This window comes from Rana temporaria, chromosome 1 (genome assembly GCF_905171775.1).
Source record: "Rana temporaria chromosome 1, aRanTem1.1, whole genome shotgun sequence".
NCBI lineage: Eukaryota > Metazoa > Chordata > Amphibia > Anura > Ranidae > Rana > Rana temporaria.
The window spans coordinates 325353460-325414407 of record NC_053489.1 but is presented as its reverse complement, the minus strand read 5'-3'; the positions used below and the strand labels follow the sequence as shown (position 1 = coordinate 325414407).

General features: G+C 43.1%; 1 protein-coding gene across 1 annotated transcript; it reads right to left on the bottom strand.

Moving 5' to 3' along the window:
• Positions 1-292: 292 nt before the first annotated feature.
• Positions 293-40408, bottom strand: LOC120945931 (prostaglandin reductase 1-like). Its single transcript, XM_040360515.1, has 10 exons — positions 40315-40408; positions 30337-30452; positions 29453-29498; positions 26919-26978; positions 25033-25200; positions 20483-20600; positions 13249-13404; positions 11583-11688; positions 7534-7652; positions 293-639 (listed from the first exon to the last, which is right to left on the bottom strand). The coding sequence occupies exons 1-10, from the start codon at positions 40317-40319 to the stop codon at positions 526-528; spliced, it is 1008 nt and encodes a 335-aa protein (XP_040216449.1). The 5' UTR covers positions 40320-40408; the 3' UTR covers positions 293-525.
• Positions 40409-60948: the final 20540 nt, after the last annotated feature.

Sequence of the window (60948 nt, the reverse complement as noted above, 5' to 3'; positions counted from 1 at the left end):
CCTTCATTTACATGGGGTCACGATTCATTATAATACAACACGCCCACTGCCTTGCTACTTTGAATTACGTGGGCTTACGCCGGCCCATTTATGTTACGCTGGCGTACATATGGGAGCAAGTGCTTTGTGAATACTGTACTTGCCTCTCAATGTTACGATGGCGTAGCGCATATGAGATGCGCTACGCCTATCTAAAGATGCGCCGATCTCTCTGAATCTGACCCCAGAACTTTCCTACAGACCTTTCTTACCAGGTAAAACTTTCAGAATCCATTTTTTTTAAAATATATTTTATTACATTTTTTTCATAGTACAAAGAACTCAGGTGTTGTTACACTTCCAAAAGAAAAGGGGCCATAGGCCCCGCACAGAGAGGAACAGAATATTATAAAAGAGCAGAATCCATATTTCTAATGAAAAGGAAATGACAAAATAGCAATTTTGACCTTTATAAAATGGCCCTATTATACAGAAAGCATCTGTGGCTGAACATAAACCATTGTTTGTCACTTTCCGCAGCCAACATTACTTTGCTGTAATTATTGCTTTGCCAATGTTATCTCCTTTCAGCATTCCAATAAATGCACAGGGTATGTTGTCAAAGCCTTTAGTGATGTGTTCATGGTACTTCAGCTTCCCCTGTGAAATGACAAACAACCACAAATGAGTCACCGCGGTACTGATTTGTACAAGTAAGACACGTAATATGTTAATGATCATAAACAATTATCAGAGTAAACAATCTCCCACTTTATATAAAAAAACAGACAAAAACAGGGACAATGGGGTTATTTACTAAAGGGAAATAGACTGTGAACTCTGCAAGAGCAGTTGCTCCAGAGCTTAGTAAATGAGCAGAAGCTCTGCTGACTTCCATCATCCAATCATATGCAAGCAAAAATGCTTTTATTGTTTTTTATTTTTTTCTTGCACGTGATTGGGTACTATTTGCAAAGTGAAGGTTTACCTCATTTACTAAGTTCTGATGCAATTGCACTTGCAGAGTGCAACTGCACTTTGCAAAGTGCACAATCTATTTGCCTTTAGTAAAACAACCCCAATGTTTTTATTGCTATGTGTGCCTTCCAGGGACAACTTCTCCCATTTTTGTCATGGTATTACAGGGACAGGATGTAAAGTAAAATCTCCCCACTGGGGGGTAATAAGCAGATATAAAACCCTGACAGACATGCCAACATTTCACCACTCTCTCCAATACTAAATAATATACTTTGGCTGGAGTAAGGCTTTAAAAAAATATATTGTTCTTTAAATTATTATAGCACTTCAATATACACGGTAACTTTGGTCCAATCCACTGCATATGCAGACACACATTTGGTTGGCTATAGATGGAAATGGTATATCACTGATCGCAACTGAGATTTATTTATGTTACCATTGCTACAACTAGGTGTGCCATCTGGCCAATATTTTATTAGTCTGACCAGTAAAAAAAAGATGCGAGAGCTGTTGCTCCAGAGTTTAGTAGATGAGCAGAGAAGCTCTGCTGACTTCCGTCAACCAATCATGTGCAAGCAAAAATGCTGTTTTTATTTTTATTTTCCTTGCACGTGATTGGGTATTCTTTGCCAAGCTTAAACTTATTTTCTAAGCTCTGGAGCAGCTGCACTTCCGTTGCAAAGTGCACAGTCTATTTGACTTTAGTAAATCAACCCCTATGTGTCAATGTACACATAGGGCCGGATTCAGGTAGATTGGTGCATTTTTAGGCGGGCGTAGCGCATCTCATATGCGCTACGCCGACGTAAAGCAGAGAGGCAAGCACACAATTCACAATGCAAATGCTCCCAACGTTGCGCTGGCGTAACGTAAAATCGTCGGCGTAAGCCCGCCTAATTCAAAGTAGGTGGAAGGTGGGCGTGATCCATTTAAATGAACCATGACCCCATGCAAATGATGGGCCGAACGAACGGCGCATGCGCCGTCCCGTGGACGCTTCCCAGTGCGCATGCTCAGAATCACGTCGGAACGAACACCTAAGATACGTCGAATCACTGAACGTAACCTACGCCCAGCCCTATTCACGTAGTACTACGTAAACAACATAAAATACAACGGCTGTTCCGTCGTCCATACCTTTGCATGGGATGCGCCTCCTATATGTGGAATAACTTTACGCCGGACGTACGCCTTACGTAAACGGTGTATATTATGCGCCGGGTGCAATTACGTTCGTGAATCGCCGTATCTCCCTCATTTGCATATTTGCAATGAGACGGCCAGCGTAAATATGTGCCCAAGATACGCCGGCGTAGGAAAGTTACGTCGGTCGGAGGAAGCCTATTTTCAGGCGTATCTAGTTCTATGGGCACGACGCATAGATACAACGGCGCACATTTACACTTACGCGGCGTATCTGTAGATACGTCGGCGGAAGTGCTACGTGAATCCGGGACATAGGCTTTTAGCAGAGTTTAGGAGCTACCGCGTTTAGGTGAGCTTTAACCTCCCTCTCCTGAATACGGAAGACTTGAGTTCAGGATAGGAACGCAGGAAAATGCAAAACGTGGCATAACTACCACAAAAATGTGGCACAATTGTGCCGTGTTTTGCATTTTCCCTTGGCCTCTGTAAATGTAGAGGCAAGGTGGCAAAGAGAAAAGGTGGCAATCCTAGTTGCAACACTGAACTCAACTGAACAGCAACTATTTACCTCCTGAAAACACATTACCTGTCACAGTTTTTCTTCTTACAATCACTCATTTTCTTACAGAATAGTCAGTGTGGTCTGCAGATCTTTATACTAATGTTCCATCAAGCAAGTCATTTTGGTGAAGTGGATATTGGTGTTTAGCCTGAAATGATGTCACTAAAACTAATATTACACATTAGACTACATTCACACCTTTGTGGTGCAATAACATGAACTGTGTTAACGTGCCTTGCATATGGCCAGCCATTCATTTGACTGGACTCCCGAGTGTGCTAAAATGCAACAAAAAAGGTGTACTGTATGTACTATTTTTTTTAAAGGCAGTGCATCACAATGCCCTGTAGTGTGCTACTGTGTGTTGTGATGCGCTAAAATGAATATGTGTTGGCATGGTACGTTTGGGTGACATTAAGATCTAACTGCAACACGTAATGCCTTGTTACAGTATGTTATTCTCCAATGTTATGTTGGCTTCTGTAAGCATGACCATTTATTTTCGTTACTATGTATCATTCAGCTTGTCGAAAATAATACAAATGTATTGAACAAAATGATCTAACAGCATTGCAGCACCACAGCGCAATCCACATGCATTTTCATGTGTTGTGCTAACACACATGCATTCCACTTGCACTGAGGTTGTGACTGAGCTTTAGCATTAATGTGGAGATACCCTGTAAAACTGAGGGGCTTTTTACACAGGATTCACATGACTTTCACTTAAGATTCACACATTTTACCCTTTGAATATAATTAAAAATAATTCAATCCTGTTGAAAGCTGTGTGAATATTGAGTGAATATTTAATATATGTGGCAGAATTTATATTTTGAAAGGTTTTGGAGTAAAACTGTTGAGAACTCAACAAAGATAACAGATTATTTGAAGATAATTGTATTGCTAATCTGGTGCCATTGTGCTTACAGAGTTGGTTATAATTTTAGCAAATGCAGCCCTACTGTATATTAAGGTGAAATCTGTGCCCAATGAAAGGCAAGTAGAGGGCAAAGTACTAGACACCAGCATTGCCTATGTCCTGTCCTCAGCTAATCTTTTCCCAAGGACTAGGGTTGCCACCTCATCCTTTTAAAACCAAACACATATTAACCACTTGAGACCCGCGCTATTGACAAAAGACATCAACAGCGCGGCTCTCAGGTGCCAACTGGACGTCTTTGGACGTCATTTGAAAGCATTACCCGCGCGCGCCTCTGGGGGGCGCACAGCAGGTAAACACTGTCCGGGCGCATAGCTGGGAAGCCGATGCGTGTACCTGGCGGCGATGTCCGCCGGGTACACGCGATCGTCGGGAAGACAGCAGGGACGTGGAGCTCTGTGTGTAAACACAGAGCTCCACGTGCTGTCAGAGGAGAGGAGACCGATCTGTGTCTCTTGTACATAGGGACACAGCATCGGTCACCTCCCCCAGTCACCCCCCTCCCCCCACACAGTTAGAACACACCTAGGATACACACCTAGGATACACATTTAACCCCTTCCTCACCCCCTAGTGTTAACCCCTTCACTGCCAGTCACATTTATACAGTAATTAGTGCATTTTTATAGCACTGATCGCTGTATAAATGTGAATGGCGCCAAATTTGTGTCAAAAGTGTTCGATACGTCCATCGCAATATCGCAGTCCCAATAAAAATCGCAGATCGCCGCCATTACTAGTTACTATTACTACTAATTCTGTCCCCTATTTTGTAGGCGCTATAACTTTTGCGCAAACCAGTCGCTTATTGCGTTTTTTTTTTTTTTTTTTTACAAAAATACGTCGAAAAATACGTATCGGCCTTAACTGAGAAAAAAAAATGGGATATTTATTATAGTAACAAGTAAAAAATATATATATATATTTTTAAAATTGTCTCTCTTTTTTTGTTTATAGCGCAAAAAATAAAAACCGCAGAGGTGATCAAATACCACCAAAATAAAGCTCGATTTGTGGGGAAAAAAGGACGTCAATTTTGTTTGGGAGCCACGTCGCACGACCGCGCAAATGTCAGTTAAAGCGACACAGTGCCGTAAGCTGAAATTTCGCCTGGGAACAAAGGGTGTTTATGTGCCCAGTAAGCAAGTGGTTAATTACACAGGTTCTGTGGCTGATTAAAGTGGAAAATAAACTCTCTTGGTGCCTTATCTCCATTAAATTAGCCTCAGAACCTTTGTAATTCATATGTGCCTGGGTTTAAAGGGATGAGGTGGTAACCCTACCCAGGACTGACTTACCATGTTGTGTCTCTTTGTGGGGGCATCAGTGGCGTTGCTAGGGGGGTGCGGGGGGTGCGGGCCGCACCGGGTGACACCCACTAGAGGGGTGACACCATCCCGATTTTTTTTTTTTTAGCTGACATGACCAGAGGTGCAGGTGGCTGTGTAATGTAAAAGGGGTGCAGTGATGCAGGGTGTTGTGTAATGTAAAAGGGTCCAGAGGTGCAGGGGGCTATGAGATGTAAAGGGGGCCAGTGATGCAGGGTGCTGTGTAATGTAAAGGGGTCCAGAGGTGCAGGGTGCTGTGTAATGTAAAGGGGTGCAGAGGGCTGTGTAGTGTAAAAGGGTCCAGAGGTGCAGGGGGCTATGTGATGTAAAGGGGTGCAGAGGTGCAGGCGGCTGTGTAATGTAAAAGGGGTCCAGTGATGCAGGGTGCTGTGTAATGTAAAAGGGGTGCAGTGATGCAGGGTGCTGTGTAATGTAAAGGGGTCCAGAGGTGCAGGTGGCTGTGTAATGTAAAAGGGTCCAGAGGTGCAGGGTGCTGTGTAATGTAAAGGGGTGCAGAGGGCTGTGTAGTGTAAAAGGGTCCAGAGGTGCAGGGGGCTATGTGATGTAAAGGGGTGCAGAGGTGCAGGCGGCTGTGTAATGTAAAAGGGGTGCAGTGATGCAGGGTGCTGTGTAATGTAAAGGGGTCCAGTGATGCAGGGTGCTGTGTAATGTAAAAGGGGTGCAGTGATGCAGGGTGTTGTGTAATGTAAAAGGGTCCAGAGGTGCAGGGGGCTATGAGATGTAAAGGGGGCCAGTGATGCAGGGTGCTGTGTAATGTAAAGGGGTCCAGTGATGCAGGGTGCTGTGTAATGTAAAGGGGTCCAGAGGTGCAGGGTGCTGTGTAATGTAAAGGGGTGCAGAGGGCTGTGTAGTGTAAAAGGGTCCAGAGGTGCAGGGGGCTATGAGATGTAAAGGGGTCCAGTGATGCAGGGTGCTGTGTAATGTAAAATGGGTGCAGTGATGCAGGGTGTTGTGTAATGTAAAAGGGTCCAGAGGTGCAGGGGGCTATGAGATGTAAAGGGGGCCAGTGATGCAGGGTGCTGTGTAATGTAAAGGGGTCCAGTGATGCAGGGTGCTGTGCAATGTAAAGGGGTCCAGAGGTGCAGTTGTGGAGAGGGGTACACAGTAGTAACAAAAATATATTGAAGGATGCAGAGGTATGCAGGGGGCACAGTGGGGTGTTTTTACATTTTAACGTGTGGGGGGGGGTGCCAGATATTGGATCCGCCCCGGGTGCCAAATGCTCTAGGTACGCCCCTGGCCTATAGGCTCCTGAGATGTGAATTCCGGTTCTGGAGAAAGAGAGGTGGGGGGAGGGGACAAAGAAAAATGGAGAGAAAGAAGAAGGGATAAACGAACAAGAAAGATGGATAGGGAGAGAGAGAAAAGGGGAAGAAAGGAGAACAGAGAGCAAACAGTAGGGTAAAAAATATTTGAAATTTTTTATTGGGGGGGGGGGGTGACACCATATTTTACCGCACCAGGTGACACCAACCCTAGTGACGCCACTGGGGGGCATCCACATTGATAGAAAAATAACTTTGGTTTTTCATGTTAGAGCTGCCCCCCTGATAGTATTTGGTTTGGTGATTGATGGAGAAATAACAAAGCAGGAGTATGAGAAGCTCAAAAAAACAAATGAAATAGAAGCAGGAACATCTTTCCACAGCAGCTTTCTTTCCAGCGAGGAGAACACTGACACAGCTTAGCAATGACATCACCAAATCTCATGAGACTAGTGGACATAGGCAGCAGTGAGTTCGAATTTTACAATACATATAGCTATGTGGCAGTAAGCACAGGAAGTGCACTGCTATTTTAAAGTGGTTGTAAACCCTTTTTTGTTACTTCTACCTATAGGTAAGCCTAGAATAAGGCTTACCTATAGGTAGTGGAAATATCTCTTAAACGTGTGTCGTTTAGGAGATATTTCACTTGTAGTCTGCCAAAAATGTTCACGGCCCATTCGCTGGGAAGAAACTAAACACTGTGCCGTTTCTTCCCTAGCTTGTGCCGTTATCGTGCGCATGCGCGGGAGTGACATCACGTGGCTCCAGCGAATCACAGAGCCGGAGTCTGCGGCCTGGAAGGAAGAGGGGTGAGAAGATGGACGCAGCCTACACAGGGGACAGCCCTGGATTCTTTTGCAGGTAAGTGTCACATACTTTGCAGGGAGAAAAAGAGGAAGTAAAACCCATCAGGGGTTACTTCCTCTTTAAGGAGGAATTGAAGACAAAACTGTATATTTTTAGTGTAATTGTTTAGGCACAATTCATATTTCTATTGTATATGTTATCTTACAGCAGAATCTTCACTTCTTGAGTTCAGGACCACTTGAACATTTTGCCACAGTTAAAGCCTAAATCTGATTTTTTTTTAAAGGGTTTGGAAGTGTTAACATTTATTTCCAGTATTGATTATTGTCTGTGACCCGTTTGTGGTAGATTTCCTTTACTTCCTGTTCCTGTAACATTAGAACAAGAAGTAAGGGGAGGTGCTGTCACTAGGGCATGGACATCAAAATAAAATGTTTTGACTAAATATAATGTTTAGTATTTGGATAAATGCTCATTTGTATGGAAGAAACTTACCTCCACAACCCATTGCACTAGTTTCTGGAGGCCCTCGTCATATCTGTTTAACCACCGTTGGACTGTGAATCCCTCCATTCGCAATTGTTTGAAAATTAATGGAAGATGGACGTATTCCCCTGCAAGAAAGGTACAGATCTCAGGCATGTGGATATGATCTGGCCGGCAAACAATGTATTTTAAATTCTGAACTCTGGGGGTAACCGAATGTTGTCTAAATATGAATGTGTATTCTTACTTGAATCCTGGTTTGCTTTGTGGATTTCTTCCAGATCTGTGCATTAATCCAGTGTGACACTTTACCTCACTTTAAGAGTTTCCTATTAATAAAGACCAGTCACTGCTATTCTCTGTCCTAGTGCAGGATGACTGGTCTTGTATCCGCCCCTGGGTGTAGTTTTTGCAGGTAGTCTGTAGTGGGTGGGTCTGCTGGGTCCCTTCTACAGCTCTGCTCTCTGTACAAGTGATCTGCAGCATGGTTATGATATCACTGCTACTCTTATATGGCGATAGCTGGGTTTCGAAAAGGTTCTTGGTACTCACAGGCTTGATTTATATCCGCTTTGGCTATTGAGGAATATAATTAATGAAAGTTTATGTGCCTAGATTGTGGATTCCAGCAATAATTCTGACCATAGATGGCTCAAAATTTAGCAAGTTGAGCAGGGACAGGCCCAATATGGATCCATCTATGGCCATTCCTGTTCGTGAAAACTCAATCTAACCGTCGTCTACTTTCCTAAAAAACTGGTTCAGTTTGTTCGATCAGCTGCAGCTGATCGGCAGGGAGGATCCTCCATCCAACTGGCTTGTTTGGATGGGGGAATGTATGTATGTATGCCCAGCTTTAGACTAATTGACATTATACATTTACATACTGTATTTGTCTACATTACATCTGCATATATTAAAAAAATATACTTTAAAATCAAAATGTATATGCATACAAATATACATGGTCAATAAGCTGAATTTTAGAAAACTAGCACACTAACATAAGGATCCTTATTTAAAAAACTATGGCTGTAGTGGATTGATGGTGTTATGTGCTGCTTGGTTATGGTTTGTATACACAGAACTGTAGCACATGTAGAACAAAAAATGCATTGTTAATAGTCTTAAAGAGACACAGGGTTTATTTACTAAAGAAATATAGCATGCTCTCTTTTAAAGCAACTTTACACTTTTCAAAGGGAATTTTCACATATCTTAGTGGATGAGATAAAAAAAAAAATGAAAATTTGCTTCGCAAAAAATGTCCAATCATTTGCAATGAAAAGTTCAATTTTCTCATTGCAAGGGGAACGTTCATCCAATCATGAGTGCGCAAAAATGTTTTCGTTATTTTTCTTGCACTACCAGCCATTCTTTACAAAGGAAATTTTTACTTTGTTTCACCTTAAGATGAATAAAAATGCCCTATTCCTTTAATAAATAAGGGTCAATGTCATTGGGGTGAAAGGTGGATAACTGCTTTGTTTTCTTTCAGGCCCCTAGAGGTACCTGCACATACCTCAAGCAGTACCCCAAGCCTTGCCATAGACGAATACCCCCTGTACATTCCTAGTGGCTAGTGAGGATGCTCATCATAGTGATTGGCCAATAGGAACATGTAGGCGCAAGGCTTTGCAGCAAGCCTAGGCAATCCTTTGCCTATCAAAGCCAAAAAGTGACAAGAAGGTTTGGGAAGATGTTGCAGTTATATTACATCTTCAGCAGTTTGCCCTCCCCTTTTTCCCAGTAACATTGTCTCTTTTTAAAAATGTTTTAGGATGTATTAAGGAATTGTTTTTTCCTTAATCTTTTGTAATTTATATTGTTGTGGAGGTCTAAGAGCTTGGGATAGTTGTAACTGCATTTATTAAGGATATACAAATGTGGCAATAGGTCAGGCCCATTTTATTGTATAAAAGGTAAGTGTTTGTTTTGCTTAGGTGAGCATTTAAAAGAATGGCAAATACTACAAAGACTCTGGTCCTCCATTTATCCCATGATTGGTATAGTATAGTATCATTGGGGCAATACTAGTTTTAGGGTTAGTGTTTGGGTTAGGGTTCACACAACCTAGAGACAAGTAAATGCTTGAGAAAGGAGTGTAAGCAGCCAATCCACCTGCTGCTTTAAGACTCTGAAACGCGTCGCACAGTAGTGACGTCATCCGCCCTCGCCAGCTCTCCATGTGCGCTCCAGACCTCGGGTTGAGAACCATCTCCATCCCTATGGATGCCCTCCTTCTGATGAAGCAGTGACCTCCCCACACAGCGCTCCCTCTGACTGGAAAAGGAACTCCCCTCCTCGGATGACAACTCACCTTGCCTAAAGAAACCTTTACATGCCTGCTCTATGCTGCTCAAATGTGAGTGTAATAACCACATGTGTTTGTTTTAATCATTAAACTGTCTTAAGTTACCACACCCAGAGGCGCCTCTCTCCTTGTTTTTTTCACACAACCTAGACAAGTAAAGGCAAGCCTTTTTTCTTTTGGTGTTTAAGTTTAAGGAATCATTTTTTGAGCTTGTTCAGACACAGTTTTTTTTTTCAGGCATTGTAGCAGATCCCCTTTTTTTCCATTTGCTCCCAAGGATTCTAAACCTAGGGAAACTATTTTAGCGCAAACTATTCTATTTTTTTTTATTATTCATCCAAAGATATACATATAAAAGTAAATGCTACTCGAAAGCTCTATTTGTAATACAAAGTCACTTGGATATTAGTTTGAAAATTATTAATATTTAAACCACCAAATACTAAATAAGTCCTGCTTATCCAGCACTATGTGCCCACAGAAATATCTCTTCTTCAAACAGCCTGTTAAATCATCCAACAGATCTACAGTATACTTTTTTTAAATGTGTTCAATGTCCCAAACTCTTACCAGATTCACTGACTCATATTAAAATAAATGGGCCCAATAAAGCTTGATCACCCCACCACATCCATGTCTTCTTATATTCATACATCCTCCACCTGTATCCCCAAAAAAGGAAAACCTCCCATAGTGTAATACTTTATTATACATAAAACATATTCTCTAATAAAGTGCTCACATGTGTGTTGAAATAAGCAACAGCAGGTAGTTTTGTATAATGTGAACTATATATGCATTATATCTATACAGTTTGTGTCACTGCAGTGTTAAAATGTGTAATTCTATGGTAATGTAATCACAGGATGTTCTGTCTATGTTCTGTGCATGTACTTGTTTGTTGTTCTCTTCCTGTCTGTCTACATTTCTGCATACAACAAGCTTCCAAGCGCATGATTCAATAACCTGCTAATAGGTTATGGGTCCCAGGCAGCCAGCAGCACCCAGGACACCCAGAGGCATTGAAGAGGATACTACAAGTCCAGGCACTAGAGAGGATACTCAGTAAGTACAGAGATGTCTGTGAGTATTGTATGCAAGCTACTGAAAGATGGCAAGTGGTTCGGATGTGAAGTTTGCAATTACAAAGCTGAACAATACAATTTACCAGCTTTGGAAGTTTAAACATTTCTAAGCAAGGATGACTTGTGGCAAGTGCAGATTACAGAGGACTGGCATAGGAAAGATAGACAGGGAAAAGTGATTATAAGCTTGCTAGTGGAAGATGACCAGCTTATCCACATAATAACAGAGAAAACGGCCAAAGGTATGTGGACTTCATTACAGAAATTGCATGAGCGTTCAAGTCTAAACAGCAAACTGTTCTTGCTATGAAAGTTAAACAAGATGAGGCTAGAAGAAGGCCAGCATATGTGTGACCACGTGAAAGCTATGCTAGAAATCAGAGCAGCTACACACCATCGGAAAGGACTTCAAAGATAACCATATTGGTGCCCTGCTTCTCTGAGACATACAGTATACAGCTCTCAATGCTTTAGAAACCAGACCCGAGCAGGAGCTGACACTGGAATCTGTAAATCAAATCTTTTTGTTGTTTGTTTAACCTGATAGTATCTATGGGCTGCTTAATAGTCATTTGCACCTAAAGTTTATTGACACATTAAACCTGCAACACACCTCTTGTGCTAAACAGGGGTAACAAATACACTTTCATTTTCTTTACCTTTTCTGGGAACTTCATCATTGTATAGCGCAATAGCTCCACAAACAGCAATCCTTCCAAACAGTCTCATTTGTTGTAAAGCCACATCAGCAAAATATCCACCAACCTACATGAACACAACCAAAAAATAGAGATTCATGTGTGAAAAACAATACATTTACTGAGTCATATGTCTATAGGGAATACTAATGCGCAAACCACAAGGGTGAAGGAATACCTAAAACTAACAAAGCAGCTGCCAACATAAAGGTGTTCGCACACTAAGCATAAATGGTAAATATAGGGAATATGGCACTTACTAATCCTCATATTATATTAAACTAAAATCTAAGTAAAAATAAATACACGTGTGAATACTGCAAAATGGTAGCACCAAATATCCAATTAATGGCCGACTTCTGTTGGACCAGCTGCCATACACACGGGCCGAATGTCGGATGGTTTTTATTGAACCTGTCTATGTCCCAAGACATTCGGTCCTTGTGTCCTAGGCTTAAAGGGTCACTAAAGGAATTTTTTTTTTTAGCTAAATAGCTTCCTTTACCTTACTGCAGTCCTGGTTTCATGTCCTCGTTGCTCGTTTTTGCTTTGATGTTGCTGTAATACTACTCTGTTCTGAACACTTCCTGGTTGTCCGGCTCCTTATGAAAAAAGCCATGGGAGACTTTAGTTTCGTTTTCCTAGCCATGACTCTCTATGGCACTGTCCAGCACAGAGGCTTGAAATAACTTGCAAAGACTAAAACTAGTTTCACTTTCGTTTTTGCATCTAGAGGCACATTATATGATTGATTTTTATCTATTTTTAATCGTTTTTAAAAGGAATCAGTTAACTATTATGTCTATATACCCTGTAAACAGTAATTTCAACAAAAACATGTTTTCCTTTAGTGATCCTTTAAGTCATTGGTCTGAAATATAAGTCCTGTGACCTTCTAATCTGCATACTTGTTCCTGGCTGGTGTCTCAAAGTACTGAAAGCAGAAGCATCCAGGTGACTGCCTAATTCACACCTGTACTGTCAAACCTGGTTTGTAAACACATAAAAATGCACGTAATGACTTAGTATCAATGGGGACATTCACACTGATAATTTACTGTGTTTAGGTGCACCCAGTTTAGCTGTGTTTAGAGAAAGTATAATTCTGTCCATGCAGGGGCAGAACTTGCCTAAATGTCTCCAAACCCGCTTTTAAGCTAGAACACCTAAATGCAGAAAAATGGGATATGGAAAACATGAAAGTTGTTTATATTTCCCAGATGATTCATTTATTTTAGCCATTGGAATGCAATAACGCTCAAACGCTAGATGTGTCTAGCATTTAGGCGTGTTTAGATACATCTAGCATTTTTTCTGTTCTTCAGCTCCTCTTCTTGACATTCTTTTGCTGGTTTTTTTTTTTTCATCCTTTTAAGCCCTATGTTCACGAGGCCTTAAACTTGCCTGTTCATGTTACACATAGATCTTGGCTGTTTGGCTGCTGGGAGCTGCATAGTCCCCCCACTGAAAAGCTGTGCTTCTACCTCAATTCCTCATCATGGAAGTGCTGTCTAGTATTGATCTAAGCAGAGCCCGATCAAAAGACATTTACTGACATTTAAGTAACTGGGAAGAGTACCGTAGTATTTTTTATTTTTTGTTGCCCTTTCTTTTAGAACCAACATACATTCTCAAAGTAACAATCATATCCCTCTGGAGATGCCTTCTTCAGTGCCTCCTCCAAGGAGCCCACTGTCCTGTAGTTGAAAGCTTCATCAAATCCGATTTCTTTCAAATATTCCACCTTGTCATCTGAGCCAGCAGATCCAACAACCTTACACCCCTAAGACACACCAATAAAAGCTCTCAGTGTTAAAATTACAATTTGATTTGCAAAGTAAAACAACATATAACATTGCAATAAATAAGATTTTAAGCCCTCTTAGAAGAACTGATCTAGATACACATAAAAACCAGAGTTGTCAGTGCCCACGGAGCCAGTGTAGCAGTTCGGGGATTTGAAATCCCTACTTTTCTCCCATTTCTTTTGTTTGGGCTTCTGAGACAGATCAGAGCGATTCTGATTGGTTAGCGCCTTCACAGAAAAACACTCTGATCTGTCCTGGAAGCCCTACATTAAGAAGGGGGGGAAAGGGCGGATATTTCAAATCATTGGACCACTACACTGGCTATGTGGGCAGTGACAGTTCATGATTTGGGGCCAGGAGTGTAGCGGGTGTAGGGTGTTAGTTCACCTTTTAAAAATGTTCTGGTTATGCTATGTAAATGTGAACATGTAACAAAGATAAAGCAGTTGTTAAATCAACTGGCCTGCAAAAGTTAAATATACTTTAGGGGCAGTATGATACTTTGGTACAGTGGTAGGTAAATTGACCCATAGTCCTCAACAGATTGTTCAAATGAATTGAGTGTAGATTCATAAATAATTCTAATCAACCAACAAACTGGTGTTGAAATAATTTTACTATTCACAAAATTCTCCATATGTCATAAAGCAGTCACAAAGGGCCAGATCCACAAACGAGATACGACGGCGTATCTACTGATACGCCGTCGTATCTCTGTTTCTAACTATGCGACTGATTCATAGAATCAGTTACGCAAAGCTAGCCCTAAGATCCGACAGGTGTAATTGAATTACACTGTCGGATCTTAAGGATGCAATTCTAGGCCGGCCGCTAGTTGGCGAGGCCATTGCGGCTGGCGTAGAATATGCAAATAAAGATTTACGGCGATCCCCGAACGTCCCGAACGGCCCGACGATCTAAATCTACGTAGTTTCCGTCGGGTTACGCCACGTAAAACTAGGGCTGAGCCCTAGTTCTCCTAAGCCATGTTAAGTATGGCCGTCGTTCCCGCGTCAAAATTTAAACATCAACGTCATTTGCGTAAGACGTCCGTGAATGGCGCTGGACGCCATTTACGTTACCGTCTAAGCAAATGACGTCGGTGCGACGTCAGTTAGCGCAATGCACGTCGGGTAATTTACCCGACGGAGCATGCGCAGTACGTCCGGCGCGGGAGCGCGCCTAATTTAAATGGGACTCGCCCCATTCTATTTGGCCCGCCTTGCGCCGGACAGATTTAAGTTACACCGCTGCAAATTTCCAGGTAAGTGCTTTGTGGATCGGGCACTAACTTGGACAATTTGCGGCAGTGTAACTTAAATGGGAAAAGTTAAGTTACGCCCGATATTTGTGGATCTGGCCCAAAGTCACTGAATATTTTACCTGAGGTGATTGAAGCCATATTAGTGCACTTGAAAGTTGCAACATAAACAATTTAGTACTGTCCGTGATACCTTTTTTATTATTTGCACTAATATACAATTTTTCAGGACAAGCTTTCCAGGTATGTGCTCTTCTTCAAGTTCTGAGCAGTACTCAAGTACCCTACGCATGACGCAAGCACAACGGATGCCGCGGCCATCTTGGAATTTTCCTTTTGAAACGCAAAAGGTTTGTTTGTATACATGTGAGTGCATTTTATTGAATAAAACGATTACTGGATTTTAAGAACCTACTGCATTATGGTATTTTCTTGCCCTTGCGAGGTAAATATTATCAGCATCGCATGAAGCTACCTATCAAGGTGTCGGTTATTGGAGATATCCATGGTTGTCCGTTAAGCACTTTTTTTTTTAAGGCTTATTGGGAATAATCCATGTGATGTGCAGTACAGCTCCTTGGATAGAGGTCTACTCTTTGATAACAGCAAGGCGAGATTGACAACTCTATAATGTGAGGGTCCATTCCCTCTGGTAAGGAGATTTGCCTATTCATAGGGGTGCCGGGTCATCACACTGAAGTTGATGCAGGGATTTCCATCTTTTGGCATTTGTGCTATATGGACTCTTTTATGAATTCATTTTTTTGTATTAATAAGCGTTGCATATTATCTAGATAAATGTTTTAATTTGGAATCAGCAAATTGATGCTGACTGCTGATTTATTGTTTTTTACGTGTTATAGCGCATATATTTTCACCATTATTTTTAGTACTCAGGTTCTGCTCTGACCTTGAAAAAGGGGACATACAGTCCCCCGAAAGCTTGTCCTTAAAAATTGTATGTTAATGCAAATAAAAAAAGTATCATGGACAGTACTCAATTGTTACTGTGTATCTTTTATACTGGAACTGTATTAAAGAGGACTTGAACTCTGGAAGCTGTGCGAAAAAGGCAATCACATATTTCCATCAGCAGAGAGAGAGAGAGAGCTGTGGTGTGGGGTAAGGTAAGTTTCTACTAAGAACCAAAGTTACCCTAGCTCCTGCTGAGCACCAATGTTCCCTTAAGACCCCATTGAGCACCTGTTTCTGCCCCAACTCCACTGAGCACCACAGTTCAACTGCATTCACCATTGAGAAGTCACCCTGCAGCCTCCACTTATCATCAATGTTCCTCCCTAGCCCCACTGAGAAGCAATGTTTTCCCCTCCACCTGCTGCTAGTGAGCATTATTGTTTGCTCCATCCCCACTAAGCACCAATATGCATCCCCCCAGACCCTACTGGGCACCAATGCCCCCCACCACAAAGGTTTGTAAGCAGCTTTTTTGATGAAACACACATTAACATTCAGCCTAATGCATTTGTGTTGACACAACACACCTGACCTTAACGTGTTACTAAACCCAGGACTCTGCATTCACTATATCTGGTCTCCAACAGTACACAGAACATGGCAATGCAAATATTTAAGTAAATATAAACTGCTAAATACCCTTTCTTATCAGCAGTATATAGCAGTCTTATGACTTCTACCAGTATTCGACTGAGCGCTGGTTAATGCTTGTAGGAGTTGTTTTTATTACTATATTACAGTATATGGCTGCATGATCCCTGACCGTCTGTCTGGACAGTGCCAATTGGACCTGTGCCGATGCACTCTCTAGCAATACACACCAAACTGAGCATGTGCAGAGTGCCTTTTAGGGCTCTGTGCTATCAGCAAATGGACTGGGAACTGCAGAAGAAAGGGAGGGTCAGAGAAGACAGGATCAAACAACCTTTTTACACAATGAGAAGGATTAACCCTTTAGGTTCCTCTGTGAGTATAACAAGTATGCTTTACTACATATACAGACTGATTTTACTGTTGTGGGTTTAGTAACACTTTAACAGTGTGAATGGGCCTTATGCCGCGTACACACCATCACTTTATGTGATGAAAAAAAATGACGTTTTTAAAAACGTCACTTTAATTGACCGTGTGTGGGGGAAAACGTCGTTTTATGTCTTCTAAAAAACGACCAAAAAAAATTGAAGCATGCTTCAATTTTATGTGTCGTTTTCCAAAACGTCAACTTTTACTTCACAGAAATTGACCGTGTGTAGTAAAAAACGTTGTTTAAAACGACGTTTTTTCACCCGCGCATGCCCAGAAGCTACTTATGAAGCGAGCTTCAATGGAAAAACGTGGTGAACGTAACCTCGCTTTGCTAGAACATTGTGAGAAAAACGATGGTGTGTAGGCAACTTCGTCTTTGAAAATTGAAGTTTCAAAAATGTCATTTTTTACTTCACAGAAAATGTCGTTTTTTTTCATCACATAAAGTGATGGTGTGTACGGGGCATTAGAGTTCTGCTAAGGCCCAATTTACATTTTTAGATTGTGTTCTCACTCCTCCCCCCTTTCCTGACCTTCTGGGCTGTATGCCCAGATAAGGGTCTGATATGGTCTTGGGGGGACCCCACACTGTTTTTCTTTCTTTTTTTTGCAGAGGGCCTGGTATGGATTGGCGGGGAGGGGGACAACTCCATGGCATTTTTTTATTGATACATTTGGCATGAGGTTTCATCCATACAGCTGCACCAGATTCTGTGTGCACCAGTTCTAGCAAATCTTCCCCACTGTGTGCTGTAGCTGAACATGCTGGGAATCATATACAGTATATTGGACTGTGTATTGTACTCATGAGACGCTCCACCTGTTTTGCTTGAGCTAAACTTGAAGTCAAAGCCTGTTATTTTTATGTTTGCTGACAAGTAAAGAGGACTTACTTACATTTACTGAACTGTTTATGCCTCTGATCCTGACGAGTTGTTCACTATTAACCACTTGTCAACCGGCTTGCGCTGATATATACGTTGGTAAAGTGTCATGTTCACGTGAATCGCCGTATGAGCTCATCATCTCCTTTTAGAGCCGCCGGAGGCACGCGCACATGTCCGTGGCACGGCAGGGGGACCTAATGCGCATGGCTTGACACCCGCGATTATGGGAACGATTGCTAGAACGGGGATGTGTGTGTGTGTGTAAACACACAAATCCCTGTTCTGTCAGGGGAGAGGAGACATATTGTTTGTTCCTACTAAGTAGGCACATCGATATGTCTCCTCCCCCAGTCAGTCCCCTCCTCCCTTCAGTTAGAAACACTCATAGGGAACACATTTAACCCCTTGATCGCCCTCTAGTGTTAACTCCTTCCCTGCCAGTGACATTTACACAGTAATCAGTGCATTTTTATAGCACTGGTCGCTGTACAAATGTCAATGGTCCCAAATATGTGTCAAAAGTGTCCGATCTGTCCGCCACAATGATGCAGTACCGCTAAAAATCGCAGATCACCACCATTACTAGCAAAAAAAAAATAATTATAAAAATGCCATAAATCTTTCCCATAGTTTGTAGATACGCTTATTGCGTTTTTTTTTAACCCTAAAATATGTTGAAGAATGTATATTGGCCTAAACTGATTAAGAAAATGTGATTTTCTAAAAAAAATATGCGATATTTATTGTAGCAAAGAGTTAAAAATATTGTAATTTTTTTTCAAAATTGGCGCTGTTTTTTTGTTTATAGCGAAAAAAAAAAAATGCAGAGGTGATAAAATACCACCAAAGGAAAGCTCTATTTGTGGTAAAAAAAGGACTTAAATTTTGTTTGGGTACAGCATCGCATGACCGCACGATTGTCAGTGTTGCAATTGACGCAGTGCCGTATCTAAAAAAATGGCCTGGTCATTGACCATTTGCTTACTGGGCACATATACCCCCTTCCTGCCCAGGTGAAATTTCAGCTTTCAGCACTGTCACGCTTTGAATGACAATTGTGCGGTCGTGCGACGTGGCCCCCAAACAAAATTTACGTCCTTTTTTTACCACAAATAGAGCTTTCTTTTGGTGGTATTTGATCATCTCTGTGTTTTGAATTTTTTGCGCTATAAACAAAAAAAGAGCATACATTTTGAAAAAAAAACCACAATATTTTTTACTTTTTGCTATAATAAATATCCCAATTTAAAAAAGTTTCTTAGTTTAGGCCAGGCATGTCCAAAGTCTGGTTCTGGTTTTGAGCGGCCCACCTGGTTATTTGGACATATATATCTTTTGTGGCCCCCGACGATCTCCCAACGTTGGGGCCACAAAAGATATATATGCTGGCTGCATTCATGGAAATTGGGGGTGCTGCATTCATGGCAATGGTGAGACTGCATTGATGGGCACTGACCCTTATTTTTCTTCACGGTTCTTTATTTAAAATTTAAGGGGCAGATCCACGTAGATCGCGCTTCTCTCCGCCGGGCGTAGCGTATCTTTTTTTTTCTGAATCCTCAAAGAATACGCGACGTAAGTTACGGCGGCGTAGTGTATCTTTGGCGGTGTAAGGGCGCGGAATTCAAATGGATGTGAAGGGGGCGTGTTTTATGTAAATACGGCGTGACCCGACGTAAATGACGTTTTTTTTGAACGGCGCATGCGCCGTCCATGGGGGTATCCCAGTGCGCATGCTCGAAATTAAACCGGAACAAGCCAATGCTTACGACGGTGACGTCATTTTACGCAAATCCCTAATAGATAGATACGCCGGCGTAATTCTTTTGTGGATCTGCCCCTAAGTTTTTATCCTGAAACTTCCCTCTTAAAATGAAGGTGCGTGTTATACGCCAATAAATACGGTATATCCAAATAACACGCCGGAGCTCATCTCTTCACCGCACACAGCCACAAAGGCAAGAGAATTCTTGTTGGGCTGTGTATTAGTTGCTCGAACGAACACACTTATGGTTGGCCCTCACGCATGTTCACTACATCAAATCTGGCCCTCTTTGAAAAAAGTTTGGACACCCCTGGTTTAGGCCGATACATATTCTTCTACATATTTTTGTTAAAAAAAAAACGCAATAAGCGTATATTGATTGGTTTGTGCAAAAGTTATAGCGCCTACAAAATAGGGGATAGAATTATGACATTTTTTTTTTTTTTACTAGTAATGGCGGTTATCTGAGATTTTTGTCAGGACTGCGACATTACAGCGGACACATCGGACACTTTTGACACATTTTTGGGACCATTCACATTTATACAGCGAACAGTGCTATAAATATGCACTGATAACTGTATAAATGTGACTGGCAGGGAAGGGGTTAACCACTAGGGGGGCGATCAAGGGGTTAATGTGTTCCCTGGGAGTGATTCTTACTGTGGGGGGAGGGGACTGACTGGGGGAGGTGACCGATGGTTGTCCCTATGTACAAGGAACACACCATCAGTCTCCTCTCCCTGACAGGACGTGGATCTCTGTGTTTATACACAGAGATCCACGTCCCTGTGTCTGTAACTGTTGATTGCGGGTACCTGGCGGACATCGTGACTGCCAGGCACGTGCACTGGCATCTGAGTGATGGGGTGTGCGCACCCCCCAGTGGGCGACAGGAGCCGAGGACGTTAATAGACGGCCTTCCGGCATTGTAGACCTTGTGGCCGTCATTCTACAATGGCCGGGATGGCAAGTGGTCAAGCAGGCAAATCTTCTGGTCTGTAAGTGGTTAATCATCAAATCTTTACACTTTAAACATTACAATAATAGCTATATTAGCCTATTGAGTAGCTGGTTAAATAATATGACAGCTGTAATGTATACAGTAGAAAAGGGCTAATAATAATAAAGTTACTCACAAGGATTTTTCCTATTTGGCCAGCTATGGATCCCACAGCTCCAGCTGCTCCATTGATAAGAAGTATTTCACCTTTTTTTGCAAAGAGGATCTCACGTAAACCAAAGTATGCCGTTAAACTGTTTGGAGTATAAGAATGATACAGCATATAAAAGTGAGCACAATATTCAGAGGTGAGCTGTAGAAATGTAAAGTCAAAGAAGACTCTTTGGTAAAATAAGTTATGAGCGGTACTAGAACTATTCTATAATCAATGCTTACGCCCCTATTTCCTAGGTGCGGGAAATGGATATGTAGAGGACGTTTATTTACTATGTACTGGGACAAATAATGTATATTTATAAAGGGAATCATTAATGATAGAATAATGGGATCTGCCATGAAAAAATAATTAATTGTAAATGGTCATCATACTGATCCTTGCTTTACTTACAATAGTTTCACTGACTTGAAATGGCCATACAACCATTGAAGTCTGAACAGATACCCTGAATGCAAAGCCAAGCAAGCTGGTGCCCTGGAACCTGCACCTTAAAACACTAATTAGCAGTGGTAAGCCCTTCTTTTATTTTGTGTAGCGTTGTGCACTGCACTCCACTGTACAGTACATTGGGGTGCCAGTTACAATGAAGCCCACCCCAAACCACTGTAGACTAAACAGGTGCTTTGTGGGAGTGGGTGTTAACATACATGTTTTTTGGCATTTTGCCAAAATGCACAAGTGTGAATGGGCCCTAAAAAATTCTAAAACTGGGTTTTATATCAAACATAATTACAATCAGTAGGAAAAAGCTGAAGGAGAAGTTTAGATAGGTCTGTTGAGCCCAGCAACCAATCAGGTGTTTAATTTAAAACGTCCTAGCCTGACATTTTCCAGTCAATTACAGTTATTGTTGCCACTCTAGCAGCCTGTTTCTGTTAATCTACTGTATATATTTATCTGATCAAATTGTAATTATGTTGAAGAAAAGATCAGTTTAAGGCTACATTCAGATGGCTGAATAGCAGCAACTCGGGGGATTCGACAGCAAGAGTCAGACAGGCCACACTTGACAAGGCAGAGGTAGCTGGGCATGTGATCTGTAGCCAGGTGAGAGGCCCTCCATGTCAGAACTGACAAGTTAGCCAGAATCTAATGGCATGCAGTTTCCTAGAAAGACACATCTACTGTGAGGGGCCCCTCCTCAATGGCTACCAATGTACTCTAGTTCCAGTGGGGGTTCCACTTCTCAGCTTGACTCTGTTGCTGTAGAGTCTTACAGAGAGTACTGCTCCCACAATATATGTACAATATATGTACATTGCTCCTATGTTTTAACTAAATTCTTTTATTTTTATGTAACAAATAAAACTTTTTCTATTTTTGTATATCGGCCTTTGTTTGGTCTCTATTCAGGCACTAATAATAATAATAATAAGCAATAATCCCATACCCCTCCATCCCCTTCTCTATTCAATTTAAGGGATGAGGTGCCATATCTTTATTTGGACTATCGACCACTAATTGCCCACTCTTGCAGAGAGTATGTTTTTCAGCTTCATGATACCCTGATTGGGTGAGAGAGAATTTTTTGTGAGTAGATGTTTGTGTAGCTTTTATAGTCTATTTTGTATTATTCTGCAGTGTACAGTTGTGCAGTTGTGCAGAAAAGTTTGTAACCCTGGCAGAAATTATGAAATTTGGGCAATAATAGTAATAAAACTTTACAAAGATGGAAAAGGATATAAAGAGATATCCAAAGCCATAAATATGTCAGTCAGTACTGATTAATCGCTTTATACGAAATGAAAAATTTTGGTATCTCTTGGTATCAAGTCATGGTCAGGTAGATCAAGATTGATTTCAGCCACAACTGCCACAGAACCTTTTTGGGATACAAAGAAAAACCCACAAGTTACTTCAGGAAAAATACAGGCTGATCTGGAAAAAAGATGGTGTGTTTTTTTTTAAAGAGCACAATACGATGTTACTTGAACAAAAAAGAGCTGCATAGTCAAGTTGCCAGAAAGAAGCCTTTACAGTACAAGTTCCACAAAAAAATCCTGGTTACAATATGCCCAACAACACCTTGACATGCCTCATTGTCTTTTTTCTGGCATTGACACAGTAAAGGCTTCCTTCTGGTAGCTCAACCATGCAGCTCTTTTTTGTTCAAGTATCGTTGAATTGTGCCCCTAAAAATAACCACACCATCTTTTAGGAGGGCAGCCGTATTTCTCCTGGACCTGTGGGGTTTTCTTTGTATCCTGAGCAAATCTTCCATCAGTTGTGGCTGCATACTTTCTTGGTCTACCTGACCTTGGCTTGGTATCAAAAGAACCCCTAATTTTCTACTACTTAATGTGGTATTCATATTTTTACATACCGTATTTTCCGGCGTATAAGACGACTTTTTGGATGCAAAAAAATGCATCCAAAGTCGGGGGTCGTCTTATACGCCGGGTACGGTCTCCGTGCAGCTGCGATCGTTCATGATTTCAAAGCCGCGCCGTCTTCTCAGCGTGTCCTGTGATTGGTGGAACACAAATCTTCCCAGCAGCGCCTCTGTTCTGTGTTCCACCAATCACGGATGCCTTCTCATCCTCGGACGAGATGAGAAGGCATCCGTGATTGGCGGAACACAGAACAGAGGCGCTACTGGGAAAATTTGTGTTCCGCCAATCACAGGACACGCTGAGAAGACGGCGTGGCTTTGAAATCATGGACGCTTGCAGCAGACGGAGACTGTCACCGGCCTGCAAAACGTGAGTGATGGCACAGTGGGGGGGAAGTGGCACTGTGGGGGCAAGTAATGTGATAGCACTGTGGGGGCAAGTAATGTGATGGCACTGTGGGGGCAAGTAATGTGATGGCACTGTGGGGGCAAGTAATGTGATGGCACTGTGGGGGCATGTAATGTGATGGCACTGTGGGGGCATGTAATGTGATGTCACTGTGGGGGCATGTAATGTGATGGCACTGTGGGGGCATGTAATGTGATGGCACTGTGGGGGCATGTAATGTGATGGCACTGTGGGGGCATGTAATGTGATGGCACAGTGGGGGCATGTAATGTGATGGCACTGTGGGGGCATGTAATGTGATGGCACTGTGGGGGCATGTAATGTGATGGCACTGTGGGGGCAAGTAATGGCACAGTGGGGGCATGTAATGGCACAGTGGGGGCATGTAATGACATAGTGAGGCTTGAAAAAAAGCCTGTCTCTGTCAGCGGTTGTTCCTGTCAGCGGTTGTTCTGGCTAACCCTCAGCTTCCAGAAAGACTAGTAGGAAGGGGGTAGTCTTATACGGCGAGTATATCCCAAAACCAAAATTTTCCCTGGAAAATTAGGGGGTCGTCTTATACGCCGAGTCGTCTTATACGCCGGAAAATATGGCATTTTTTTCAAGATTTTCTTCAAATTTTCTTTTTCACATGTTGGTTTATAGCGCAGTTTTTCTTATTTCCTCTGTCTAATTATTTGTGTTGTCGCACATTTTTTCACTGCTGCTTTATATTTCTATTATTGCACTTGCCGATAGGCCAGATGCATTTCAATACTATATATTTATCATCTGTATTTTTTATTGTGTTTAGTCACCATTAGGGAGCGCAGTATTTTTCCTTTTTTCTGTATTGGCATATTCAAGGCTTTGGATATCTTTTTATATCCCTTTCCATCTTTGTAAAGTTTTATTACATTGTCACGCAGGTCTTTTGATTGTTCTTTTCTACCTCCTCATGACTCAGTGTCTAGCCTGCTTAGTGCATCCATGTGAGAGCTAACAAACTTATTGGCTATTTATACACAGACACTAATTGTGATTTAAAAAGCCACAAATTGCAATTTTAACCTGTGTGTGCCACCTTCTGTGTCTGTACCAAGGCCAAACATTCCAGGGTATGTATACATTTTATTAGGGTCATTTGGGTGATTTCTGTTATCATTATGATTTAAAAAAGATCCAAAAAACTATGTGATAATAAATGGCTTCATGTGATTGTGATCCTTAAATAAAAGACAGTTTTTTGGCATGATCAGACATATTTTCAATATTAATGCCAAAATCTCACAATTTATGCCAGGGTATGCAAACTTCTGATCATGCTTGTATATGTGCTCCTTGACATTGTGAACCTGTTTTGCATTATTGATTCTAAATTTGCACCTATTTTTTCTTTATTGGCTTTCATTTCTGCCATGAAATTGCTGTCTGGTTGCATATTGATAATACAGACATTGGTTTTGGGTAGGGATTCAGGAAAATGCACTCATCATGCCCCACTACATGATCTGTAAATGCTACATTCTAACACAGCTTGGTGCTTGCCTTTGGCTGCACTGTTCTAAATTCACAAGGGGCTTTTCTGCACAGCTGCAACAGACCTTTATCTGCTATCTACTAGCTATCAGTGGAATAAACTACAATTGATCTCAAATACAAAGCTTTGGAATTCACAAGTGATAAATACATTTAACAACATCAACTGCATTAGAGATATTATTATGTCTTTTTTAGCAAAGGCTACAGATCAGCTTTACGATTAATTTATAGATTGTAGTTACTCACCCAGGCATTCCTATTGTTCCAAGAGCCAGGGACTTGGGGATATGGTCAGGCCAGTTTGGCAGTAGAGGACTCAGGTCCTTCCCTTGAGAGACGGAATGAGTAGTCCAGCCAGCATTTGATATAGCATAACTACCAACTGGAAATGCTGCGTCTTTGCTTTCCAAAACCCTAAAGATGTAATACAATATAGGTTGATTAAAAAGATTGTGTATTCAAATTTTTACAAAGAACTCTATTGTGTATTAATGGATGTACATGTGATAGCACAACATTTGGCACTAGCTGGACATAGGGCTAGGTCCATAATACTTTACTAAGGTTTAGGCAAGGAAAGAAACAAGCTTTTATACTAGGGCTACAAGTATTATTTTGAAAGTTTTGGCCAAGCTATGACACTGACGTGCACATAAGTAGGGGGGATTAGAGGATATTCTAAGAATTGTTGAGTGCGTGGAAGCTCAGGGAAGCCGTGCATAGGAATCCAAAGGCTACAATGGTGATCACTACAAATTGAAAGTGTTTCTCTTTATTGTATTCCTTTTCTTCAATCTGTGCATAGAAATGTGATTATACTAGAAAAAACGTGAGGCATTAGTATTACTTTTCAGGGTACTTGCACACTGTACTGATATAAACATCAGAAATTGCTGGCAGAAAAAAAAGGATGGGGTGTATTTGCACATATTCACACATATTTATGGGTATGTGTACACATGCGTAAAGGGTCTTTTACCTTTATTTTAGTTAAGGGAGTGTGGTGTATGTGCCTATTCGCATAAAAATACTGACCAGTGGCGCAAATGTCTATATTTTAAAAAAATATTTATATAAAGAGTGCTTAGAGCAGGCCAGGCCAGGGTCCCCCATAGATGTTATACATTTATTTCAATTTCCATTACAGATGCACAGAATTTATGGTTTAGTACACTTTTCTCGGCACCTCCCGACTGAAGCATACTTGCAGACTTTTTCTAAACACAATTGTGGTTTATAGCAAATGTCATTATTGTCTGCTTTCTTTATATTTTTTCATGTCATGTCATGAAAGGTGTGAAAGAAACTATATATATATGCACAATCATTTATTTACTTTTCTTGCAGACTTGGCACCTCTTTAGAATTTGGTGTGGACTACAGTTTTTTATGAATTAATATCATTGTTTCTTTCTATACGAACATTCTTTCGTGTTTTTTTCGGTATATTTTCCTTCCGGTTTGAATTTTCTTGGGATCATGCGCAGTTCTGTTTCTTAGGTCAAATCGTCCAACTCTACCATTAGCGATACGAATTTTGGAAGTTTTTTGAAAAAAAAAACACAACATGTTGGTTCTCGAAATTTCGGCTGTCGTACGAAAATCGTGTGTCGAACAAGCACACTAATGATACGAAAATCGGTCGATTTTACATTCGTTTTGGATTTTCGATCGAAATTCTTATCGTGTGGCCACCTTTAAAGAAGGTTGTAATAATCAGTGCCTAATCTGGAACACCTGATTCTTCTTTCATGATTTTTTTTTCATGAAATAGTGGTAAATGTTGAGGTATACTGTACTTATTTTTTCCAGGTGACAAATTTGCAAATTTGTTAGTTTCAATTATACGATTTAAAACACCATGCCAATTTTAAGTAATTTTTTCAAGTATATCACCTTTACCGATTAGGTACTGTTATTGCATATAGAAAAAAATCAACAATTTCCATGGGGTGTTCTTACATTTTCAAATGATGTTATGTAATAAGATTAAAAAAAATATAGCAAATTTAGATATATCATTAATGTATCCTATGTTCATTCTTACCAAGAAATAGGATACTTTTATGACTGTTTTCACTAATAGAAAAACTCCATGAATTACGCAGCCAGAAGACATAATAAAATGTTACCTTGCAACTTGAGTTCCCATCATGATGTCTCCTTCCTTCATCATTCTCTTACTGTATGGCCTAGTACAATGATAAAATTGGCCATGTTTAGGATATCACAGAAATATCTGAGGCAGCTTTACATGTTTTACACATTTACATGCTATTTTTCTATTAGTGCAAGTGAGTAACACAAAAGAATCTTATTGAATATTGTGGGCAATCTTGGTACTTTATTATTCAAGGACTTCTGACATACCGTACAAGTCCTGTAGGGACCCTGACCTATGCTGTTCTGTCTTTAATTAAAATTAATATTTTTTCACCTAGCTGTACCAAGGCCGAACAGTGTTTAGCTTTTTCTATGTAAGTCTTGATTCTTGAGTCTATGTAAGTGGCTTGATTGCTTCTGCCTGTTACGGTTATTCAGTATTGGAAGGACAATCACTGAGTTATGAATATACTATACTATATATCTCACACAACTTCCTTGTTTAGAGGCATGGTTTGGGAATATAATAAATATAAATGTTGTAAGGGGGCTTGTGATTGGCTAGGTGTTGGTGTCAAACTGTTTCTGCCCCAGTTCTTCTTGGATAAGACAACTACCCGCCCATTGTTTATGGAACCATTTGACATATTGCGTCAAACTCCTGGCCACAGGCTCACTCCTGACATTCCCAGCTGTAGGCCTTAATATTTAGGAATAAGGGATTGTCCACACACAAACTGCATTTTCCACACTTTACTATAACTTTGTAGGAATTTCATGGTATCTGACATCACATTGACATAATAACAGAATTCCTTGGTATGTAACATCATACAGTAGTAGAGTAGACATTCTGTAGTTGTCATTTAAGCACAGAACACCAACACACAATTTGTAATCCATCTTTCATGGACACTGTCTCTCTTTGGGAGTACCACAGAGTTGGGACCACTTCTCTCATGTATACTAAATCCACAGATTTCAGCTTCGTTCACCGAGTATGATAATCAAGGTGCCCTCATTAGTATACCAGTTTCTCTACCAAAGTCTTGTTCCATAGCTCTACCCACCCGTGTCCGCTCCCAGATGTAAACTCATTCCACCAGGTGTCACCAGCATTCACATCAGAGGACCCCAGCCTTGCCTAAAAAGCCTTCAAAGGAGTCAGGAAGACTACAGCTGTTCCTACCACCTCCCCTGCAGTTTCAGCCCTGTTGAGGGGCCCTAGAATAGTAACCAACTACATCCAGATAGCTCTGGAGTGTTTGGCTCCCATGTCCCATCATACGCTAGGTACCTCCCACACATTTATATGGGTACTAACTACACCCACTATCTCACTAGAGGAGGATTTCCTCTAAAAGGGACCTAACACCCATTTATCCGTTTCCCTATACTATTCATCAGAGCCATCTAGTAGCAAGCAAGCTAATTGCTAACAATGTCACCTTTCCAGAGTGTTAGTTCTATCCCCTAGGATTTTTTGCTAAGAGCATGTGTATTAAGGGTCAGTTCACACCAGATGCAGTTCCGTTCAGTTCCATGTGCTTTTTTTCTGCACAAAATGCGTTTTTTCCATGTATTCCAATGGCCCTAGTTAGCTCTAGTTCACACCATGCAGTCAGTTTCCGGTCAGTTTCCGGTGCAGAAACTGACCGGAAACTGAGTTTTTGGTATCACTTTAAAGCCTCATACACACGATGGGACTTCCATCTGACTTTTCCGTGGATTTTTATCAAGGGGCGTTGGCCGTGAACTTGGTATGCATACAGAAGGCAGAAAATTTCAGCCAACATACACCAAACCACGTGTTTTTTCAGCTCTTTTCCACCACCCTTTGGGCAACTTCTGCTGTTTTTGTCTGATGTTTAGCATTAGTTTGGAGAATGCGTGTTTGTACTTTGGATTTTAGTCCGACGGATTTGTGTACACGCGATCGGATGATCCGAAGGAACACATGTTTTGTCAGAAAATTTGAGAGCATGCACAGCCAACATTTGTTGTCGGAAATTCCAATAACAATTGTCTGATGGAGCATACAGACGATTGGATTGTCCGATTAAACACGTCCGTCAGACCATTGTTGTCGGAAAATCCGATCATGTGTATGGGCCTTAATTCAGCCTATAATAAGGCTTACCTGTAGGTATAAAGAATATCTCCTAAACCTGCACGGTTTAGGAGATATTCCCCTCGCAATGCGCCGCTGATTGCAGCGGCGCATGCGCAGGGGGGATCCTCGGCTAAAGGACCGGTAGCTGCCGGACCTTGCCGAATTTAAATCTCCCGTGCGCATGCGCGGGAGTGACGTCATCACCGCTCTAGCCAATCACAGTGCTGGAGCGGCGATACCCGGAAGACACGCCGAGTCAAGATGATTTCTCGCTCGGCGTGAACCAGGTAAGTTCTACACACCTCGTTCCGAGGTAAGTATTTCATAATGAGCTAATATGCGGTGCATATTAGCTCATTATGACTTTTGCCTTGCAGGAGAAAAAAAATAAGAAATTTTGATGCGGGTTTACAACCGCTTTAATCATGACATAATTAAATAATTTCTTACCTCATGTATGGGTCCACGCTAAAACACTCAGCTTCCATCAACACCTCTGTCGCGTGAAAATACATTCAATTAGTTGACAGCATACAACATCGACAAAAACAGTATACCGCGTCATAATAGAAACGACTAAATGTGTGTACTTTATCAACTACTTCAAACAACATTTGCATTGTACTGCATAATATGCTTTACAGAATAATAGTTGTAAATTGATATTTAAATATTTGTGCATTAGAGATGAACTTCCACTGGTGTTATGTCATCATAAGGTAGCAAAGACCTAATTAAATTACGGAGGGAGTTTTACCACTAATGCTTTGTACACACGAGCGGAATTTCCGACGGAAAAAGTCAGACGGAAGCTTTTCATCAGATATTCCGTCCGTGTGTATGCCCCATTGGACTTTGTCCGTCGGAAATTAAAAAAAACATGCATGCTCGGAAACAATTCTATGCATGCTCGGAAGCATAGAGCTTAATTTTCTCGGCTCGTCGTAGTGTTTTACGTCACCGCGTTCTTGACGGTCGGATTTTAGTGTGACCGTGTGTGTGTATGCAAGACAGCTTGAACGGAATTCAATCAGAAAAACTGTCAGAGTTTATTCCGACGGAAAAACCGGTTGTGTGTACAGGGCATCACAGTATTCATAAAATGCCTATAGTATATATTAACACAGTATACAGTATAATATAATGTAGCACATGCAGTAGCACATAGGAACCAATGAGATTTCATCCATTATTAACTCAAAAGTGTCAGAAATATTGTTGCTAAAAGGTTTAATGGGATAATGGCCTTTACCCTTCCAAAAAAGTTCTAACAGATATAAAGTGCAGTATATGGAATAATCCTGTATTCTATTAAGGAAGACAAACACACCTACCTCCATTTTTTAACTTTTGCAATTGAGTTTCCACTAATTTGAAGTCAGACAATTTGGGTGGCCCCTCAAAGTGCTTCACCAGGGTCCATGAACGAGAGAGCACCATTCTGTGGAGACTGCAAGATAGCAAAACCAGGTAAGATCACAGTCAACTGCACAATGTCCGCACTTTCTCAGTAATGAGGTGGTTCCATCTGAATGTCTGTGCAGCTTTATTGGCTGCACTAACAATGCCCTGTTCACCACCCCAAGATATCCTGCCAAAAAATCATATTCTTGTTTGTATTTTAATGCTCTCTGTTATATTCTGGGCAAATATTTGTCTTATATTCATAATGACTCAAGCAACTGTAAACCTGCATTTCACAAAGAATGATTTAGCATATTAAATGCAATGAACTGTTTTTGGTATGTAATTGTTCTTGTCATGGCTTGCAAAATATAGAAAAATGTCTTTATTAATGGGCTTTTGGTTTCTATAGCACTATGCTCACTTTGGGGTACAACCTATATGCTAAGGATGGTTTGCACCTAGATTGCAGGGGGTCTGCTGTGCTGGGGAAGGGGTTCATGGGAAGGCTATAGGAGTTTTTAACCACTTCCATACAGGGCACTTATACACCTTCCCGCCCAGACCAATTTTTAGCTTTCAGTGCTGTTGCACTTTGAATGACAATTGCGCGGTCATGCTACACTGTACCCAAACTACATTTTTATCATTTTGTACCCACATATAGAGCTTTCTTTTGGTGGTATTTGATCACCTCTGGGATATTTATTTTCTGCAAAAAAAAATAAAAAATTACCGAAAATTTAGAAAAAAAAACGTGTTTTTTTTGTTTCTATTATAAAACATTGTAAATAAGTACGTTTTTTCCTTCACTGATGGGCACTGATAAGGCGGCACTGATGGGCACCAATGAGGTGGCACTGATGTGCCATTGATGGGCACTAATATGCGGCACTGATGGGCGGCACGGATGGGCACTGATAGGCGGCACGGATAGGCGGCATGGATGGGCTTGGATAGGTGGCACGGCTGGGCACGGATAGGCGGCACGGATGGGCACTGATAGGCAGCACGGATGGGCACTGATAGGCGGCACGGATGGGCACTGATAGGTGGCACGGATGGGCATAGATGGGCACTATTGTATGTGTTTTACTAATGGATGCCAATCAGTGCCAAACAATGCCTGCCAATCAGTGATGCCCATTGTGGGCACTGATTGGCATCCATTGCGGCACTGATTGGCATCCATTTTTTGTGTCCTCATCCCTGGTTAGGGTTGCCAACTCATCCCTTTAAAACAGAACACATATTAATTACACAGGTTCTGTGGCTGATTAAGGAGGTAATTAAACTCACTTGGTGCCTTATTTGCATTAAATTAGCCTCAGAACCTGTGTAATTAATATGTGTTCTGTTTAAAGGGATGAGTTGGCAACCCTATCCCTGGTGGTCTAGGGTGACATACCTTTATTTTTATTTTTTTAATCCCTGGTGGTCCAGTGGGTATCCCTGGTGGTCCAGTGGGCATCCCTGGTGGTCCAGTGGGCATCCTCGGGGGGGCTGTGCTGATAATCGATCAGCACACCCCCCCCCCGTCACAGGAGCAGCCGATCGGCTCTCCTCTACTCGCATCTGACAGACGCGAGTGAGGAAAAGCCGATTACCGGCTTTTCCTGTTTACATCGTGATCAGCCGTGATTGGACACGGCTGATCACGTGGTAAAGAGTCTCCGTGAGAGACTCTTTACCTTGATCGGTGTTGCGGGGTGTCAGACTGACACCCTGCAACAACGATCGCAGCGGCTCAGAATCCTGAGGACGTCATATGACGTCCAGTCAGGATTCTACAACCACGTTTCCGCCGTCAATTTGTCATTGGCGGGCGGCAAGTGGTTAAACTAGGATTGAGGGGGGGGGGGTGAGGTAGATTATAATAGGGGCTGATAGGTCAGACAGGGTCAGCCACTATTGGTGGGCGGGATGGGGAAACATGCATTGATACATGTCCCCTGGGGCAGAACCCGGGTACCCAAACACTTTTTATAGCAATACCGTGCATATAAGCACTTTTGATTTTTCACGTTTGTGTCCCATAGACTTTAATGATGTTCGTGTGTTCGCACAAATTTTTTGCCTATTTCGCACGTTCTGCTGCAAAACCGAACCGGGGGGTGTTTAGCTCATCCCTATTAAATACTTTCTTCAGATCTGTGTATACAAAGAAGCATGGAGGAGCTCATGTCCATAATGGGGATGGTATTAACACAGCCCCAAATGATCCACAAGGGCTCAAAAGTGATATGGTCCAGAAATATTTGGACAGAATAAAGGTGGATAAAGCACCTGGACCAAGTGGCATCCACCCAGAAAGGTATAAGTCTTTACCAAGTAACTATAAACCTGTTAGTTTAACTTCTATAGTTGTGAAGATATTACAGAGTTTAATTAAAGACCATATAGATGAGTTCTTGCTGGAAAAGTATTTTAAGCATCAGACAGCATGGATTCATGAAAGACAGAAATTGTCAGACAAATCGGTTTTCTTTTTATGAGGAGGTAAGTATAACCTTGGACAGAGGAGTGACTGTGGACATAGCATTGCAAAAGCATTTGACACAATTCCCCACAGGCGGCTAATGTGTAAGGTAAAGTCTACAGGCTTGGAAATATCAGTTTGTAAATGGATAGAAAACTGTCTGAAAGACAGAATTCATAGAGTAATGGTTAATGACTCTTACTCTGAATGGTCTAAGGTTATCAGTGGTATACCCCAAGGTTCAGTGTTGTGACCCTTACATTTTAATATATTTATAAATGATATTGGGTCTGTGATTAAAAGTACAATTTCCGTGTTTGCAGATGACACCAAGCTGTGCAGTGGAAAAACTTCCTTACAGGATGTCGCCAACTTACAAGCTGACCTCAATGCATTGTTTAATTGGGCAACTATGCGCTAAATTAGGTTTAATGTAGATACATGTAATGTTTTGTACTTCGGGGCTAAGAATATGCATGCATCATACATACTAGGAGAAGTACAACTGGGGGAATCAATGGTGGAGAAGGATCTGGGTACTTTGGTCCATTCTTCTATTAATAGAGGAATGGACTCCAGAGAGAGAGAGAGAGATATTATTTTACCCCTGTACAAATCATTAGTAAGACCTTATCTGGAATATGTAGTTCAATTTGGGCTCCAGTTCACAAAAAGGATATTGGGGAACTGGAGAAAGTGCAGAGAAGGGCAAACAAACTGATAAAATGCAAAGAGGAGCTCAGCTATGATGAAAGATTAGAGGAACTGAATGTATTCTCTCTTGAGAAGAGGAGATTTAGGGGGGAATATGATCAACATGTATAAATACATAATTGGTCCATAATGGTGATGAGTTATCACAGAGGACAGGGGGGGGGGGGGGACTCTTTACGTCTGGAGTAAAAGCTGTGAAAGTGTGGAATAGACTTCCTCAAGAGCTGGTTCTGGCTAGCTCAGTAGCGATCTCAATTCTTTCCTAAATGTACATAATATAACTGTGTAAGCGGGGTGAGGGTGTGGCGATTCACAGAGGGAGACACACGTAAAGTTCTTTGAACAAGGTAACGTTTATTACCAAGAGGTGGTAGTAGTAACAGTCTTTACAATCGAACGGCAAATAGTTCCTCTCCAGGCATGGTGGCACAAATATGGAGTACAGATACTGTTGTTCTAAGCGATGTGGATTTCTGAGTATCACAGGCACTTCCCACTTAATGGCACACTATATACCCCAGCACACAATGCGTATTGGAAGAGGCTGGAAAAACGTTACCCGTAGCAGCTGGGAGTCTTTTATCTGACCAAGGTTACCACTGCAGGACTCCGTAGGACCCCTGAACTATCCCTCACAGGCCGGAACACTCTCCCTGGCTTTTCCTAGCTCTCCCTCACAAGCAGGGTCTCTGTCCCTATCTGCATCCACACGTGTTCTGCCTAAAACGTGCCTGAGCTTTCCTATATAAAGAAACCACCCCAAAATGGCTGCCCAAATCTCTTGAGATCTTGTGCGGCCTATCAGGACACAGGGCTCCTCCAAAATGGTGTTGGAGACACTATAGAGGTCAATAGTGTTAACATAAGTACATACATAAACATAACAACTCACTGCAGTGTGAATACATACGATTACTTTACCACTTGCTCTTGCAGCACTAGACTGCCCTATCACTGACAGCTGCTTACAACTGGATATGAACATTTATAGGTAAAGTTGATACAGGCACTATCCGATTGCCTCTCAGGGGATCAGGAAGGAATTTTTTCCCCTGCTGGAACAAATTGGCTCATGCTTTGATGGGGTTTTTTGCCTTCCTTTGGATCAAATGTGGGTATAGGATTGTGTATATGGGATTGTATGATTTTGTTTCCCCCTTTTATTAGTTGAACCAGATGGATTTGTGTCTTTTTTTCAACCTGAATAAATTGCTAGTTCCTAATTTAGCAAGTAGGTTTTGGTATTGAGTCAACAACACTCTCCAGCTGCTATTAAAATTGAGATAACCTCAGCAGTGTAGGCACCTGGCAGCTTTCCTTTCTAATGCATTGCATTTAGCATTAAACTCTTGAACAGGCTCCTTCTCTCATCCCTGCCTTTACATCAGTCCCTCAGATTGTTTCCTGATCACCGCATGCAAAGAAAGGGACACAGAACAGGGAATTTGTGGACAAAAGCACTAAAATTAAGGTTTTTGTAGAAAGATTTATGAAACTGACAGAACAGCCTTCGAAGTGCCATGGAGCCATTAGTTATCACCTGTTTGCTATATTTGCTTAAACTCTATTATTGTATTTTTTTCTTGCTATAAAAAGTATGTAAACCCTAACAATGGACTTCATAATTCTCCATTGTCAATTGAGGCACACAGCTTAATAATAACTAAGCAATGTAAGGTTATATTGCCACCTACAGGAGAAAAAGTAATAATGCAGCAGTTGGTGTGCGATGTGGTTTGGCGAGATCACTGCACTGTACCGCAATTCTCCTTTTTTCTTTCTTTTTAATTTCCATGTGGAATCATGTGACATAAATAATCTTACAACTGACTGATATACAGATGCCCAATAACCCAGAGGCATTCCTCCTTCATTTAACACCACTGCCAACAAATGCCACTGCCAATAAAACATAACAAAACTTTAATTTATTGAATGCAGAAAAGATATGCATTCCAGTGTATTGGAAGCAAACGATACAACTTCCAATTGGTTTGTGGTTTTTAATGATGAACAAAATTGCAATGATGAACTCATGGCCGTAACAAACCACAAGGAAGAACAATTCTGGAAAATATGGTACTTCTGGACTAAATTCACCTGATTAATTAATTATTAAACATTACTAAATAACCCTTAGTAAAGGTTTGAGATGTAGTTCATCAGTTCTGGGACCATTTCGAGTCTGCAAACATTACCGAATCGCTCAGCGACAGTCATGAAAATGTACTCTACCCAGGACCGTTTTTAAGGCAGGGCAAAAAAGGGGAAGCTGTCCTGGGCCACATCATTGTTGTGGGGCCCAAAGCAGCTGCCTCATAGATGCCAACTATCTCAGTTTAAATTCCCTCATCCCTTGAAGTTTTAGTCCCCTGCTGTGTCCCGATAGCTCAGTGTAAAGTTCTGTTGCTGCTGCCCAGCTCTGCCCTTTGCCATGTACAGATGACTCACCTGCAGACCCTGTGTTCACATTCAAATAACCTGCATTGATATGCAAATAGCCGTGGCATTAATATGTAAATAGTTGCAGACCGTCACATTGATATGTAAATAGAGGCGGCATTCGTAAAAAATGTAAACTTGCATTTGTGGTCAGTTTCAAATCCTCCCTTACATTGGTGGTTCTTGTAGAAGCCCCCTTTAAATTGGTGGTGAGTGTAAATCCTCCTCACATTGGTGGCCAGTGTAGAAATCTCCCTTTATTGGCTGCTGATGTTAAATCCCCCATTACATTGGTTGTCAGTGTAAACTCTTCATAACATTGGTGATCAGTGTACATTTCCCTTTACATTAGTGGTAAGAGCAAGAATTGCCCATACACCGGTGGTTAGTGTAAATCCTCCTTTACATTGGTGGTCAGTGTAGAAATCCCCCTTTATTGGCTGTTGATGTAAAATCCCCCATTACATTGGTTGTCAGTGTAAACTCTTCATAACATTGGTGATCAGTGTACATTTCCCTTTACATTAGTGGTAAGAGCAAGAATTGCCCTTACACCGGTGGTTAGTGTAAATCCTCATTTACATCGGTGGTCAGTGTAAATCCCCCCTAACATTGGTGGTTGGTGTGGACGTGTCACCTTACATTGGTGGTCAGTACAAATCTCCTTGACAATGGTTGTCAGTGCAAATTCCCCCTTATATGGAGGTCATTGTACACTGATCAAAAACATTAAAGGAACACTTTTGAATCGGAACTCCTGGGATATTGATCTGGTCAGTTAAGTAGCAGAGGGGGAGGGGTGTATACAAAGGGGGTTGTTAATCAGTTTCAGCTGCTTTGCTGTTAATTGAAATTAACAACAGGTGCACTAGATGGGCAACAATGAGACAACCTCCAAAACAGGAATGTTTTTTCAGGTGGAGGTGTCTGACATTTTTTTTCCCTACTCATCTTTTCTGATTGTTTTTCACTAGTTTTGCATATGCCTAGGGTCAGTGTCACTACTGGTAGCACAAGGCGATACTTGGACCCTATAAAGGTTGCACAGGCAGTCCAACTCCTCCAGGATGGCACATCAATATGTGTCATTGCCAGAAGGTTTGCTATGTCTCCCAGCACAGTCTCAAGAGCATGGAGGAGATTCCAGGAGACAGGCAGTTACTCTAGGAGAGCTGGACAGAGCCGTAGAAGGTCCTTAACCCATCAACAGGACCGGTATCTGCTCCTTTGTGCAAGGAGGAACAGGATGAGCACTGCCAGAGCCCTACAAAATGACCTCCAGCAGGCCACTGGTATGAATGTCTCTGACCAAACAATCAGAAACAGACTTCATGGGGATGGCCTGAGGGCCCGACGTCCTCTAGTGTGCTCTGTGCTCACTGCCGGACACTGTGGAGCTCGATTGTCATTTTCCATTGAACACCAGAATTGGCAGGTCTGCCACTGGTGCCCCATATTTTTCACAGATGAGAGCAGGTTCACCCTGAGCATATGTGACAGACTTGAAAGGGTCTGGAGAAGCCGCACAGAATTTTATGCTGCCCGTAACATCATTCAGCATGACCGGTTTGGTGGTAGGTCAGTGATGGTCTGGGGAGGCATATCCATGGAGGTATGCACAGACCTCTACAAGCTACACAATGGCACCCTGACTGCCATTAGGTATCGGGATGAAATCCTTGGACCCATTGGTGCAGTGGGTCCTGGGTTCCTCCTGGTGCACGACAATGCCGGCCTCATGTGGCGAGAGCATGCAGCCAGTTCCTGGAGGATGAAAAAATTTATACCATTGAATGGCCCCCACGCTCACCTGAACTAAATCCAAAAGAACACCTCTGGGACATTATGTTTCGGTCCATCCGGTGCCGCCAGGTTGCACCTCAGTCTGTTCAGGAGCTCAGTGATCTGAGAGGAAACACCCACCATTTTTCATTTTCCTTCCACATCACAATTATGTGCTACTTTGTGTTGGTCTATCACATAAAATCACAATAAAATACATTTCCATTTTTGGTTGCAACATGCCAAAATGTGGAAAATGTCAAGGGGTATAAATACTTTTTCAAGGCACTGTACATCATGGGTGATATCACTGTGGTGATCAGCATTGGATGTTACAATTACCTATTTCTTGGATTGCTTATATTTATTGGATACAAGCAGCATTCACTTGCACTTTGATATGGTACTATACACTTAATATTTTTTTGGGATGTTGCACATTACCCATTTTTTTTAATTCATGAATTGGGACTTATTATTTGTTTATAGGATTTGAATATTGTTTTTTCAACACACTAATTTTATTATGTTGGTGATTTTATATGAAATGTAAATCTGCATTAATTTCACATTTTTGCACTGTATGAATTGAGATGTATATCATTAATTTATATTTTTTGCACATTAAGTACGGTATATTTTCTATCATGTTGTATTAATTTAGTGCCACAATATTTGATTGTTTGTGAATAGTCTCTGCATTATTTCAATACAGGTCCTTTAACTACACTGGAACCTGAGCGTGTTATTCCGCCACTCCACGCTGCACTCCACCTACAAACCCTCTAACTGCTACTTTGTCTGGAAAGCTTGGTCTGTTAGGCCCCATACACACGAGAGGATTTATCCGCAAATACGGTCCAGCGGACCGTTTCCGCGGATAAATCCTCTCGAGGATTTCAGCGGATTTCCAATGCGATGGAGAGTACTCACCATCGCATTGAAATCCGCGCCGAAATCCTCTGGCGATGACGTGTCGCGCCGTCGCCGCGATTATGACGCGGCGACGTGCGCGACGCTGTCATATAAGGAATTCGACGCATGTGTCGAATCATTACGACGCATGCGGGGGATCCCTTCGGACGGATGGATCCGGTGAGTCTATACAGACCAGCGGATCCATCCGTTGGGATGGATTCCAGCAGATAGATTTGTTTAGCATGTCAGCAAATATTCGATCTGCTGGAATCCATCCCAGGGGATAAATATCCGCGGAAACAGATCCGCTGGAGTGTACACACCATAGGATCTATCCGCTGAAACCCATTCGCTGGGATTTTTCAGGGGGTGGATTCTATCGTGTGTATGGGGCCTAAGAGGCAGTTGATAAATAACAGAATTTTTGCCCAGATTACCAGATGATAATAAAGGGAAAATGCCTAAAAAAGAAAACTAATCCAACCATTACATTTAAGAGTTGGTAAGCTGCAAATTTATATATTTACAGTGGGCCAGATTCAGGTACTTGCGCTGCGGCGTAACGTATCTCATTTACGTTACACCGCCGCAAGTTTTAAGCGCAAGTGCTTGATTCACAAAGCACTTGCCTGTAAACTTACGGCGGTGTAGCGTAAATCCGTCCGGCGCAAGCCCGCCTAATTCAAATGGGGCGTGTATCATTTAAATTAGGCGCGTTCCCACGCCGAACGTTCTGCGCATGCTCCGTTTGGAAATTTCCCGCCGTGCTTTGCGCGAAATTACGGCGCCCCGACGTGTTTTTTGAACGGCGACGTGCGTTACGTCCTTTCGTATTCCCGGACGTCTTACGCAAAAAATAAAAATAAAATTTGACGCGGGAACGACGGTCATACTTTAAAATGGCTGGTCTAATTTTACACCACCTAAATAGCAGCCGTAACTTTGCGACGGGAAAAGCCGACTAGCGACGACGTAAAAGAATGCGACAAACGCGCGTACCTTCGTGGATCGCCGTACACAGCTAATTTGCATACCCGACGGGGAAAACGACAAGAACTCCACCCAGCGGGCGCCGAAGAATTACACCTACGACCTGAAGGCGTACGAAGTCGTACGCCTGTCGGATCGATGCCAAAAGCCGTCGTATCTTGGTTTGAGAATTCCAAATCAAGATACGACGCGGCAAATTTGAAAGTACGCCGGAGTATCAGCTGATACTCCGGCGTACTTTTTCTGTGAATCTGCCCCAGTATGTTTTGGGGTTTAATTATGCTTTAAGTATACTTTGTAGTTATTGCATGTACGGCAAGTTGCCTCTTGCAAAACAAATTCCACCATTAACAATGTGTAGCATAGCGATACACAGTGTGGCAGCATAAGTCGAGCTTCCCTAAGATAAACATGTACGAAAATAGGATACAGAATGTGTCCTTAAATGACCAACAGTATCACATCTTTTAACAACAATAATAATAAAGACATATATTCCCAGTTACAGATAACTGAAATACAACAGGTTGCGAAAGAATTAACAGAAAAATATTTTGTGAAGAAACGTAATCGTGCATTTTACCTCATTGTTCTATGATGAAAGTTATCCCAGTTTCAGGAAGTCTCTGAATGCAGTTGGCAAGCTTGTCTATTTATACAGACTCCTCCCTCCTATAATTGGCAGCATTAGTTAAAGGGGAAATTTCATCTAACAGCAAAAATTATGCTTTGTAGGTGTTAAGATTTGAATAATTTAAACTGTAAAAAAAAAAAAAAATGAATACAAATTTGGAGATGTGCAAAGGTTTATGTTAACTGATGTGGTACACAGACCCCATTCATCACATGTCACCTTGGTAAAGCATTATTTCTCCCCTTCATGGACTGTACCACTAATGGCCTTGCACCCAGTTTTCCCACCTAGTTTACAAAGCATGATGTGTGGAATGGTGATATAAACCCAATAAGATGAATGAACTGCAGACATAACAGAATTGGGAAATCTAGTTGTTGACACATTTCATTTCAACAGATAGCCTTGTTTGGCTATTCCCCTTCTCCTATTTGTGTAAAGTAGATTCCTCCTGTTCTTGGTAAGAGGGACACGAAGGGAGGGTGGATGATGCAGTGAGAGGTGCCAACAAGATGGTGGCAGCATGTTTCTCTGCATTATTACACAGTGTCGGGGACCATGGTGATGCCTCCTCAGGGGGCAGGTACATGATGCCCTGGATTTACAGCAGTGGTCCCCAACCTTTTTGCCACCGAGGACCGGCGTTGTGGAATAGAATCAGGCCAAGGCTCGGGGGGTTGGATTGTTATGTAGCTTTTCGCGGGCAATTTGTCGGGGAAATTACTGGTGTTAGTGCTTCAATCATCACAGAACAATGGCTGATATGGTGTTGGGATGATTGAAGCACATTATTTCTGTCATTGCATTGTAATATAAAATGAAATAGTTTAAACTCACCATAATGCAGAATCTGACACCAGATGCGGTTTGTCACTTGCCACGTCACCAGGTGTGAATTGTCTCTTGCCATGTGTGGATTGCCATGTCATCTGCCACCAGATGTGGATTGCCATGTCGCCTGCCACCAGATGTGGATTGTCGCTTGCCACCTCGCCTGCCACCAGGTGTGGATTGCCACATTGCCTGCCACCAGATGTGGATTGTCGCTTGCCACGTCATCTGCCACCAGATGTGGATTGCCACAACACCTGCCACCAGGTGTGGATTGCCATGTCGCCTGCCACCAGGTAGGGATTGCCACGTCACTTGCCACCAGGTGTGGATTTCTACTTGCCATGTCACCTGCCACCAGGTGTGGATTGCTACTTGCCATGTCACCTGCCACCAGGTGTGGATTGCCACATCACCTGATGTGGTTTGCCATCTGCCACTAGATTTTTTTGTCACCTGCCGTGGTGGCAGCACAGGCCAGTGAGGGAGAACAACGGTAATGCGGCTCTGCTGTGTGGGCGGAAGTGCAGTGTTTTGGGCGGGCAGCGAGAGATGATTTCATCTCTCTGCTCCCACGCCTCGCCGCAGTGTAGCAGCCCTGCTGTGTGGGCGGAAGTGCTGTGATCTGGGCGGGCGGTGAGAGATGTCATCTCTCTGCTTGCCCGCACCTCACACAGTGCAGCCTTCGAAGCCCAGCTGCAAATAGGCCACGGCCTGGCAGTGGGCCGTGGACCGGGGGTTGGGGAACCCTGATTTACAGGATGCCCTCAGTCTTTCAGGCTGAATGCCATTCACCACAGAAAACTTATAACATCTAGTGGCAGAAAATAAGAATTACTAGGGTTGCACCAATACCAATACTAGTATCGCTATCAGTGCCAATACCGAGCATTTGCACGAGTACCTGTACTCGTGCAAATGCTCCGATGCTTAATCCAATACCTGTTGTACCCGGTCCAGAGTCCACAGCATAGCAGGGGGGGCTGGGAAGCCTCAGAGATGATCAGTGCGGCGGTGGAGGGAGTTACAAGCACCAATCTCTCTGTATAGCAGGGGAGGACCTGGGAAGCTGCCAGCTACTTCTCCTCCTCTCCCTTCCATGGCTGTCAGCTGTCCGGGTCCTCCTCTGGCTCCCGGTGTCTTCTTCTAGCTCTCAGGGTCCTCCTCCGGTTACCCCCTCATCCCAGATCTGTCAAGATGGAGAGCAGAGTAAGGAGCTGGTAAATATGTAATTTACCAACTCCTTCCTTTTCTAAATGCACACTTAAGTGATCACTTCAGTTTATGAATAAACAGGAGCCTTTGTCTCCTGTGTCCTTGGTCCCTTTTCCTGTCTCAAAAGGTAGATGTCAGGGGTCTGTTTAGACCCCTGATATCTCACCAAAGTCCCCCCCAACAGGGCTGAAAAAAATAAATAAAAAAAAGGAAGAACTGTAATAAATAATTATTTAAAGGTTAAATTGTAAAAATAATTAAAAATTTAATAAAAAAAACACTGACAACATCCCAACATCCACCCCCCCCCCAAAAGAAAGCATTATAAAATATATAATTTTTTAAAAATAATAAAAAAAATAATGGTAAAAAAAAAAATTACTGACACACTCCGCGACTCATCAGTGCCACCTATCGGTGCTGTATATTAGTGCCACTGTCACATGAAATAAAAAAAAGTATCAGTACTTGTACTTGGTCTTAAACAAGTGGCATCAGTGCAACCCTAATGCCACGTACACACGATCATTTTTCATCATGGAAAAAACTTTGTTTTTTAATAACGTAATTTAAAATGATCGTGTGTGGGCTTCACATCGTTTTTCAGTTTCTGAAAAATGACAAAAAAAAAAAATCGAACATGCTGCATTTTTTAGCGACGTTTTAAACAATGCCGTTCTTCGGGTTGTAAAAAATGATCGTGTGTGGGCTAAAACGACAAAAAAAAACTGCGCATGCTCAGAAGCAAGTTATGAGACGGGAGCGCTCGTTCTGGTAAGTAAGCACATTCATCACGCTGTAACAGACAAAAAAGCGCGAATCGTCTTTTACTAACACGGAATCAGCTAAAGCAGCCCAAAGGCGAATGGAACTTCCCCTTTAAAGTGCCGTCGTACGTGTTGTACGTCAACGCGCTTTGCTAGATCATTTTTAAAAAATAATGGTGTGTAGGCAACATCGTTTTAATGATGATGCTGGGAAAACGTTGTTTTTTAGACATGTTGAAAAACTACGGTTTTTTTCATGCTGAAAAGTGATCGTGTGTACGCGGCATTATAATTACTGTGGTGGACAGAGCCAGAAAAATTCACGTATTGCTGTCTGAGCTGCATTTTTGGTATACCTTAAAGTGTTACTAAACCCAGGATCCTGCATTCACTATATCTGGTCTCCCACAGTAGACCGAACATGGAAAGGCAATTATTTTAGTAAATATAAACTGCTAAATACCTTTTCTCATCAGCAGTATATAGCAGCCTTATGACTTCTGTCAGTGTCTGGTTAAGGCTTTATAGGAGGAGCTTTCATTCCACTCTGACTGTCCTGTGAGACTGCATGACCCCTGATTTACTGTCTGGGCCGTGCTGATTGGCCCTGTTATCACTAGGGATGAGCTTCGCGTTCGACACGAACGTATGTTCGACTCGAACATCGGTCGTTCGATCGTTCGTCGAAATTCGAACAAAACGGGTCGTTCGCGCCAAATTCGAGTGACGCAAAATGTCCCATAATTCACTGCGGCGTTGAGCGCTGATGATTGGCCAAGCATGCTGTATGTCCCGCATGCTTGGCCAATCACAGCGCGCAAAAAACAAAGAGCCATAATTGGCCAAAGCCAGGGTGGCTTTGGCCAATTATGGCTCAGGGGGTTTAGTACACGCCCCACACTATAAAAGGCAGCCTGCAAGGCGGCCTCGTGTAGTGTCTTGCGGTTGTTAATGAGAGCAGATCAGTCAGACAGTTAGAGAAAGAGAGAGAGATAGATAGAGACGCAGTGTCTTTTCTACTAGATAGATAGATAGATAGATAGATAGATAGATAGATAGATAGATAGATAGATAGATAGATAGATAGATAGATAGATAGATAGATAGATAGATAGATAGATCAGGAAGGCTAGTCAGTATAGTTAAATTTACAGTTTGTAGAGAATATATCTACATCCCTAGGAGTTGTACATATATTTATAAACTGTATAGCATAGCTAGATCTGCTATTAGTATTTGTCAGGCAGGAGATTGTGCTTGATGCAGTGCTCTAACTTGTTGTATTGCCTGCATAGTCTTTAGTCTTTGGTGTTAGTGTACGTGTGCTATTTAATTGCACATACACGCATTAGCTGTTACTGAACGTGTGCAATTTATTTGCACAGAAACGCAGTCGCTGTTAATGCACGTGTGCTATTTAATTGCACATAAACGCAGTCACTCTTACTGCGCGTGTTCTGTTTAATAGCAACTAAATGCAGTTGGTGTGACTGCACGTTTGCTGTTAAATAGCACCTAAACGTAGTTGGTCTGACTGCACGTTTGCTGTTAAATAGCACCTAAACGTAGTTGGTCTGACAGCACGTTTGCGGTTTTATAGCACCTAAACGTAGTTGGTCTGACTGCACGTTTGCTGTTTTATAGCACCTAAACGCAGTTGGTGTGACTGCACGTTTGCTGTTAAATAGCACCTAAACGTAGCTGGTCTGACTGCACGTTTGCTGTTTAATAGCACCTAAACGTAGTTGGTCTGACTGCATGTTTGCTGTTTATAAGCACCTAAACGCAGTTGGTGTGACTGCACGTTTGCTGTTTAATAGCACCTAAACGTAGTTGGTCTGACTGCACGTTTGCTGTTTTATAGCACCTAAACGTAGTTGGTCTGACTGCACGTTTGCTGTTTTATAGCACCTAAACGTAGTTGGTCTGACTGCACGTTTGCTGTTTTATAGCACCTAAACGCAGTTGGTGTGACTGCACGTTTGCTGTTAAACAGCACCTAAAGGCAGTTGATGTGACTGCACGTTTGCTGTTAAATAGCACCTAAACGCAGTTGGTGTGACTGCACGTTTGCTGTTTAATAGCACCTAAACGTAGTTGGTCTGACTTCACGTTTGCTGTTTAATAGCACCTAAACGCAGTTGGTCTGACTGCACGTTTGCTGTTTTATAGCACGTAAACGTAGTTGGTCTGACTGCACGTTTGCTGTTTAATAGCACCTAAACGCAGTTGGTGTGACTGCACGTTTGCTGTTTAATAGCACCTAAACGCAGTTGGTCTGATTGCACGTTTGCTGTTTAATAGCACCTAAACGCAGTTGGTGTGACTGCACGTTTGCTGTTTAATAGCACCTAAACGTAGTTGGTCTGACTGCACGTTTGCTGTTTAATAGCACCTAAATGCAGTTGGTGTGACTGCACGTTTGATGTTAAATAGCACTTAAACGCAGTTGGTCTGACTGCACATTTGCTCTTTTATAGCACCTAAACGTAGTTGGTCTAACTGCACGTTTGCTGTTTAATAGCACCTAAACGCAGTTGGTGTGACTGCACGTTTGCTGTTAAATAGCACCTAAACGCAGTTGGTGTGACTGCACGTTTGCTGTTAAATAGCACCTAAACGCAGTTGGTGTGACTGCACGTTTGCTGTTAAATAGCACCTAAACGTAGTTGGTCTGACTGCACGTTTGCTGTTTAATAGCACCTAAACGTAGTTGGTCTGACTGCATGTTTGCTGTTTAATAGCACCTAAATGCAGTTGGTGTGACTGCACGTTTGCTGTTTAATAGCACCTAAACGTAGTTGGTCTGACTGCACGTTTGCTGTTTTATAGCACCTAAACGTAGTTGGTCTGACTGCACGTTTGTTGTTTTATAGCACCTAAACGTAGTTGGTCTGACTGCACGTTTGCTGTTTTATAGCACCTAAACACAGTTGGTGTGACTGCACGTTTGCTGTTAAACAGCACCTAAACGTAGTTGGTCTGACTGCACGTTTGCTGTTTTATAGCACCTAAACGCAGTTGGTGTGACTGCACGTTTGCTGTTAAATAGCACCTAAACGCAGTTGGTGTGACTGCACGTTTGCTGTTTAATAGCACCTAAACGTAGTTGGTCTGACTGCACGTTTGCTGTTTTATAGCACCTAAACGTAGTTGGTCTGACTGCACGTTTGCTGTTTTATAGCACCTAAACGTAGTTGGTCTGACTGCACGTTTGCTGTTTTATAGCACCTAAACGCAGTTGGTGTGACTGCACGTTTGCTGTTAAACAGCACCTAAAGGCAGTTGATGTGACTGCACGTTTGCTGTTAAATAGCACCTAAACGCAGTTGGTGTGACTGCACGTTTGCTGTTTAATAGCACCTAAACGTAGTTGGTCTGACTGCACGTTTGCTGTTTAATAGCACCTAAACGCAGTTGGTCTGACTGCACGTTTGCTGTTTTATAGCACGTAAACGTAGTTGGTCTGACTGCACGTTTGCTGTTTAATAGCACCTAAACGCAGTTGGTGTGACTGCACGTTTGCTGTTTAATAGCACCTAAACGCAGTTGGTCTGATTGCACGTTTGCTGTTTAATAGCACTTAAACGCAGTTGGTGTGACTGGACGTTTGCTGTTTAATAGCACCTAAACGTAGTTGGTCTGACTGCACGTTTGCTATTTAATAGCACCTAAATGCAGTTGGTGTGACTGCACGTTTGCTGTTAAATAGCACTTAAACGCAGTTGGTCTGACTGCACATTTGCTGTTTTATAGCACCTAAACGTAGTTGGTCTGACTGCACGTTTGCTGTTTAATAGCACCTAAACGCAGTTGGTGTGACTGCACGTTTGCTGTTAAATAGCACCTAAACGCAGTTGGTGTGACTGCACGTTTGCTGTTAAATAGCACCTAAACGCAGTTGGTCTGACTGCATGTTTGCTGTTAAATAGCACCTAAACGTAGTTGGTCTGACTGCACGTTTGCTGTTTAATAGCACCTAAACGTAGTTGGTCTGACTGCATGTTTGCTGTTTAATAGCACCTAAATGTAGTTGGTGTGACTGCACGTTTGCTGTTTAATAGCACCTAAACGTAGTTGGTCTGACTGCACGTTTGCTGTTTTATAGCACCTAAACGTAGTTGGTCTGACTGCACGTTTGCTGTTTTATAGCACCTAAACGTAGTTGGTCTGACTGCACGTTTGCTGTTTTATAGCACCTAAACACAGTTGGTGTGACTGCACGTTTGCTGTTAAACAGCACCTAAACGTAGTTGGTCTGACTGCACGTTTGCTGTTTTATAGCACCTAAACGCAGTTGGTGTGACTGCACGTTTGCTGTTAAATAGCACCTAAACGCAGTTGGTCTGACTGCACGTTTGCTGTTTAATAGCACCTAAACGCAGTTGGTTTGACTGCACGTTTGCTGTTTTCTAGCACCTAAACGCAGTTGGTCTGACTGCACGTTTGCTGTTTAATAGCACCTAAACGCAGTTGGTGTGACTGCACGTTTGCTGTTAAATAGCACCTAAACGCAATTGGTCTGACTGCACGTTTGCTGTTTTATAGCACCTAAACACAGTTGGTGTGACTGCACGTTTGCTGTTAAACAACACCTAAACGTAGTTGGTCTGACTGCACGTTTGCTGTTAAACAGCACCTAAACGTAGATGGTGTGACTGCACGTTTTCTGTTAAATAGCACCTAAACGCAGTTGGTCTGACTGCACGTTTGCTGTTTAATAGCACCTAAACGCAGTTGGTGTGACTGCACGTTTGCTGTTAAATAGCACCTAAACGCAGTTGGTCTGACTGCACGTTTGCAGTTTAATAGCACCTAAACGTAGTTGGTCTGACTGCACGTTTGCTGTTTAATAGCACCTAAACGCAGTTGGTGTGACTGCACATTTGCTGTTTTCTAGCACCTAAACACAGTTGGTCTGACTGCACGTTTGCTGTTAAATAGCACCTAAACGCAGTTGGTCTGACTGCACGTTTGCTGTTTAATAGCACCTAAACGCAGTTGGTGTGACTGCACGTTTGCTGTTAAATAGCACCTAAACGCAGTTGGTGTGACTGCACGTTTGCTGTTTTATAGCACCTAAATGTAGTTGGTCTAACTGCACATTTGCTGTTTTATAGCACCTAAACACAGTTGGTGTGACTGCACGTTTGCTGTTAAACAGCACCTAAACGTAGTTGGTCTGACTGCACGTTTGCTGTTTTATAGCACCTAAACGCAGTTGGTGTGACTGCACGTTTGCTGTTAAATAGCACCTAAACGCAGTTGGTCTGACTGCACGTTTGCTGTTTAATAGCACCTAAACGCAGTTGGTTTGACTGCACGTTTGCTGTTTTCTAGCACCTAAACGCAGTTGGTCTGACTGCACGTTTGCTGTTTAATAGCACCTAAACGCAGTTGGTGTGACTGCACGTTTGCTGTTAAATAGCACCTAAACGCAGTTGGTCTGACTGCACGTTTGCTGTTTTATAGCACCTAAACACAGTTGGTGTGACTGCACGTTTGCTGTTAAACAACACCTAAACGTAGTTGGTCTGACTGCACGTTTGCTGTTAAACAGCACCTAAACGTAGATGGTGTGACTGCACGTTTTCTGTTAAATAGCACCTAAACGCAGTTGGTCTGACTGCACGTTTGCTGTTTAATAGCACCTAAACGCAGTTGGTGTGACTGCACGTTTGCTGTTAAATAGCACCTAAAAGCAGTTGGTCTGACTGCACGTTTGCAGTTTAATAGCACCTAAACGTAGTTGGTCTGACTGCACGTTTGCTGTTTAATAGCACCTAAACGCAGTTGGTGTGACTGCACATTTGCTGTTTTCTAGCACCTAAACACAGTTGGTCTGACTGCACGTTTGCTGTTAAATAGCACCTAAACGCAGTTGGTCTGACTGCACGTTTGCTGTTTAATAGCACCTAAACGCAGTTGGTGTGACTGCACGTTTGCTGTTAAATAGCACCTAAACGCAGTTGGTGTGACTGCACGTTTGCTGTTTTATAGCACCTAAATGTAGTTGGTCTAACTGCACATTTGCTGTTTTATAGCACCTAAACGCAGTTGGTGTGACTGCACGTTTGCTGTTAAATAGCACCTAAACGCATTTGGTCTGACTGCGCGTTTGCTGTTTAATAGCACCTAAACGCAGTTGGTGTGACTGCACGTTTGCTGTTAAATAGCACCTGAACGTAGTTGGTCTGACTGCACGTTTGCTGTTTTCTAGCACCTAAACGCAGTTGGTCTGACTGCACGTTTGCTGTTTAGTAGCACCTAAACGCAGTTGGTGTGACTGCACGTTTGCTGTTAAATAGCACCTAAACGCAGTTGGTCTGACTGCACGTTTGCTGTTTTATAGCACCTAAACGCAGTTGGTGTGACTGCACGTTTGCTGTTTAATAGCACCTAAACGCAGTTGGTGTGACTGCACGTTTGCTGTTAAACAGCACCTAAACGCAGTTGATGTGACTGCACGTTTGCTGTTAAATAGCACCTAAACGCAGTTGGTGTGACTGCACGTTTGCTGTTTAATAGCACCTAAACGTAGTTGGTCTGACTGCACGTTTGCTGTTTAATAGCACCTAAACGCAGTTGGTCTGACTGCACGTTTGCTGTTTTATAGCACGTAAACGTAGTTGGTCTGACTGCATGTTTGCTGTTTAATAGCACCTAAACGCAGTTGGTGTGACTGCACGTTTGCTGTTTAATAGCACCTAAACGCAGTTGGTCTGATTGCACGTTTGCTGTTTAATAGCACCTAAACGCAGTTGGTGTGACTGCACGTTTGCTGTTTAATAGCACCTAAACGTAGTTGGTCTGACTGCACGTTTGCTGTTAAATAGCACCTAAAAGCAGTTGGTGTGACTGCACGTTTGCTGTTAAATAGCACCTAAACGCAGTTGGTCTGACTGCACGTTTGCTGTTTTATAGCACCTAAACGTAGTTGGTCTGACTGCACGTTTGCAGTTTAATAGCACCTAAACGCAGTTGGTGTGACTGCACGTATGCTGTTAAATAGCACCTAAACGCAGTTGTTGTGACTGCACGTTTGCTGTTAAATAGCACCTAAACGCAGTTGGTGTGACTGCATGTTTGCTGTTTAATAGAACCTAAACGTAGTTGGTCTGACTGCACGTTTGCTGTTTAATAGCACCTAAACGTAGTTGGTCTGACTGCATGTTTGCTGTTTAATAGCACCTAAATGCAGTTGGTGTGACTGCACGTTTTCTGTTTAATAGCACCTAAACGTAGTTGGTCTGACTGCACGTTTGCTGTTTTATAGCACCTAAACGTAATTGGTCTGACTGCACGTTTGCTGTTTTATAGCACCTAAACGTAGTTGGTCTGACTGCACGTTTGCTGTTTTATAGCACCTAAACACAGTTGGTGTGACTGCACGTTTGCTGTTAAACAGCACCTAAACGTAGTTGGTCTGACTGCACGTTTGCTGTTTTATAGCACCTAAACGCAGTTGGTGTGACTGCACGTTTGCTGTTAAATAGCACCTAAACGCAGTTGGTCTGACTGCACGTTTGCTGTTTAATAGCACCTAAACGCAGTTGGTGTGACTGCACGTTTTCTGTTAAATAGCACCTAAACGTAGTTGGTCTGTCTGCACGTTTGCTGTTTTATAGCACCTAAACACAGTTGGTGTGACTGCACATTTGCTGTTAAATAGCACCTAAACGCAGTTGGTGTGACTGCATGTTTGCTGTTAAATAGCACCAAAACGCAGTTGGTGTGACTGCACATTTTCTGTTTAATAGCACCTAAACGCAGTTGGTGTGACTGCACGTTTGCTGTTAAATAGCACCTAAACGCATTTGGTCTGACTGCACGTTTGCTGTTTAATAGCACCCAAACGCAGTTGGTGTGACTGCACGTTTGCTGTTAAATAGCACCTGAACGTAGTTGGTCTGACTGCACGTTTGCTGTTTTCTAGCACCTAAACGCAGTTGGTCTGACTGCACGTTTGCTGTTTAATAGCACCTAAACGCAGTTGGTGTGACTGCACGTTTGCTGTTAAATAGCACCTAAACGCAGTTGGTCTGACTGCACATTTGCTGTTTTATAGCACCTAAATGCAGTTGGTGTGACTGCATGTTTGCTGTTTAATAGCACCTAAACGCAGTTGGTGTGACTGCACGTTTGCTGTGAAATAGCACCTAAACGCAGTTGGTCTGACTGCACGTTTGCTGTTTAATAGCACCTAAACGCAGTTGCTGTGACTGCACGTTTGCTGTTAAATAGCACCTAAACGCAGTTGCTCTGACTGCATGTTTGCTGTTTAATAGCACCTAAACGCAGTTGGTGTGACTGCATGTTTGCTGTTTTCTAGCACCTAAACACAGTTGGTGTGACTGCACGTTTGCTGTTTTATAGCACCTAAACGCAGTTGGTGTGACTGCACGTTTGCTGTTAAATAGCACCTAAACGCAGTTGGTGTGACTGCACGTTTGCTGTTTAATAGCACCTAAACGTAGTTGGTCTGACTGCACGTTTGCTGTTTAATAGCACCTAAACGCAGTTGGTCTGACTGCACGTTTGCTGTTTTATAGCACGTAAACGTAGTTGGTCTGACTGCATGTTTGCTGTTTAATAGCACCTAAACGCAGTTGGTGTGACTGCACGTTTGCTGTTTAATAGCACCTAAACGCAGTTGGTCTGATTGCACGTTTGCTGTTTAATAGCACCTAAACGTAGTTGGTCTGACTGCACGTTTGCTGTTTTATAGCACCTAAACGTAGTTGGTCTGACTGCACGTTTGCTGTTTTATAGCACCTAAACACAGTTGGTGTGACTGCACGTTTGCTGTTAAACAGCACCTAAACGTAGTTGGTCTGACTGCACGTTTGCTGTTTTATAGCACCTAAACGCAGTTGGTGTGACTGCACGTTTGCTGTTTAATAGCACCTAAACGCAGTTGGTCTGACTGCACGTTTGCTGTTTAATAGCACCTAAACGCAGTTGGTGTGACTGCACGTTTTCTGTTAAATAGCACCTAAACGTAGTTGGTCTGTCTGCACGTTTGCTGTTTTATAGCACCTAAACACAGTTGGTGTGACTGCACATTTGCTGTTAAATAGCACCTAAACGCAGTTGGTGTGACTGCATGTTTGCTGTTAAATAGCACCAAAACGCAGTTGGTGTGACTGCACATTTTCTGTTTAATAGCACCTAAACGCAGTTGGTGTGACTGCACGTTTGCTGTTAAATAGCACCTAAACGCATTTGGTCTGACTGCACGTTTGCTGTTTAATAGCACCCAAACGCAGTTGGTGTGACTGCACGTTTGCTGTTAAATAGCACCTGAACGTAGTTGGTCTGACTGCACGTTTGCTGTTTTCTAGCACCTAAACGCAGTTGGTCTGACTGCACGTTTGCTGTTTAATAGCACCTAAACGCAGTTGGTGTGACTGCACATTTGCTGTTAAATAGCACCTAAACGCAGTTGGTCTGACTGCACGTTTGCTGTTTTATAGCACCTAAACGCAGTTGGTGTGACTGCATGTTTGCTGTTTAATAGCACCTAAACGCAGTTGGTGTGACTGCACGTTTGCTGTGAAATAGCACCTAAACGCAGTTGGTCTGACTGCACGTTTGCTGTTTAATAGCACCTAAACGCAGTTGCTGTGACTGCACGTTTGCTGTTAAATAGCACCTAAACGCAGTTGCTCTGACTGCATGTTTGCTGTTTAATAACACCTAAACGCAGTTGGTGTGACTGCATGTTTGCTGTTTTCTAGCACCTAAACACAGTTGGTGTGACTGCACGTTTGCTGTTTTATAGCACCTAAACGCAGTTGGTGTGACTGCACGTTTGCTGTTAAATAGCACCTAAACGCAGTTGGTGTGACTGCACGTTTGCTGTTTAATAGCACCTAAACGTAGTTGGTCTGACTGCAAGTTTGCTGTTTAATAGCACCTAAACGCAGTTGGTGTGACTGCACGTTTGCTGTTTTATAGCACCTAAACGCAGTTGGTGTGACTGCATGTTTGCTGTTTAATAGCACCTAAACGCAGTTGGTGTGACTGCACGTTTGCTGTGAAATAGCACCTAAACGCAGTTGGTCTGACTGCACGTTTGCTGTTTAATAGCACCTAAACGCAGTTGCTGTGACTGCACGTTTGCTGTTAAATAGCACCTAAACGCAGTTGCTCTGACTGCATGTTTGCTGTTTAATAGCACCTAAACGCAGTTGGTCTGACTGCACGTTTGCTGTTTTATAGCACCTAAACGCAGTTGGTGTGACTGCATGTTTGCTGTTTAATAGCACCTAAACGCAGTTGGTGTGACTGCACGTTTGCTGTGAAATAGCACCTAAACGCAGTTGGTCTGACTGCACGTTTGCTGTTTAATAGCACCTAAACGCAGTTGCTGTGACTGCACGTTTGCTGTTAAATAGCACCTAAACGCAGTTGCTCTGACTGCATGTTTGCTGTTTAATAGCACCTAAACGCAGTTGGTGTGACTGCATGTTTGCTGTTTTCTAGCACCTAAACACAGTTGGTGTGACTGCACGTTTGCTGTTTTATAGCACCTAAACGCAGTTGGTGTGACTGCACGTTTGCTGTTAAATAGCACCTAAACGCAGTTGGTGTGACTGCACGTTTGCTGTTTAATAGCACCTAAACGTAGTTGGTCTGACTGCAAGTTTGCTGTTTAATAGCACCTAAACGCAGTTGGTGTGACTGCACGTTTGCTGTTAAATAGCACCTAAACGTAGTTGGTCTGACTGCACGTTTGCTGTTTAATAGCACCTAAACGCAGTTGGTGTGACTGCACGTTTGCTGTTTAATAGCACCTAAACGTAGTTGGTCTGACTGCAAGTTTGCTGTTTAATAGCACCTAAACGCAGTTGGTTTGACTGCACGTTTGCTGTGTAATATCACCTAAACGCATTAATATGTCTGGAAGGACAACAAAGAGAGGCAGAGAGTCACGAGGGCAAGCAGGCTTTGCATCTAGAGGTAACGCTGGTGGTGGATGCGGTGCATCCTCTTCAGCACGTGGCCGTGGCCATGGCCGCTTGTCCTTCTTTTCGGGAGCTGGCCGTGTTGAGCCTCAACATGCAGAGAAATTAGTAGAGTGGATGACCAAGCCGTCCTCATCCTCCTCATCCTCTCTCACACAGACTGATCGTAGATTGTCTGGCAAAGCAGCTGCCAAGGCGTCCTCTTCCCTCTGCACAATGGCATCACACAATCCTTCCCTAGTCCCACCATGTCCTCCTGAGGAGTCCCCCGAACTGTTTCAACACAGTGTTGGGTACATGCTGCATGAAGATGCGCAGCGTTTTGAAGGCTCCGATGACAGAACACAGATAGAGGAAGGCATTGATGTGAGCCCAGGGAGAGGGGGTGGCCGAGAGGGACAGCAATCTGGCAGTGATGTTCCCCCAGCTGGAGCATACTGCCAGGTTTTCGACAATGATGAGGAGGGAGGGGATGATGAGGTCACTGACTCTACGTGGGTGCCTGATAGGAGAGAGGAGGAGGAAGAGGAGGAGGAGGACGAGGCACAGGCACATCTCCAAAGAGGCAGGATGCCCTCCAGGGGTCAGCTTAAGGGCAGCACACAAACTGCATTACGTGGCACATCTTCGGTTGTGCATGGCGCTGCTGTGTCTCAACGGTACAGCAAAAGTTCTTTGGTGTGGGCCTTTTTTGAAACATGTCCATCAGATTGTACCTTTGCTATTTGCAACATATGTCTCAAGCGTATCTCGCATGGCCAAAACATCACCCGCTTGGGCACCACATGCTTGTCCAGACATATGTCGACCTGCCATGCAGCTCGTTGGCAAGCATACCAGAAAGACCCACACCAAAGACCAAAGCGGACCTCCCCTTGCCCTTCTGTGACCTCCAACCCCACTAGACCCCCAGTCCTCTCTGAAGCCTGCACTGAAGGTGTAGAAATAGGTGTGTCACAACCTAGTAGTGGTAGTACATGTGTGCAATCTACTGATAGTACCAGACAAATTTCCCTGCCCCAGCTGCTGCAGCGCCGAAAGAAGTACGCTCCCAGCCATCTACATGCCCAGCGGTTGAATGCTAGCTTAGCAAAATTGCTAGCACTTCAACTGCTACCTTTTCAGTTGGTAGATTCTGCCCCCTTCCGTGAGTTTGTGAAATGTGCAGTACCTCAGTGGCAAGTACCCAAACACCACTTTTTCTCACGGAAGGCGATTCTACCGGCATGTGGAAGGCAATGTCCATGCCTCGCTGGACAGGGCGGTCAGTGGTAAGGTGCATCTTACTGCTGACTCATGGTCCAGCAGGCATGGACAGGGATGTTACCTGTCTTTTACGGCCCATTGGGTGACTCTGCTGGCAGCTGGGAAGGACGCAGGGCAAGGTACAGTAGTTTTGGAGGTTGTTCCGCCACCACGCCTCCAAAACACTACTACTGGTTGTGACACACCTCTCTCCTCCACCCCCTCCTCTTCTTCTTCCTCTGTGGCCTCTTCCTGTGGTGATGTTTCCTCAGAACCAGCCGTGCTCCGTAGGCGTACGAGGGGCTACGCAGGAATGCAGGCCAAGAGATGCCATGCGGTGCTAGAGCTGGTGTGCTTGGGAGACAGGAGCCACACTGGGGAAGAGGTTCTTTCAGCTCTGCAGGGGCAGGCTCAGAGGTGGTTGACGCCACGCCAGCTAAAGCCTGGAATGGTGGTCAGCGATAATGGCACCAACCTCCTCTCTGCCCTGCGACAGGGACAACTGACCCATGTGCCCTGTTTTGCTCATGTCCTTAATTTGGTGGTGCAGCGGTTCTTGGGCAGGTACCCAGGCTTACAGGATGTCCTGAAGCAGGCCAGGAAAGTCTGTGTGCATTTCCGACGGTCATATAATGCCAGTGCTCGGCTGGCAGACCTCCAAAGGGAATACAACCGGCCCAAGAACCACCTAATCTGTGACATGCCCACAAGGTGGAACTCTACGTTGGCCATGCTGCATCGGCTGCACACGCAGAGGGCCATCAATGAATATCTGTGCCAATATGGCAGCAGAACTGGGTCAGGGGAGCATGTTTTTTTTTCCCACGCCAGTGGGCCTTGATCAGGGATGCATGCACTGTCCTGTTACCATTTGAGGAGGCCACGAGGATGGTGAGCAGTGACAGTGCATGCATCAGTGAGACTGTCCCTCTTATTCACATGTTGGAGCACACACTGCGTGGAATAATCGACAGGGCCCTTGAGGCAGAACAGAGGGAGGAAGAGGAGGACTTCCTTACCTCTCAAGGCCCCCTTTATCCACACAGTGTTCCTGCTTGCCCACCTATCACACAGGAAGAGGACAAGGAGGAGGAGGAGGATTGTGTCAGCATGGAGGTGGAGCCTAGCACTCAGCATCAGCAGCAGTCTTCAAGGGATCAACTACAGTCCCAAGGCACCCATGGACTTGTAAATGGCTGGGATGAGGTGGCTGCGGATCATATTGTCCTCAGTGACCCAGAGGACTCCACACCGAATGCCTCAGAAAACCTACGCTGCATGGCCTCCCTGATCCTGCAAAGCCTGCGGAAGGATCCTCGTGTTCATGCTATCAAGAAGAGGGATCATAACTGGCTGGCAACTCTCCTTGATCCACGTTACAAGAATAAGGTTGCGGACCTTATCTTGCCGGCGCAGAGGGAGCAGAAGATGAAACATCTTCAGGAGGCCTTGCAGAAAGGTCTGTGCAACGTGTTCCCAGAGACTGGGAGGCCGTCTGACCGTTGCGTTCAGATGATTTTTTAGTCCGCAGCCTGAAGGTATGACCAGTTCCAGCAACCATCGCCAGCGTCTGTTTTACATGGTGCAGGAATACCTAGGGGCAAGATCAGACTTGGACACCGAAAATCCTCTGGCTTACTGGGTCTTGAGGATGGATCACTGACCAGAGCTTGCACAGTACGCAATTGAGCTACTGGCTTGTCCTGCATCCAGCGTTCTTTCAGAACGCACATTCTGTGCTGCTGGAGGCTTTGTAACCGATCACAGGGTGCACCTCTCCACCGACTTGGTCGATCGACTGACCTTCATAAAAATGAATCAGGCTTGGATCACCACCAGCTACCAAGCACCTGATGCTGATATAACTGAGTAATTTTTTTTTAAATGTCAGATCCCTTCAAGACTGCCTATGCTGATGCTGAGTGACTATCCTGTTATACTGAGTGAATATCCTTTTCCTCCTCAATGATCTTGCTAATAGCTTGTAAGAACATTGTTGATTCTGGGCACCACCACCAGTGCCTAAGGCCCATTTTTTCTGCCCCTGTTTAACAGGGGAGTGTAATTACAATTTGTGATGCAATACTTTGCAGTGGGCTCATTGCTGCGCTCCAACTAGAGTATCTGTGAGGGGTTGCAGTGTTGTGGCACCAGCACCAGTGCCTAAGGCCCAATTTTTCTGCCCCTGTTTAACAGGGGCGTGTAATTACAATTTTTGATGCAATTCTTTGCAGCGGGCTCATTCCTGCGCTCCAACTAGAGTATCTGTGAGGGGTTGCAGTGTTGTGGCACCAGTGCCTAAGGCCCAATTTTTCTGCCCCTGTTCAACAGGGGCATGTAAATACAATTCTTGATCTAATATTTCACAGCAGGGCGTTCCAGCGCCCACCAAGACTAACTGTGAGGGCTTACAGTGTTGTGGCAATACCAACACCTAGGGCCCAAATTTATGCAGAGTATATACGGCAGGCCCCTACTTTCAAACATCCAACTTACAAACGACTCCTACTTGCAAACGGAAGGAGACAACAGGAAGTGAGAGGAAATCTACACCAAGGAAGGAAAATTCTCTTCTGTAAAAGGTGTCTCCTGTCCACTGATGCTTTATCACAATACTTGTTTCACAAAAAAAAAAAATGTGTCATTGGGACAGAAAGTGAGGTGCTATCTATGGAAACCCAATGCTATTTTTCTCAGTGATTTTCATCCATATTGCAGGGACCAAACATTATATTAAAGCCGCAAGCAGTCTTAAATGACTTTTTTCTTATAGTAATCTCATTTTGTGCAGGGACAGTTCTAAACACGTGCCACTACTATAGACACCCAGCAGGTACGATATTTAGCCACTTCCATACCATGCACTTACGCACCTTCCCGCCCAAGCCAATTTTCAGCTTTCAGCACTGTCGCAATTTTAATGACAATTGTGCAGTCGTGCTACACTGTACCCAAATGAAATGTTTATCATTTTGTTCCCACAAGCTTTCTTTTGGTGGTATTTGATCACCTCTGCGATTTTTCTTTTTTGAAAAAAATTTAGTTTTTATTTTTTTCTGTTATTTTTTTTGTAAATAAGTAAGTTTTCTTCTTCAATTATGGGCACTGATATGGCGGCACTGGTGGGCACCGATGATGTGGCACTGGTGGGCACCGATGAGGTGGCACTGATAGGCACCGATGAGGTGGCACTGATGGGCACCGATAGGCAGCACTGATGGGCACTGATAGGCGGCGCTGGTATGCAGCTTTGATGGGCACTCATAGGCGGCATTGATGGGCACTCATAGGCGCCACTGATGGGCACTCATAGGCGGCACTGATGCGAACTCATAGGCGGCACTGATGGGCACTCATAGGCGCACTGGGCACTCTTTGGCGGCACTGATGGGCACTGATGGGCGGCACTGATGGGCACTTATGGGTGGCACACATGGGCACTGATAGGTGGGCACTGGGCATAGATGGGCACTAAGAGGTGGCACTGATGGACACTGGGTGGCACTGATGGACACTGGGTGACACTGAGGGGTGGTACTGATGGCATTGCTGGGCACAGTCAGTGCCCATGTTGGCAGTCAGTGCCCATTTGTGGGCACTGATTGGCATCGATTGCATTAAAAACATTTTTTTTTATATCTCTATTTGTGCTCTATTGAGCACTGGGGGGCACTCCCTGGTGGTCCGGTGTGGGGATCCGAGGGGGCCTGTGCTGATAAACAATCAGCGCGAACCCCCCCTGTAAGGAGAGCCGCCCATCGGCTTACCTCTACTCGCGTCTGTCAGACGCGAGTGAGGAAGGCTCTTCCTGTTTACATCGTTATCAGCCATGATTGGAGGCTCTTTACCGAGATCGGAGATGCAGGGTGTCAGACTGACACCCCGCATCAGCGATCGCCGCGCTGCCCGCCCCCACGGGAGTGCGCCGGCATTAAATCCTGCAGGACGTCAATAGACGTCCAGTCAGGATTTCACAACCACTTCCCGGACGTCAATCTCCTATTGACCGGGCGGGAAGTGGTTAAAAGAATTTTTCACTTTAAGCATCATTAAAATCGCTGCTCCAGAAAAAACGACCGTTTTTAAAACTTTTATGTTCCCTGGGGCAAGACCCGGGTCCCCAAACCCGTTTTCCGACAATAACTTGCATATTGGGCTTTAAAATGAGCACTTTTGAATTTGAACGTTCGAGTCCCATTGACGTCAATGGGGTTCTAAATGTTTGCGCGAACGTTCGGTCCGTTCGAAGGTTCTGGTGCGAACTGAACGGGGGGGTGCTCATCCCTAATCCCTAGAAGCAATTGGTGCTCATCATTTGGGATTGCATATAATAGGAGTGGTTTTATGAATGGTAGCCTCAGGTGTTTTGCTGTCTTCAGGTACTCATGTATTAGCTTTTCTGAATACGAGACGTTTCATTGGTTTGTTTTGAAAATTTGTGTTCTGACATGTAATTTTATGTTGGGCCATTTACTTGGTTCAAAGATTAGGTACTAAGTTATCAATAGAATTGTTGACAGGAGGCCCAAGTGAGCCCCTGAGCCTAACCTTGGTGGATGGGGACTAAAATTATTTACGATAAAAATTGAAAATTGGCGGCAAAGAAGTGTTACGCCACTCAGCACTATGAAAGAAATTCTGCATTTGGTCATGTCTTCACTGTTTGTTTATTGTTTACATGTTTAGATTTTATCAAGCTGTGGCTGATACCCATTAAAATGTATCAGCCCAGCTGGAAAAGATGTTGGTCTGGTTATTTAATGGAATGTTTATATAAGGGGAGAAGAGAACACTGCACCAATCATGCACATTTGCTCCCACCATCTACTTAATTTTACTATGTTTCTGCTATTTTATGTACAGTGGGTGTGCATGGCACATGCTTTTACTTAAGTAGATTATTAACTTTCTAATCATATCAGATTGGAATAAGTTCAGCTAGCTTCTGCTATCTTTTAGTTAAGTTAGCATTGGCAGGATTTTTAAGGTGTGACATTAGGTGCAGAAAAACAAATAATGAAGCAATTTAGAGCAAATTATTAATTTGCAATCGAAAATGTAGTTGTTAATACCACAGTAATTGGGAAAGAAATGTGTTTAATTGCTATATATCAGTATGAGCTATGAAATTCTTCTCATCCTTCTATGTATGACTTATGTATGGCTTTTCTCATCTGAAACTCATTGGTCTTCGGTACTTGCACCTCTGACACTGTTATACGGAGCAACTAAGCATCCTAAAGTTAGAACCAACAGTTCCATGATCTACCCCCTTCCCTTTTCTCCATCATCTGGTTGCCCAGCCCTACAATTCACAGCCTAACAGCTGTGGGGGTACCTTTCACAGTGTATGCGCTCATTAGTGCCCAGAACCAGGTGGGGACTGCAGTCATATGAGAATCGAGTTAAGGCTGTTCCCTGACTTAGAGATGAGATGTGTCACTGTGTACAGCAATAAAAGTAGAGTTCCTCTGAAACATGTTGTGCCGTGTCACTACATGCACTTCTGCTGAATATGGCATTTAGGCGGGCCATTGGTGAGACCATGACATCTC

Excerpts from the sequence above, each read along its gene's own strand:
- LOC120945931 (XM_040360515.1), bottom strand. Across the intron at positions 25,201-26,918 it reads ATGGGAACTCAAGTTGCAAG|GGTTTTGGAAAGCAAAGACG; the intron begins GTAACATTTTAT and ends TTACATCTTTAG. Across the intron at positions 7,653-11,582 it reads TGATGAAGTTCCCAGAAAAG|GGGAATACGTCCATCTTCCA; the intron begins GTAAAGAAAATG and ends CCTTTCTTGCAG.